The sequence below is a fragment of the Cetorhinus maximus genome, chromosome 36 (genome assembly GCF_964194155.1).
Source record: "Cetorhinus maximus chromosome 36, sCetMax3.hap1.1, whole genome shotgun sequence".
Classification (NCBI taxonomy): Eukaryota; Metazoa; Chordata; class Chondrichthyes; order Lamniformes; family Cetorhinidae; genus Cetorhinus; species Cetorhinus maximus.
This window is the reverse complement of record NC_135914.1, coordinates 7,221,693-7,293,063: the sequence shown is the minus strand read 5'-3', so window position 1 is coordinate 7,293,063 and position 71,371 is coordinate 7,221,693. Positions and strand designations below refer to the sequence as shown.

Genomic DNA, 71,371 nt, shown 5'->3' with positions numbered 1-71,371 from the left:
ATTGTTTTTGTGGGGAAAGAGAAAAGGAACAATTATTCCTAGCCCACGTTTTCAGAAATAGTGGAAGGCAACTGATTGGGTGTCAGTGAGACTGTAACAACACAGCTGACCACTGGTCAGGTCTGAAACACAGGAATAAGGTCATCAGAAAAACACACACAGACACACGTACACACACACACAAACACAACTCACACAAACATACACACACACACGCTCACACACAAACATACACACACACACACACAAACACAACTCACACAAACATACACACACACAGAGACACAAACACAAACACACATAAATACACACACACACAAATACACACACAAACACAACTCACACAAACATACACACAGACACACACACATGCTCACACTTACACGCAGACACACACAAACACATACTCACACAAACACATACACACACACACAAACACAACTCACACAAACATACACACGCTCACACAAACACAAACACACACAAATACACACACACACACACACTCACACTCACACACAGACACACACAAACACAAACACACACATGCACACAAACACACATGCAATATTGATCAAGTACGACTCTGTACCACTCCCTGGAACCAGTTTATCACAAGTCAACACTATTCATTCTGTTCCTCAGCCAGTGAGATTACGTACGGGTTTGTGAGAAATATGCAGGGCGACAGGTAGAACAAAGATTTTGTGCTTTTGCCAATCTCTTCATCAAAAACTTTTTAAAAAAATTAATCCAAGCGGTGTAGACGTCACTGGCTAGGCCAGCATTTATTGCTCATCCCTAGCTGTCCCTTCAGAAGGTGGTGGAGAATCGCCAGTGTAAACCACTATACACTGTGTGTTCAAGGTGCTTCCATACTTGGCCATGTCTGCACCTTTGATGGAACAAAAATATAAAGTCCCAAAGCACTTCACAGAAGCATAATTGGACCAAAGTAGACAGCAAGCCAAAGAAACCCAAACACTCGAATCATAGAATGGTTATAGCATTGGAAGCCATTCAGTCCTTCATGTATACAGCACAGGAGGCCATTCAGCCCATCACGTGTACAGCACAGGAGGCCATTCAGCCTGTCATGTGTACAGCACAGGAGGCCATTCAGCCCATCATGTGTACAGCACTGGAGGCCATTCAGCCCATGATGTCTGCAACACAAAAGGCCATTCAGCCCATGATGTCTGCAGCACAAAAGGCCATTCAGCCCATGATGTCCACAGCACAGGAGGCCATTCAGCCCTTCATGTCTATGGCACAGGAGGCCATTCAGCCCATCATTTCTCTGCTGGCTCTCTGCCAGGACAGCTCAACCCATTCCGCTTCTCCTGCCTTTAACCCACAGCCCTACAAGTCTTTTCTCCCTTAAAGAGGTAGGTATTAATCAAACCTTAAAGAAGGGGTGATTCCACTGAGCTTAGGGCCTTGGTGGTTGAAGGCAGAGCAGCCAGTGCTGGGCTGAGAGGTGGGTGATGCTGAAGGGGCCAGTGGGTGGACAACCTATCAAACACAAGGGCATGGCAGCAAGCACAGGGCGGTCCTCATTTACTACTCCCAAACCTGCCCTTCCAAAGATGGCAACTGTCCCTTCAACATAGAATACCTTGACACAAGGGGAGGGAAGTGTACAGAGACAGACACAGACGGGGAGGGAAGTTTACAGAGACAGACACACACAGGGGGAGGGAAGTGGACAGAGACAGACACACACAGGGGGAGGGAAGTGGACAGAGACAGACACACACAGGGGGAGAGAAGTGGACAGAGACAGAAACACACAGGGGGAGGGAAGTGGACAGAGACAGACACACACAGGGGGAGAGTAGGGGACAAAGACAGACACACACAGGGGGAGGGCAGTGGACAGAGACAGACACACACAGGGGGAGAGAAGTGGACAGAGACAGACACACACAGGGGGAGGGAAGTGGACAGAGACAGACACACACAGGGGGAGGGAAGTGGACAGAGACAGACACACACAGGGGGAGAGAAGTGGACAGAGACAGACACACACAGGGGGAGGGAAGTGGACAGAGACAGACACACACAGGGGGAGGGAAGTGGACAGAGACAGACACACACAGGGGGAGGAAAGTGGACAGAGACAGACACACACAGGGGGAGAGAAATGGACAGAGACAGACACACACAGGGGGAGGGAAGTGGACAGAGCCAGACACACACAGGGGGACAGTATGGGACAGAGACAGACACACACAGTGGGAGGGAAGTGGACAGAGACAGACACACACAGAGGGAGGGAAGTGGACAGAGACAGACACACACAGGGGGAGGGAAGTGGACAGAGACAGACACACACAGGGGGAGGGAAGTGGACAGAGACAGACACACACAGGGGGAGGGAAGTGGACAGACACAGACACACACAGGGGGAGAGAAGGGGACAGAGACAGACACACGGGGGGAGAGTAGTGGACAGAGACAGACACACACAGGGGGAGGGAAGTGGACAGAGACAGACACACAGGGGGAGAGTAGGGGACAGAGACAGACACACACAGGGGGAGGGAAGTGGACAGAGACAGACACACACAGGGGGAGGGAAGTGGATAGAGACAGACACACACAGGGGGAGGGAAGTGGACAGAGACAGACACACACACAGGGGGAGAGAAGGGGACAGAGACAGACACACACAGGGGGAGGGAAGTGGACAGAGAGACGGACACAGGGGGAGGGAAGTGGACAGAGACAGACACGCACAGGGGGAGGGAAGTGGACAGAGACAGACACACAGGGGGAGAGTAGGGGACAGAGACAGACACACACAGGGGGAGGGAAGTGGACAGAGACAGACACACAGGGGGAGAGTAGGGGACAGAGACAGACACACACAGGGGGAGGGAAGTGGACAGAGACAGACACACACAGGGGGAGCGAAGTGGACAGAGACAGACACACACAGGGGGAGGGAAGTGGACAGAGACAGACACACACAGGGGGAGGGAAGTGGACAGAGACAGACACACACGGGGGAGAGTAGGGGACAAAGACAGACACACACAGGGGGAGGGCAGTGGACAGAGACAGACACACACAGGGGGAGGGAAGTGGATAGAGACAGACACACACAGGGGGAGAGAAGTGGAGAGAGACAGACACACACAGGGGGAGGGAACTGGACAGAGACAGACACACACAGGGGGAGGGAAGTGGACAGAGACAGACACACACAGGGGGAGGGAAGTGGACAGAGACAGACACACACACAGGGGGAGAGAAGGGGACAGAGACAGACACACACAGGGGCAGAGTAGGGGACAGAGACAGACACACACAGGGGGAGGGAAGTGGACAGAGACAGACACACACAGGGGGAGGGAAGTGGACAGAGACAGACACACACAGGGGGAGGGAAGTGGAGAGAGACAGACACACACAGGGGGAGGAAAGTGGACAGAGACAGACACACACAGGGGGAGGGAAGTGGACAGAGACAGACACACACAGGGCGAGAGAAGGGGACAGAGACAGACACACACAGGGGGAGGAAAGTGGACAGACACAGACACACACAGGGGGAGGGAAGTGGACAGAGACAGACACACACAGGGGGAGGGAAGTGGACAGAGACAGACACACACGGGGGAGAGTAGGGGACAGAGACAGACACACACAGTGGGAGGGCAGTGGACAGAGAGAGACGGACACAGGGGGAGGGAAGTGGACAGAGACAGACACACACAGGGGGAGAGAAGTGGACAGAGACAGACACACACAGGGGGAGGGAAGTGGACAGAGACAGACACACACAGGGCGAGAGAAGGGGACAGAGACAGACACACACAGCGGGAGGAAAGTGGACAGAGACAGACACACACAGGGGGAGAGAAGTGGACAGAGACAGACACACACAGGGGGAGGGAAGTGGACAGAGACAGACACACACAGGGGGAGGGAAGTGGACAGAGACAGACACACACACAGTGGGAGGGGAGTGGACAGAGACAGACACACACACAGGGGGAGGGAAGTGGACAGAGACAGACACACACAGGGGGAGGGAAGTGGACAGAGACAGACACACACAGGGGGAGGGAAGTGGACAGAGACAGACACACACAGGGGGAGAGTAGGGGACAGAGACAGACACACACAGGGGGAGAGTAGGGGACAGAGACAGACACACACAGGGGGAGGGAAGTGGACAGAGACAGACACACACAGGGGGAGGGAAGTGGACAGAGACAGACACACACAGGGGGAGGGAAGTGGACAGAGACAGACACACACAGGGGGAGGGAAGTGGAGAGAGACAGACGCACACAGGGGGAGAGTAGGGGACAGAGACAGACACACACAGGGGGAGGGAAGTGGACAGAGACAGACACACACAGGGGGAGGGAAGTGGACAGAGACAGACACACACAGGGGGAGGGAAGTGGACAGAGACAGACACACACAGGGGGAGGGAAGTGGACAGAGACAGACACACACAGGGGGAGGGAAGTGGACAGAGACAGACACACACAGGGGGAGGGAAGTGGACAGAGACAGACACACACAGGGGGAGAGTAGGGGACAGAGACAGACACACACACAGGGGGAGGGAAGTGGACAGAGACAGACACACACAGGGGGAGGGAAGTGGACAGAGACAGACACACACAGGGGGAGGGAAGTGGACAGAGACAGACACACACAGGGGGAGGGAAGTGGACAGAGACAGACGCACAGAAAGATTCCAGGCACTGTCTTTCCCAATAACAGAAATTGCTTTCCTCGAATGGCGCTGATTGCAAAAGTCTATAAGTGAAGGAGTTGGCAGAGAGAGAAATTTGCTCCAATTATCCACAGACCAGGAATAGAAAGTAATTAACACGGTTCAGTTTCTTCATGTAACAAATTACAGGGTGACAGCTTTTCCTGTCGCTGACTCAGAGCTTTGGTAATTAAAGTGTGGAACTTTCCATTCGGGAGACCAAGTGTGGTGGCAGGTGGGGAACTCAGCCTGATTCCCACTGGCCGGCCGGGTGGATTTGCATGTCCGATCTCCCAGTTTCCAGTCCATTAATTATACACCGGGGAGCAGCTCGTCAGATCTCGTGGTGTCGGGGCGGGGGCAGCGATTTGTCATGGGGTTGAAGGTCCTGGCGCTACATTTAACGGCACCCCAGAGCTAAGGATACTGTCCTACCATGAGAAGCTGGCTGGCAAGGGAAGGAGATTGTTCCTACGCGGGAGGTGAGATCACCTGTGAGTCTCCACGCAGTACACCTGGGCTGCAGCGGCTCCAAGAAGGCAGCTCACCACCACCTTCTCGAGAGGCAACTAGGGACGGGCAATAAACGCTGGGCCCAGCCAGCGACGCCCACATCCCGTGAATGAATTTTTAAAAATCATTGACACCATGCAATGATTTTGAGTGACCTGTAATGTGGGTGCCTGCCAAGTCAATCACTAATTATCTCTGCTCTCTATTCCAGCAACCACTAAGAAAAGGCAGAGGAAGAGGTCAAGCAGGGGCCTAAAACATTCCAGTAATAGCTGTAAATCGAGAGGTGGAAGGGAGAGGGGAACTTGGTGAAATTACAGTCACCAGGGGAGCGGTACTGAGCAAACTGATGGAGCTGCGAGCTGACAATTCTCTGGGTCCTGATGGACTTCATCCTAGGGTCTTAAAAGAAGTGGCTAATGAGGTAGTCGATGCGCTGGTGTTAATTTTCCAAAATTCCCTAGATTCTGGAAAGGTTCCATCAGACTGGAAAGTAGCAAATATAACCCCTCTGTTCAAGAAGGGAGGGAGATAGAAAACAGGAAACTATAGGCCAGTTAGCTTGACGTCTGTCATGGGGAAGGTGTTAGAATCGATCATTAAGGAGGTTATAACTGGGCACATAGAAAATCTCAAGGTAATCAGGGAGAGCCAGCATGGTTTTGTGAAAGGGAAATCATGTTTAACTGATCTTTTGGAAATCTTTGAAGAAGCAACATGTACTGTGGATAAAGGGGAGCCTGTAGATGTTCTGCACTTGGATTTCCAGAAGGCATTTGATAAGGTGCCACATCAAAGCTCATGGTGGAAGGGGTAACATATTAGCCTGGATAGAAGATTGGCTGGCTGGCAGAAAGCGGAGAGTTTGCATAAATGGGTCTTTTTCTGATTGGCAGAATGTGACGAGTGGAGTCCCGCAGGGGTCTGTGTTGGGGCCTTAGTTTTTTACAATTTACATCAATGACTTAGATGAGGGGAGTGAAGGCATGGTAGCTAAATTTGCAGCTGACACAAAGATAGGTAGGAAAGTATGTTGTGAAGAAGACATAAGGAGTTTGCAGGTGGATATTGATAGGTTCAGTGAGTGGGCAAAAAATCTGGCAGATGAAATATAATGTGGGAAAATGTGAGTTTGTTCACTTTAGCAGGAAGGATACAAAAGCAGAGTATTACGTAAATGGAGAAGGACTGCAGAGTTCCCAGGTGCAGAAGTACATGAGTTACAAAAGGTTAGTATGCAGGTACAGCAAGTAATTACGAAGGCTAATGGAATACTATCCTTTATTACGAGAGGGATTGAACATTAAGGTAAGGACGTTATGCTTCAGTTATACAGGGCAATGGCGAGACCACATCTCGAATACTGTGTGCCGTTTTGGTCTCCTTATTTAAGGAAAGATGTAAATGCGTTGGAGGAGGTTTACTAGATTGATACCTGGAATGAGTGGGTTGTCTGATGAGGAAAGGTTGGACAGACTGGGCTTGTTTCCACTGGAGTTTAGAAGAGTGAGGGGGTGATTTGATTGAAGTATATAAGATCCTGAACGGCCTTGACAAGGTGGATGTGGAAAGGATGTTTCCGCTTGTGGGTGAGTCCAGAACTAGAGGGGCACTGTTTTAAAATTAGGGGTCACCCTTTTAGGACAGAGATGAGGAGAATTTTTTTTTCTCAGAGGATTGTGCGACTTTGGAACTCTCTGTCTCAGAAGGCAGTGGAGGCGGGGTTATTGAGTATTTTTAAGGCGGAGGCAGATAGATTCTTGTTAGGCAAGGGAATCAGAGATTATCGGGGGGGAGACGGGAATGTGGAATTCAAAACACAAACAGATCAGCCATGATCTTATCGAATGGTGGAGCAGGCTCGAGGGGCCGAATGGCCTGTTCCTGTTCCTATTTTGTCTGTCCGTGTGCCTCAGCCCCGTCCCCCAGACCACCTCCAACAAGGTGCAGAGGGTACTGCATTCACCTGCACCCTCCACCAGCTCAGACACACACGCCTCAGTTGGGTCCTGGTTCCAGGCGCGGAGCCGATATCTGGCGATCGCCCCACGGGGACATGTGTCCAGAGTGGATGAAGGCGCTGACAGCTGATATCTCTGACACTTTGGAGGGCTGTCGGAGAACCAGGCCCCTGCTGAGTCCAAGTCCGGGGATGAGCCTCTGCAGTCGGCCCTGAGAGAAACGTTGGGAGACGCAGGGGGACATCAGGCAGGGTTATCAAGAGGCCGTCACCAGACTGGAATGAAGGATGGAGGAGTCCGTCCACGCCCTGTCTGATGCTGCGGGTACGACTTGCGAGTACATCAAAGTCTGTATGGGAAGGGTAGCGGTCGCCTTAGAGACCCAAATCCAGCAGCACTCAGATTCTAACCATGCAGTGGCCAAGCGAAAGGGGAGCGGGTCACCTCGACCTCCATCCAGGTGCCCCTTCTCCTCAAGGAGTCTAGGAAAGCATGTTGTGAAGAGGACATAAGGGGTTTGTGGATGGAGACAGATAGGTCAAGTCAGTGGGCAATAATCTGGCAGGTGGAGTATAATGTGGGAAAATGTGAAGTTGTTCACTTTGGCAGGAAGAATAAAAAAAGCAGAGTATTACTTAAATGGAGAAGGACTGCAGAATTCCCTGGTGCAGAGGGACCTGGGTGTTCGAGTGCACGAGTCACAGAAAATTAGTGCACAGGTACTGCAAGTAATTAAGGCAGCTAATGGAATGTTATCCTTTATTACGAGAGGAATTGAACATTAAAGTAAGGATGTTATGCTTCAGTTATACAGGGCACTGGTGAGATCACATCTCAAATATTGTGTGCAGTTTTGGTCTCCTTATTTAAGGAAGGATGTAAACACGGGGACCCAAGGTGGGGGGAAGATCTGTTTAAATCTATTTTTTTACCGTTGTCTTGACAGGGGTGTAAGTGGAAGCCAGATATATTAGGGGTTTTAGGAGTTATTATAGTTGTAATTTGTAGACCTACGTTTTGCGCTTGAAATCTTTTCCTTTTTGTTAACAAATGTTTAATTTAGCTTTCCAAAAAAAAATCCTTCGGTGCAGAATTTTGCTTTTGACGGGCGTGCTCGGCAGGGTGGGAGGGGGTGGTCGGGAAGCCGATCGCTGCCCGTGATCGGGGCCGAACGGCGATTTCACTGCCCTGTGTGAAACGTGTGCTGCAGCGCTCAGCGCTGCCTGTGGAGGGGAGGAGGAGGACGAGCGTATACTCTGTGCCTGCACGTGGGTGGTGCGCGCTGTCGCATGAAGGTGTTCTTAATGAAATGCTAAAATTTATATTTTATTTTTATTCGCTGTTGGAAACCTTATCCCGCCCGTGGCTGAAGTTTCCTAAAAAGCGCAAAGGCTGCTTGGCCTTTTCACCTGCCCGCTAGCCGTAAGGTTGGACAGGCAGTGAAAAATGATATTTAATTCAATCTTTAATGGTCTTCATAGGCCTTTTAATTGCCGGCTCCCGCGCGTGCCCGCCAACCGAAATGCCGCGCGAGTCATTAGCCGAGTCTTTAGGGGGTACCCCCTCATCACCGAGGAGGAGCCAATACCCCGATATCTCTGGCGCCTGGAAGTGGATCAAAATATACGAGTCGTGTGAGCTGCCTGGGTACCTGGCACAAACATGCATGATCTGCTTTCTGTGATCACAAATTAGCTGGGCGTTTAGCGAGCGAAACCCCCCTTCTATTAGTGAATCTCACAGGCTGCTGTCGGGGAGGTCTCGAGGCCACACGTGTGCAGCCCTTAGCATGCTGCACTTGCGAAAAGCCTGAGATCGCAGTGAATCCCACAGCTCTCGCAGCCTGGTTTGCTTCATCCCTGGGCGAACTGGACCTAATGGTGAGCTTTACTGAAAAGGGCATCTGTCACCTCCCTTAGGCATTTGTGTGTCACCGACTGTGAGATTCTGCAAAGGTCCCCATTCGAGCCCTGGATAAAACAAAAAGTTCAGTGTGGCAGTAACCTTCAGAGCAACCAGCATGGGATGCCCTCCAAGTCTGTGTAGCATGAGCTCCTCACGTAGAATGTGGCAAATATGAGCTACCACATTCCTAGACAAGCTAAGGCACCTGTGACACTGTCTCTCTCTCTCTCATTTCCATGCATGAGCTGCATCTTCTGTAGACCCTTGGTCACACCAAATGTTTTGGTGGATTTGGCCCCCTCCTGGACAGCATCTGGGTCTTCCTGAGGCTCTGCTGGTTCTTGTCCCTCAGGGCGATGGATTTCCCTGAGCTGTGCCAAACAGCCACGAGTTCTTCTCCTCATTCTAATCAAAGCCTTCAACATGTCGGTGTGGCTTGCAGACTGCAGTCTCCACTCCTTTTTGTCTCTGTGAGTCGATAAATTGATTGCTCAATTGTAAGTTCCCATTGAATTGTTTGAAGATGGATGTTATCTTTTTAAATATTTATGGGACTATGATGGTATTCTGTAAAGAAGGCTGTGTGTGTGCGCGTGTCCATGATTCATTAAACCAGGGGGAAGGTTAGTAAATACAGCTTGTCTGTGGGAACTGAGAGATGAAAGGTGAAGTTGCTAGACGCATGCATTTGTAACAAGAGGCTATGGTGAAGTTGTAATTACAAATAAATAGGTTGGGTTTTAAAATTTGCACCAGGTGAGATGTAGGGATTTGACTTTTCAGCTGTTAAATTTCAAAGGGTAGTTTAGAGGTCAAGGAGCCTTTACTCCTTACAAAGGTTTCATGAGTAAACAAGGGAAGGTTATTACATTTTATTTGACCTGAAAGTGGAGGCAATAGGAAAACATGAGAGATTTTTATATTTTGGAAAAATTGAGTTCAAAGAGGTGCTTAGGACAATGGAGTCTGAGATAAAAGGAAAAAAAAGTTAGTCAAGGGAGATGTGCAGTTGAGCTGAGGTGGCTGTGTGGGGAAGATGTCCTGAAACCAGCTCTGTGCTGAGAAAAATTGTGAATTTAAAGCAGCTTCAAACCAGTTTCAAGCCAGAGAAGTCTTTGCTTTCAGAGAGCAGTCTGCATCTGAACTTCCTTCGCATTTCCACAGCAGAGTGGAAGAGCGTGAGAAGTCGTGTGGTATACTTTATTAAAGTAGCAGCAATTTTACCTTGGATAATATTACTGGATTTTTATGGTTAAAAATCTATAAGGCAGCTGTTGCTAAGTAGTTTACTTGTTGTGTATTCAGACCAAGTTGGGGTTTTCTTAGGGGATCCAAAACAAAAACAGAATGACCTGGAAAAACTCAGCAGGTCTGGCAGCATCGGTGGAGAAGAAATCAGTCAACGTTTCGAGTCTTCATGGGATGTTTTGTAAGACTGTTTAACTGTGTAATTTTAATCTTGTGTGCTTAAGTTTCTTTTCCTCTTGCTAATAAATCTTTTCATTTTAAAATCCTACAAGTGTTACTAGGAATCTATGCTTCTGGGAATCTATGCTTCTGGGATCAGTAGTTTTCCCCTCGTTTCCCCTCTGGGATTTCACTTGCTCAGCAAATAACATTGTCTGTGCTCTGTACAATTGACTTCCTCCATCTACAAGGCAACTATCCATTCTCCAGCCTTGGACTTTCCCTTAGTCTTCACATCACATACCAAGGCCGCTCCTTGCAGGATGATATCATGCAGGGCGAGATCCCCTTCCCACATGACTGTGCATCCACAACGAGGGTCTTCATTGGAGTCCAAAGGCCCAAGTCCTAGGAGCCACAGTCAGCCTTGTGTTTGTTATCCTCCAGTGGCCAGTCTTTGCACTTCTATTCCGACTGCAAGCATGGGGCCTTGAATGCACTGACCAGCACACTGGGAACATGGAGGCTTGTAGGGCCCATGCTGCCTCTGCGTAGCGGACGTGGCCATTGATTCTTGGAGCCTGCATCCATTCTGACATGCTTCTGTAAGGTTCAGATGCCACGACCATATGCACTGGGGCACCTAAACTGAGTGTATGGTTGCCTGAATGCGCCCAGAAAGACCAGTTTCCAACCTCCCCCATCACACACCTGAGTTCCTCCCATCCTCCTCCATGCTCACTGCCTCCCAATTCCCATTCCTCCTGTTACTATCCAGCCTTCCCGTTACCCTTGACCCCATCATTGTTCATGTGGATATTCCTGTCCGCCCCCTGAACCCTTGAATGTTAACGTCCCTCTTCCCTTTATTGACCTGACCTCTCCCTTTCTCGAGGCTACTTGCACCCTGACTTTCTGGGACCCCCCCGCTCCTCCCAATGACTTTTCAGCTACTAACTTACTGGATGCAGGTGCCTCCCTGACCATGACTGTGCCATCTGCCTCACAGCACCATACCTCTCACCCCCGGGACCAAATTCCTTAGGTGACTGACCACACCCTGCACACCAGACTTTGTGCATGACCACCACTGCCCGGAGAGGCCTTCCCCCACCCAAGTCCAGGGCAAAGACATGGGTGCCATACAGAGCACTCTAACATGGCCCGCCCAGCCCCAGGACGGTCTCTTCAATATACCACCCACCCCCCGACAGCGTGGCTTCAGGCCCAGGACAGTCTCCCAAACACCTCCTTGGCCAGTCTCATCGTTCCTACCCCACCGCCTGCCTATCACTACTCCACTCTGCTCCACCCCCACCTCCACCCAGCCTGCTCCACCCCCCCTCCACCCAGCCTGCCCCGCTCCATCTTCCCCATTCTCACTGTCCTCGCCTCCTGTGCTGAACCTCGGGGCAGCTTCTAATACCAGCACCCGAAATCTCCCAGCAACGCACTTAAAGGTGGGCGGAATCGGTGTGGCTGCAGCTCGAAGTTATTGATGAAGTGAAGCTTTACCGTGTGCACGTGGCTTAGATACAGTCAGGGAACAGACCGTTCGAATTACACACTGGCAGGGAGGGAGGGCCGTAACTCCAGCCAGTCGGACTTTCAATGAGCATTCGCCACACGCCAATGAAGGCAAATATGGTTCCCGACGTAGATCAGCAAGAAAACCAACCTCCCCTTTAACCCATCCTCAAAGGAGGAGACCAAAATTCCAAACTCATTTCCTACCAATTAGAAACAGACGTTTTCCATCATATCAAATTTAGAGCGCGCCCACTACAACTCGCGACACTCCCGCTACGGCTCGAGCCGCTCCCGCTACGGCTCGAGCCGCTCCCGCTACGGCTCGAGCCGCTCCCGCTACGGCTCGCGACGTTCCCGCTACGGCTCGCGACGCTCCCGCTACGGCTCGCGACGCTCCCGCTACGACTCGCAACGCTCCCGCTACGACTCGAGCCGCTCCCGCTACGACTCGAGCCGCTCCCGCTACGACTCACGCCACTCCCCGACGACTCGCACCGCAGCTACGACTCGAGCTGCTCCCGCTACGGCTCGCATTGCTCCCGTTACGGCTCAAGCTGCTCCCGTTACGACTCACGCCACTCCCCGACGACTCGCACCGCAGCTACGACTCGCGCACTGCAGCCGCGACTCGCGCACCGCAGCTATGACTCACGCCACTCCACTACGACTCGCGCACCGCAGCTACGACTCGCGCACCGCAGCTACGACTCGCGCACCGCAGCTACGACTCGTGCCATTCCGCTATGACTCGCGCACCGCAGCTACGACTCGCGCACCGCAGCTACGACTCGCGCACCGCAGCTACGACTCGCGCACCGCAGCTACGACTCACGCCACTCTTGGGAGCAGAAGATTCCGCCCAACATCTGTAGTCACGCCACAGCTGCTAAACCAGGTTAGATCTTCGAGTCAAGCAGAATGGGAGGGGGGTGGGAGGCAGAGGACGAGAGGGGGATTGGGGCAAGGGGCACGAGCACAAGAGGGGGAAGAGATAGTGTGTGTGGGGCGGATAGGGTGTGGGCGGGGGAGGGGGGGGGAAGAGATAGGGAGCATGGGGGGGCGGGGAGGTGGGGGGAGAAAGAGATAGAGAGCCAAGTTCATCACCAAATTAGCTTCTTGTAGTTGAGTAAATAATTCTTCCAGATGCCGTAAATGGTCCTCCCACGTCTGACTGAAAACTATTAGATCATCAATATAAACCGTACAATTGCTTAGACCCACAATTACTTTGTTTGCCATTCTTTGAAATGTCACAGGTGCATTCTTTATACCAAATGGCATGACTTTAAACCGATATAGTCCACTTGGCGCTACGAAAGCTGATATCTCCTTTGCCCCCTCCAACAATGGTAGCTGCCAATATCCTTTTAGCAAGTCAATCCTTGTGATAAACTTTGGTTGTCCCACTTTCTCAATACAATCCTCCAACCGTGGTATGGGATATGCATCCATTTTTGTCACCGCATTCACCTTTTGATAGCCCACACAGTCTTTGTGTTCCATCCAGTTTCTATATCAGTGCAATAGCTGAACTCCAGTTACTGCAACTACTAGACTTGATATCATTTTGAAGCATGAAATCAATTTCTTTTTGTACTTGTTATAACTTTGCTGGATTTAATCTATAAGGTTGTTGCCTTATTGAAGATGATATTCCTATACATACATCATGTAAAGCTTAATGAGTCTTTCCCAACTTATTTCCACAAATAAGTTTGTGTGACTGCAATAGCTTTTCCAAATTACTTTGGCACTTGCTTGGAAGATAATTCAATATTTCATTTAAATTTTCAAGCACCCCCCTCATTATCCAATTTGATTAGAGGAAAGTCAATTTGAGTCCTGCACTTCTACCTCTCTCATCATCCACCATCAGTAACACCTCTTTTTGTTCCTCTTCCCTGTCAAAGTACTCATTAAGCAAATTTACATGTCACACCCTCTGCTTCTTTCTTCTATCTGGAGGATTTATTAAATAATTTACTTCACTCAATTTCTTTTCAATCCTCTAAGGCCCACTAAATCTTGCATTTAATGAATCACCTAATACTGATAACAAAACTAGTACTTTCTCTCCAGAAACAAAATTGCAAATTTTAGCCTTATCTGCTTTCACTTTCATCACTTGCTGTGATGTCTTTAAATGTTCCCTAGCCAACTCTCATGCTCTGTTCAATCTTTCCCTAAAATTTGATATGTAATCCAGGAGAGTAGTTTCTGAATTTTGACCCACCAATTTCTCATGAATCAATTTCAGTGGTCCCCTTACCTCATGACCATAAACTAGTTCAAAAGGGCTAAGACCAGTCGATGCATTAGGAACGTCTCTTGATAGCAAATAACAAAAATGGAATTCCTGTATCCCAATCCTGTGCATAATCATCTTACCATAGTTTTTAAAAGTTTGATGCCACCTTTCCAAAGCTCCTTGTGACTCCGAATGATAAGCTGTTGACTTAAACTGTTTTATCTCCAAACTGTTCATTACTTCCTTAAACAGCTGTCACATGAAATTTGACCCCTGATCTGATTGTATTTCTTTAGGTACACCATGTCTTGTAAAAATTTTAATTAACTCCTCCACAATCATCTTAGTTGTAATATTTCTTAAAGGTATCGCTTCAAGAAACCTAGTAGACTCATCCATTATTGTCAATAAATACTGATTCCCACTTTTAGTCTTAGGGAGGGGTCATACACAATCAATCAGGACAAACAGGGCACCATGGGAATACACAATGAATGGTAGAACCCTGGGAAATACCGAGGTTCAGAGGGACCTTGGTGTGCATGTCCACCGGTCCCTTAAGGTAGCGGGACAGGTAGATAAGGTGGTAAAGATGGCATATGGGATACTTGCTTTTATTAGCTGAGGCACAGAATATAAGAGCAAGGAGGTTACACTGGAACTGTATAAAACGCTGGTTAGGCCACAGCTAGAGTATTGCATGCAGTTCTGGAATCCACATTATAGGAAGGATGTGATTGCACTAGGGAGAGTGCAGAGAAGATTTACTAAGATGTTGCCTGGGCTGGAGAGTTTTAGTTATGAGGCGAGATTGGATAGACTGGGGTTATTTTCCCTGGAGCAGAGGAGATTGAGGGGTTACATGATTGAGGTGTATAAAATTATGAGGGGCATAGATAGGGTAGACAGGAAGGAACTTTTCCCCTTTGTGGAGGGATCAATAACCAGGGGGAGTAGATTTAAGGTAAGGGGCAGGAGGCTTAGAGGGGATGTGAGGAAGAATTTTTTCACCCAGAGGGTGGTGGGAATCTGGAACTCACTGCCTGAAAGGGTGGTAGAGGCAGAAACTCTCATAACATTTAAGAAGTATTTGGATGTGCACTTGCGATGCCATGGCATACAAGGCTATGGGCCTAGTGCTGGAAAATGGGATTAGAATAGTTAGGTACTTGTTTGACTGGCGCAGAACCACAACCCTCAGAACCCACCATACTTTTACTTCTAGAGCTTTTCTGTACTCCAATAATTCCTACAGTTTCCTGAAACCTCCAACACACTGATTTCGTGTGCTCCACTTTGTTACAATGAAAACACCTCCATTTTCGAATGTCACTTCTACCTTCATCACCTTTTTAATTCTGAGAAGAAACTTCCTGGGGACTTCCAGCTACTCCTCCTCTTCCCTGACTACCTGCCTTCCTTTCACCATCCCACTTTTTATCCTTCTCCAATTTGAAAGGGAGACGGACAAAAGGTTTGGCTCTATGAACTAACTCATAACCATCAGCGCTCTCTGCTGCTCGTCTTACAGAATCAACCCTCTGTTCCTCTACATGAGTTCTCACTATCGAAGGGATTGAATCTTTAAGTTCTTCTGAAAGAATGACTTGCCTAAGAGCTGCATAGGTTGTTTTTATTTTTAAACACCCATATCCACTGGTCAAAATTACTTTGTTTTACTCTTTCAACCTCAATATAAGTTTGCCCAGGCAGTTCTCTCATGTTCCTAACTTTCTGCCTGTAGGCTTCAGGAACCAACTCATATGCACTCAAAATAGCTTTTTTCACCACATCATAATTCACCAACATTTCTTCCGAAAGGGAAGCATATACCTTGTGTGCCCTACCTAACAACTTACGTCTGTAGTAATAATAATGTCCAGTTTTTCTGTGGCCATTTCACCTGTTTAGCTAGCTTCTAAAATGAAATGAAGAATGCTTCAATATCTTTTTCCTCAAGCTTTGGAAGAGCTTGTACAAATTTAAACATCTCCCCACTGGGTTCTACTCTGGAGATAAATCCTTCCTCACCTATTGAGATCTCTTTTCTAACTGCCAACACTTTCAATTGGAATTCTCTCTCTCTCTTTCCTCTCCTCCATCTTTGCCAATTTCGAATTCCATTGCTTCTCATTCGAGCTTTTTCAGTTCCTTTGCTTGTTCAAATTCAAGCGACTTCATTTGTAACTGAAGCCTCACTACCTCCAGCTGTGACTCACTAGTGTCAGGGTTCACTACCAACTGTAGATGATGTGCTACACTTTTAACTATATCTGATTTCCTAGATGGGGTAACCCCAATTTTAATTTATCTGCCAATTCCATTAGCTTACTTTTGGTTATTTTCTCCAACCCAATCAGAGTTATCTCTTCTACTCCCAGATAAGTCTTAGCAATTGCCAAAGTCATCTTTCAGTCTCACCACTCCTAAAATACCTCACCAACTCCTGAATTCAAAGTGCCTCTCGTACTCGTAAGCTTAAGATTCACCAATTCCTAACCAATCAAGGAATTAGAAATATAACTTATTCCTGGACAAGCCCCCAGCTGTTATGACTGATGCCGCTGGTAAAGCGGAGTTATTTTTAAAAATCCCAGAGGGAAATTTTAAACAACTGTCATGACCTATCATTTTAAGTGTTATGTTTGGGATGCGACTCTAAATTCAGGAATCAGACCACCAGTTCTCAAGGTTTTGCATTAAACTAAATGAAACATTTTATTAATTTACACAGTTTAAAATATATATACACATGACTACAAATTGCTGCTATCAGAACTTTTAACAAATTCCCAAACTAATCTCCATTAAGGCAACAGCAACTCATAGACTTAACCAAACAGCAGGCAAAGCATTTTCACCTGACAAATTCAAAATGAGGATCTTTTCAGTTTGGTTCCTGTGGAGTCAGTTGGAGCCTTACAGCTGCCTTTTGATTTCTCATTGCCTCTGCTCTGCACACCCGGAAGCTGAGGTTATACCTACCACCGCCCATTGAATGTAAATTCTCCACTGTATCACTAGCCTCTTCTAACAATAAAACCCCTTTCATAGTACCAATTTTACTAGTAATGTAAACATATTGCTTGGTATCTGCTAGCTAGGTGTCAGTTTAAATCCCACTTCTTGAATGCTCTATTCAAAAAATGCAAATGATTTCTCTCTCTCTTACATCAAAAACCAGTGCACATCAAAGCACCCAGACTAGCTGGCTTTAATCCAATTAAGACACACCCACAGGCTAAACCTCTATTTTCAAAGAAAAATAATATTAAATACATTAATAGCTACATGATGGGGGGTGGGAAGAGGTAGAGAGCACGGGGTGGGAGGGAAGACAGCTGGAGAACGCGGGGGGGAGGGAGCGGGGAAAGGTAGAGGAGAGTGTGGCATGAGTGATTTGTGTTTAACTGAAGAATTAGATGTCAACTGGAAAGTCAGAAATGAGCCCAGATTCCAGGTCCAAACAGCAGAAATCCAAATAATAAAGGCTATTGCTGTTGGTCAGATTGTGGGGGGCTTTTCTGATCTGAACAGTGCTGTTCCTGACCTGTGTGGGGACAGTGTAGAGGGAGCATTACTCTGTATCTAACCCTGTGCTGTCGCTGTCCTGGGAGTGTTTGATGGGGACAGTGTAGAGGGAGCTTTACTCTGTATCTAACCCCGTGCTGTAGCTGTCCTGGGAGTGTTTGATGGGGACAGTGTAGAGGGAGCTTTACTCTGTATCTAACCCCGTGCTGTACCTGTCCTGGGGGTGTTCAATGGGGACAGTGTAGAGGGAGCTTTACTCTGTATCTAACCCCGTGCTGTAGCTGTCCTGGGAGTGTTCGATGGGGACAGTGTAGAGGGAGCTTTACTCTGTATCTAACTCCGTGCTGTACCTGTCCTGGGCGTGTTCGATGGGGACAGTGTAGAGGGAGCTTTACTCTGTATCTAACCCCGTGCTGTACCTGTCCTGGGCGTGTTCGATGGGGACAGTGTCGCATGGTATCAGTTGTCTGAAAACGGCCAATGCCCAGATGTCTTGCATTGAAAAATTCATGAAAAAGGTGGTGTCCTTTTAAGTGCCTCCACTTAATAAAAACTTGGAATGTGCCACCCTTCCTAAGAGGGAAAAAGTGTGATCAGAGGGGGAAGGGAGTGAAAAATAAAAGGAACAATTAACACCCTCTTTTAACAAATATTTGTGAAAATTTTAATGCATTTTCGTTACATTCACTCTTACATTCACAGAAATCAAACTGTAGAAATCTTTTAAATCTCTGTGACTACAATTTCAATATATAAATAAATTCTAAATAAAAATTACAATTTATTTTCTTCGCAAGGTGAGGAGAAAACAGCTTCTTTGAAGAATAAACTTTTAACAAATTCCAAAATCTTATAGTACAATATACGGGCTTAGTGCATGCACCTTGCAGACAGCATCTCCCCCAGCAACCCAACACTGTTACACATCCAAACAGGATTACACATTGATTCCACACAGTGATCCCCACTCCTGTCGGTTGACCAGCAATGGCAGCAGCATCGCTCTCTCTCTCTCTCTCTGCTACTGGGGAGTAATTGAGACCCGATTTATTTTTTCCCCCAACTAACCCCGGGGGGGGGTGGGTGGTGCTGAGGCCTGTGGCATAAACTCCCTCCCGACTGGTACCTCAGCCAAGATGGGCTGAAAGCTTTCCCCCACCCCCACCCCTCCCAAACCTCCCCCTCCCCTCTCTGGCCTGTGTGGTTCAGCAGCGACACTGGGCTGAGGGGGGGGTGGAAAAGAGGTGGGCGGGAGAACTGGATGGACAGTGGAATCTCTGCCATCGTTCCCCAACATCAGGTTCCATCTCAGCGTGACCCTCCAGGAATCAAAACAAAGAAACTACCCCTACCCCTGGGCACCGCACAAAAAAACAGCAGCCAGGCAGACACACTGCCCCAATGCCACGGAGGCAGGGGAGCAGAGATTGGGGTAGGGGAGGCATTGGGGGACTGCGCCCACCTGGAGCCGCTCCGTTCTGACAGTCTGGATAACCTGCTGGACTCTTAAACAAGATTAGCAACTGCAAATGCTGATTACTGGGACAAAGTGAATCAATGGACATATTGATCCCCGCATATTACACAAAACATTGGCTGACCGCCTGTCACTGTAATAAGAGGAATTGTGTTAAATACCAACCTCTAATGCCCCTAACCTGATTGAAGCGGAATTCATTTCTAAAACCCCCCTCTCCCTGATTTCCATCCATTTTCTCTGGCCCATCTTCAGTTACAGAACTGCAGCTCGAGGTTCCAGTTGCCCAGTGCTGCCTTGCCTCAGTGGGTGGGCGGGCGGCGTATGCACCAAAGACATTGGTGGTCAAAGGATGTTCAGCTGAGCGAGGCATTTCACAGTTCCCATCGATGATCATTGACTGGACAGTCATGCTGACCTTCCCTAGCCCAGCTCCACCTCCCCTGCTGGTCACTGGGCCCAGAATGCACTGCCTGTTCATGGCGCCTGTCTCAACAGCCCCTCAGATGTGGCCAACAGGCATATGTATGTGTGTCTATGTGCCTCAGTCTGAATCTGTCTGTCCGTGTGCATACTTGTATGCATGTGTGCATGTACCCCCTCAACACCAGTCCCTCTGCTTCTAAATGGTACCTGAAACTCATACCTCTCTTGTTTCGCTTTCACAGTGATGTTCGCTGATCCCACAGGTCCTAACCATCCTCCAGTACCAGGGAGTGTCAGCGGGGCATTCAACTGTGGAGGCCGTCACAGCTGAGCCGATCCCAACCTCACCTGACACACACACACACACACACACAGACAGGCACACAAGACAGACACACAAGGCAGACGCAGACACACAAGACAGACACAGACACACAAGACAGACACAGACAGACAGACACACAGATCCCTCCCCAGCCCCCCACCAGCCACCATCCCAGCTGGAATTCACTAATTCAGATCCGTTCACATCTGGGAAATTATTGGAGCTTCAATTACCCAGCAGGACAGCAACAGTTGGGGCCGGGGGGGTTGGGTGTGGTCACGAAACTCTCATTAACCCTTTCGCAAATTCAAATGATTCTTGAAAATATCAGAAGGTCTCGATTCCTTTCGCAAACAGATTGCGAGGCACAGGCACAGGCAGAGGAGCAGGTGTGCGCCCAGTTAAGCCGTGTGCTTTACTCGCATCTCAGCTGCAAACCTCTCTCTGCCGGCAGCAGGTCCAGTCTTGCGCTGTGTGCAGCCGGTAATTGTGTTCTGTTGACGATGTGGAGGGGGCCAGTGTACCCAGGACCTGGGGGGTGGGTGAGAGCGCGAAACGGAGACATCCCGGGACACACCAGCGTGACAGGTCCCCGACAAAATACCACAGCACCCAGCAAGAGTTTACCTCCCCCACCCACCCACCACCGCCCCCCCGTTAACTCAGATTGTGATGCCGAGCTGCCAAATGCCTCCCCCTATTAACAACGTCATGCTCCCAGCCCGACTGTGCTCATGGTTCAGGGGGGTACCACGTTAAACCGCTATTAATTAAAAACTCGTTTGTTCAAAGCTGGGACAGGGTGGGTGGGCGGGGAGACGGGTGGGGGGGCTAAGAACGAAATCCCCAGCTGCGATTTCCTGTACTGCAGCAAGTCGGGGTGATAACCAGGGAGCTCCAGCAGCTTGTTGTGTGCGTCAGGTCCCATTAATAACTCGTTCAGCTTGTTAAGTCCACCCTCCCGGAGCCACCCACGCCCCCTTCACCTCCAGAGAGGAAACCCTGGACTTCGGCAGAGGTATCCTACGTCCGGGAGCTGAAACCTCACAACTGGCACCGGCGGAGGAGATGAGAGGGATGAGCATCGCCCAGCAGCTTGGCTCGAGGGAGAGGCAGGGGAGGTGGAACGAAGAGGGGGGGAAGCTGCAGGGAAGACGCGGGAACAGGAACCCCGGAGCCCCCTTGTTGGGTCTGTTCAAAAGAGCGTCCTTTTAAAATAAAAAGGACAGAGCAACAGTGGCTGAGATCCAACACCAACCTGCCCTCCTCAGGCACATTTATTAACAAAAAGTAAGTGATCTGAAAGTATAAATCATAAGACAGTATCAAAATTACCACATTTCAGTGTCGCCTCAGTTACTGAGGGCCAACCCCATTTTGTTAGCTTCTGTGCCTTTAGTGTGTGGAATGGACGCCGGGAAGGGGTCAGTGTCAGCGTTTACCTCTGGTAAAGGTACTGAAATGGGGGCACGAAACAAAATCCCTTTCCTCATAGCTATTTACTTAGTGTAGAAGGATCTTCCCTCTTCCTCATCCTCCCTGCAGAGGAGTGTCAGAACACCCAACGTGCCCCTTAGCGATACATGAGAGTGGGGGGGATATTACACAGGGGAGGCACTAACTGGGGTCCCGGGTGGAGGGATAGAAAGTGGGGGGGACCGTGTGGCTGTATCACTCAGTTAGATGTCCCCGTGGGGGCTGGTGGGGGGGGAAAGAACCTCATCCAGAGCCCCGCTCTCTCTTCACTGGGTCTCCAGGGCCTCACAGGATGGGGATATTTGGGGAAACCCAGGTCGAGGTGGAGTCCCACTAACACAATCCCGGGCCGAGATCAGGTCACCTCGGTGCCAACTTTTGGGGGGGGGAGGAGCCTAGCTGCCTTAACACCACACCGGGCAGAAACCCGGTCTCTCCCCAAACCCTCACGTCCCTCTAGTGGAAGCTCGCCAAGAATACGCAGGACTGCAACAACGGGAGACAATCATAAACTGGAACAAGGGGCAGATTTTCCGTTTCTCAGGGCATTCAGGTCTCTGACATTTCACCTTGCCAGGCTCCATATAAATAAAACATCTTTTAAAAAGAAAAGTTTTTAAATCAATATTGCGCACTTACTTATCCAGGCCATTTTGCTTTGATTTGATGAAGGCCATCCCATGTGTCCGGAAATGTGTCTTTAACAATGGCACACTCTCAAACAGCTTCCCACACACATCACATATCACCCCACCCTCCAATTTTATCCACTCGGTCTCTCCCTTCTCCTCAGTTACCTTCAGCCCCTCTGACTCCTTCACCCCATGCACAATGAAGAGGTGGCGAGTTAAGGAAAGGTGGGCGGCAAAGCAGAGCCCACACTGGCGACACTGGAACGATGAGCTGCCTGTCCTGTGCTGGGGGATGTGCTTGTGGAAATCGGAGAAGCTGTTGGTGGTGTAACCACATTTCATGCATCGGTAGGGTGAGCTCCCGTTCAGCTTCCGGCTCTTGCTGGTCTCGGAGCCCCAGCGCTCCATCCCATCCCGCGAACCAGGCCGCTTGCGAATGGTTGTCTGTTGAGAGCGAGACAGAGAGCGAGAGCGAGCGAGCAAGACAGAGTGAGCGAGAGCGCGAAGAGAGAGAGAGAGAGTGAGGTGAGAGTGAGAGTCCGAGTGAGGTGAGAGTGAGCAAGAGGGCGAACGGGGAACGGACCGAGAGAGTGAGAGCAAGGGCGTGTGCCAGGCAGAGAGAGAGAGAGAGCACGAGGGCGCAAACCAGGCGGCGAGGGCCGGACGAGGGAGAGAGGGCGAGGGCCGGACGAGGAGTGGGGGCCAAACCCAGAGCGCGAGCAGGAGTGACAGTGTACGAGAGAGTGCGAGACAGAGAGCGAGTACCGCGGGGGGGCGGTGGTGAGAGAGAGAGAGCGCATGCCAGAGCGGGGGGAGGGAGCGAGAGAGCGCACGCGCCAGAGCGGGGGGAGAGAGAGAGAGAGAGAGGGAGAGCGCCAGAGCAGGGGGAGAGAGAGAGAGCGCGCCAGAGTGGGGGGAGAGAGAAAGAGCACCAGAGCGGGGAGAGAGAGCGCGCGCCAGAGCGAGGAGAGGGAAAGAGAGAGAGAGAGAGCGCGCGCCAGAGCGGGGAGAGAGAGCGCGCGCGTGTGCCAGAGATGGGGGAGGGAGAGAGAGAAAGAGAGAGAACGCCAGAGCAGGGTGAGAGAAAGAGAGAGCACCAGAGCAGGGGAGAGAGAAAGAGAGAGAGAGAGGAGAGAGATGGAGAGAGAGAGAATGCCAGAGCAGGGTGAGAGAGAAAGAGAGCGCGCCAGAACAGGGGGAGAGAGGGAGAGAGAGAGACAGAGTGCCAGAGCCGGGGGAGAGAGAGAGAGATATAGAGAGAGAGAGAGAGAGAGAGCGCGCCAGAGCGGGAAAGAGAGAGGGAGAGAGAGAGAGCGCCAGAGCAGGGAGAGAGAGAGCGCCAGAGCGGGGGGAGAGAGAGAGAGAGCGCGCCAGAGCGGGGAGAGAGAGAGAGAGAGCGCCAGAGCAGAGAGAGAGAGAGAGCACCAGAGTGGGGAGAGAGAGAGACAGCGCGTGGCAGAGCGGAGAGAGAGAGAGAGCCAGAGCGGGGAGAGAGAGAGAGCGCCGGAGCGGGGAGAGAGAGAGAGAGAGCGAGCGCGCCAGAGCGGGGGAAGAGAGAGGGAGAGAGAGCAAGTGCCAGAGTGTGGGGAAGAGAGAGAGAGTGCGCGCGCGACAGAGTGGGGAGAGAGAGAGCGCCAGAGCGGGGGTGGGCGGAGGAGAGAGAGCGCCAGTGCAGGGGGGGTGGGGCGGAGGAGAGAGAGCACCAGTGCAGGGGGGTGGGGCGGAGGAGAGAGAGTGCCAGTGCAGGGGGGTGGGGCGGAGGAGAGTGCGCCAGTGCAGGGGGGTGGGGCGGAGGAGAGTGCGCGCCAGAGCGGTGGTGGCGGGGAGTGGGGGGGAGAATGAGACACCGGCAGAATGAGTAAGAGAAAAAGCAAGAGACCCAGAATGTGAAAGAGAGAAAAATAAAGATTTTTAAAAATGTAATCACTAGCAGATCTGCTCAGTGTTGCTCCTGAAGTCTGTTGCACTGAAACAGCTCCAAAGTAAAGGATCAAGACATTTAAAAGACTTACAAATGCAGCACTATTGACTGTTGAAGCAGCAAAGTGGAATCCAACTCTGTCCTCACCATCACCCAAAACACTCCAACTGCAGCAGGAGTCTCTGAAAAGCGATCAGCAGCAGAAAACACTGGCTGCTTTTCCCCTCCGTACCCCAGGAACGACCCCAAATGCTGCCTCGGCAGAGTTCGATTAATTCAGTGCAGGCCAGGCACTGAACCTGGGACCGCCTGGCCTTTAACGTAACCTACAAGGTGCTTTTAACAGGACAGCCGCCAGAGGGGCTGTTACTCTGGAGGTCTGTAACGTACATTTGGTCTGGGTGGCGTTACCTTAATGCTCACTCTCTCAAAGAGATTCTCCTGGTCCTGTGCGTGGTCCGCCATGTTAATACCATGAATGACTTGTAGATGTTTCTCCAGAGTCAGGCGACTGCTAAACGTCCGCTTGCCCTCGGTGCAATGTCTGAAACACCAGAGAGAGGATATTCACTGTCCCAGTCTGGGCAGTCACACTCTTTTTAAAAAAAAACAGCTTACTCTCTGAGAGTGGATTAGCAGCTGACACACATAAAAAGATGAGCCCAAAACCTTTTGTAAACCACAAGTAATAAAAACTTTTTAAAGCAAGAGTCTAGCCGATCAGCGAGGATTCAGTAGGTCAGTCCAGGCTGCATTTTCTCACCACACGGTTTCTCCGTACACAGCCGACACATTCAGAGGAATCGGAAGGATGGATGGCTTAAAAGGTTAAGAGGGAGGGTCATCAACAACGCCCCCTTACGCCGACGACACCAAACTTAAGAGCAACAGGTGAAGGCAACTTGCGAAAATGAATCAATTCGGCGGGAATGGGAAGCCGGAGATGTGGGGTTACACTCAGCAGCGAGAAAACGATAAAGGGAAAGAATATTCCGGTATGCAACATCACAGGATAGATCACATCAATCAGTTCAACCAACTAGGAAGCACAGGGACATCCAATGTCAAAAGCAGCGCTGAAATCCAAAAAAAAAACAAAGGATTGGACAAGCCAGAAGTGTTTTCACAAGATTAGGCAACTTTCTAATAACTGGACTCTTGAAACGAGAATCCATGTTCAACAATGTTCTGCCAGGTCAGTAATGAATTATCAACGTGAAGCTTGATAGCGTTGGGAAAAGAGGGAAGGAAAGAAAATGCAACAACGTTGAAACATGGGCTTCAGAAGGATCCTGAGGGTAGGTTGGGTACAGAAAAGAATTAACGAAGAAATACAGAATAAGGCCTGAAGAACAAGAGACTGATTCCTGGGATGGCGGGACTGACACATGGAGGAGAGATAGAGTCGGTTAGGATTATATTTTCTGGAGTTCAGAAGAATGAGGTGGGGGGGGGTGGGATCTCGTAGAAACCTATAAAATTCTAACAGGACTAGACAGGGTAGCTGCAGGAAGGATGTTCCCGATGGTGGGGGGAGTCCAGAACCAGGGGTCACAGTCTTGAGGATACGGGGTAGACCATTTAGGACTGAGATGAGGAGAAATTTCTTCACCCAGAGAGTGGTGAGCCTGTGGAATTCGCTACCACAGAAAGTAGTTGAGGCCAAAACATTGTATGTTTTCAAGAAGGAGTGAGATATAGCTTGTGGGGCAAAAGGGATCAAATGATATGGGGAGAAAGCGGGAGCAGGCTATTGGGTTGAATGATCATCCGTGTTCATGATGAATGGCGGAGCAGGCTCGAAGGGCCGAATGGCCTACTCCTGCCCCTAGTTTCTATGTTTCTATAGGATGTCAAAGGATGAACAAATGGAGTTCCTCAGATAAGAACAGAAAATGCTGGAAAAACTCAGCAGGTCTAACAGCATCTGTGGAGAGAAAAAGAGAGTCCGCATGACTCTTCTTCAGAGGAAGAGAGTAAGTAAAGTGAACATTGGTCCTCCAGAGAGTGAGATTGGGGAATTTATAATGGAAAATAAGGAAACGGCGGATCAATGAAACAGATATTTTTCATCCGTCTTCACTGTAGAGAATACAAATAACATCCCAAAAATAAGTGTGCATCAAGAGGTAAAAAGGAGGCAGGAACTTAAAACAATTAGAATCACCAAGGAAAGGGTACTGAGAAAACTATTAGAACTAAAAGCCGACAAGTCCCAAGTCCTGATGGATTTCATCCTAGAGCCTTAAAAGAAGGGGCTGCTGAGGTAGCAGATTGGAACACCACTACCTGGAAGCTCCCCTCTCAGTCACTGACAATCCTGACTCGGAAATATATCGGCCGTTCCTCTACTGTCGCTGGGTCAAAATCCTGGAACTCCCTCCATAACAGCACTGTGGGTGTACCTACACCACATGGTTCAAGAAGGCAGTTCACCACCACCACCACCACCACCACCACCTTCTCAAGGGCAACTAGGGATGGGCAATAAATGCTGGCCCAGCCAGCGAAGCCCACATCCCATGAATTAATAAATAAAATGAAAAATTTAAAAATTGATTTTAATTTTCCAAAATTATGGATTCTGGAAAGATCCCATCAGATTGGAAAAAAAGCAAATGCGACTCCTCTATTCAAGAAAGGAGACAGAAAGCAGGAAGCTACATGACAGTTAGCTTAACATCTGTTGTAGGGAAATTGCTGGAACCTATTGAGGTTATAGCGGGGCACTTGGATAAAGGGGAACCTGTGGATGTGCTGTACAGAGATTTCCAGAAGGCATTTGACAAGGCGCCACATCAGAGGTTACTATGTAAAATTAGAGCTCATGGTGTAGGGTGCATTGACATAGTGTATTAGCATGGACAGAAGATTGGTTAGCTAACAGGAAACAGAAAGTAGGCATAAATGGGTCATTTTAAGGTTGGCAAGATATGACGAGTGGAGGGTCACAGGGATCACTGCTGAGCCTCAACTGTTTACAATCTATCTCAATGGCTTGGATGAAGGGACTGAATATATGGTTGCTAAATTTGCTGATGACAAAGGTATGTAGGAAAGCAAGTTGGGAAGAGGACTTAAGGAGTCTGCAAAGGGACAGAGATAGGTTCAGTGAGTGGGCAAAAATTTGGCAGGTGACGTACAATGTGGGAAAATGTGAACTTGTCCACTTTGGCAGGAAGAATAGAAAAACAGTGTATTATTTAAATGGAGAGAGATTGCAGATCTCTGAGGTGCAGAGGGATCCGTGTGTCCTAGTACATGGATCACAAAAAGTTAGTGTGCAGGAGCAGCGAGAAATCAGGAAGGCAAATGGAATGTTGGTGCTTATTGCGAGGGGAATGGAATATAAAAGTAGGGATGTTTTGCTTCAGTTATACAGGGCCTTGGTGAGACCACATCTGGCGTACTGTGTACAGTTTTGGTCTCCTTATTTAAGAAAGGACATTATTGCGTTCGGAGCAGTTCAGAGAAGGCTCACTTCACTGACACCTGGGATGAGGGGGTTATCTTATGAAGAAAGGTTGGACAGGCTGGGCCTGTATCCATTGGAGTTTGGAAGAATGAGTGGTGATTGTATTGAAACATATACGATCCTGAGGGGTCTTGACAGGGTGGATGCTGAGAGGATGTTTCCCCTCGTGGGAGAGACTAGAACCAGGGGAGTCAGTTTAAAAATGATGGGTCTCCCATTTAAGGCAGAGATGAGGTGACATTTTTTTCCTCTCAGACGATCGTGAATCTTTGGAACCCTCTTCCCAGAGAGCGGTGGAGGCAGGATCAAGGTCAATGAATATCTTTAAAGGTAGATTCTTGACTAACAAGGAGTCAAAGGTCATCGGGGGTAGGCGGAATATGGAGGTGAGGCCACAAATTAGATCAGCCATGATCTTTTTGAATAGCGGAGCAGGTTAGAGGGCCTGCTCCTGCTTCTAGTTTGTATGCATGACTTTATTGAGTTCTTTTGTGAAGTAACAGGGAGTGCTGATGAGGGTAACGTGGTCGATAGGTGTATAAACATTCTATGAGAAAGCGGGACATATATAAGTCTTGTTAGTCAAATTAAAGCCCATGGAATTAAAGGGACAGTGACCTTGAATGGTTGTTTGTTAGACTGGAGGGAGGTGTACACTGGTGTTCCTCAGGAGTTGTTATGAGAACCACTGCTCTTTTTTGATACTTATGAATGACTCGGACATGAGTTTACAGGTCATAATTTCAAATTTTGCAGCTGACATGGAACTGAGAAAACACAGTAAACAATGAGGAGGATAGTAACAGATTTCAAGAGGACATGCACAGAATGTTGGAACGGGTAGACATGTGGCAGGTGAAATTTTCCACTGGAGTGTGAAGCGATGCATTTTGGTAGGAAGGATGAGAAGCAAATATTAACTAAATTGTACAATTTTAAAACCAACATAGGAAGACACACGTCAGGTACACCAATTTTTGATGGTAGCGGGGTAAGTTGAGAAGGCTGTTTAAAAGTAGACGGGATCCTCGGCTTTGTTAACAGAGAAAGAGTACAAAAGGCAAGAAGAGTACAAAAAGCACAATTGTGCTAAACCTTTATAAAACACGACTATCTCAGTTCTATCCAAGGGCCAGCAAGGCCACTGTGGGCCAATTGGCCACCTAGAGAGACGCATCATTCTATGAAGTGTTTGACCCCACTCCTTTGCAGCTAGCTGACTCTTGCTTTATTTTCAAAAATTTGATTAAGGGCATTGCTGGCAAAGGCCACCTTCACTGATAAGGGATCGACTCCAAGGGTTAAATTACGAGGAGATTTTACAGAAACTAGGGTTGTGTTCCCTGGGGTTGAGAAGGTTAAGGAGAATCGTCATTTTCAAGTTATTAAAAAAAAGCAGATCGGGCGGAGAGAGGCGCTGGGAAGTCTAGGACTAAGGAGCATAGTATAGGAATCAGAGTCAGGCCTTTCAGGAGTGAAATTAGGAAACACTTCCATACACAAAGGGCGGAGGGGGTTTGGAACTCTCTTCTGCAAACAGCAATTGATGCTGGGGCAATTATTAAATTTAAACCCAAGATGGATAATATCTTTGGCTAACAATAAACTAAGGGATATGGGGCTAAGATGGGCAGATTGAGTTAGGTCGCAGGTCAGCCCTGATGCCATTGAATGCTGAAACAGGCTCGAGAGGCTAAATGACCTCCTCCTGTTCTTATGAGGAGGTGACAGTGGGCCTTCTGCAACTGCTGGCGGTGGGGGCTGATACAACAGAGTGGCTGGCTTGGCCACGACAGAGGGCAGTTAAGAATCGTCCAGGTTATTGTCGGACTGGAGTCACATACAGCCCCAGACCCACGGCCTGAACGGTAGGTTTGCTTCGTAAAGGGCGAGTGAATCTTCGGTGTTTAACAACAAGCCCGACAGCTTCACGATCAGGCTTGCCGAGACCCTCCCAGTAACTTGGCCACCCTACGCACGGACTGGGTGCACTCTGTCAGTACCAGGCTGAGAGTTTCAGCCTGGAGCCGAACCCAAGGCCTCCAAGATTCAAGTGGCAAGAGTGTGACGCACTGATCCATGGGCTGTGTTCGCAAGGTACGCCCCCCCACCCCACCCCACCCCACCTGTTGACATAAGCAACATCACCTTCTCCCGCGGCAATGTCCACGGGAGGCCTTCACTGGCCCGTCGGAAAGAGAGTTTGAAATTAGAAACAGTCGAGTTACCGGCAGCTGTAGACGCGTTTGATCCCCTCGTGGTTGACTCGAACGTGCCTGCGCAAGCTGGGCGCGGAGCAGAACGACCTCTCGCAGAGTCGACATGGGAACTTCTTCATAGCCTGCCAGCAGCACCAAGGGATAAAGCCAAAAAAAAACATCAGTGCTCTGAGGCAGACTTTACGCTGCACACCCTCACAACTCAAACATCCCAAAGCACGGACAGCAAATGACTTTGAAGCATGGCGATTCTAATCCGGTAGGAAGCCATTTAATACGCAGGCAGATCCCAAAACAACGACGAGGTTTTGTTTGATGGTGCCGGTTGAAAGAGCATTTTTGGTCAGGCCGAGGACGAGTGCTAGAGAATAATTCATGTCCGCCTGAGAGGGCAGGCAGGGTATTGGCTTAACATTTCATTTGAAAGACAGCCCTGTTGACAGTGCAGCACTCCTTCAGCACTGCGCGGGGAGTGTTGGCCTGGAATATGCACTCAATCCTCGAGCTCGCAACCTTCAGTATCCTTGATAGCATTTGATGGGGACAGTGTAGAGGGAGCTTTACTCTGTATCTAACCCCGTGCTGCACCTGTCCTGGGAGTGTTTGATGGGGACAGTGTAGAGGGAGCTTTACTCTGTATCTAACCCCGTGCTGCACCTGTCCTGGGAGTGTTTGATGGGGACAGTGTAGAGGGAGCTTTACTCTGTATCTAACCCCGTGCTGTACCTGTCCTGGGAGTGTTTGATGGGGACAGTGTAGAGGGAGCTTTACTCTGTATCTAACCCCGTGCTGTACCTGTCCTGGAAGTGTTTGGTGGGGACGGTGTAGAGGGAGCTTTACTCTGTATCTAACCCCGTGCTGTACCTGTCCTGGGAGTGTTTGATGGGGACGGTATAGAGGGAGCTTTACTCTGTATCTAACCCCGTGCTGTACCTGTCCTGGGAGTGTTTGATGGGGACAGTGTAGAGGGAACTTTACTCTGTATGTAACCCCGTGCTGTACCTGTCCTGGGAGTGTTTGATGGGGACGGTGTAGAGGGAGCTTTACTCTGTATCTAACCCCGTGCTGTACCTGTCCTGGGAGTGTTTGATGGGGATGGTTCAGAGGGAGCTTTACTCTGTATCTAACCCTGTGTTGTACCTGTCCTGGGAGTGTTTGATGGGGACAGTGTAGAGGGAGCTTTACTCTGTATCTAACCCCGTGCTGTACCTGTCCTGGGAGTGTTTGATGGGGACAGTGTAGAGGGAGCTTTACTCTGTATCTAACCCCGTGCTGTACCTGTCCTGGGAGTGTTTGATGGGGACAGTGTAGAGGGAGCTTTACTCTGTATCTAACCCCGTGCTGTACCTGTCCTGGGAGTGTTTGATGGGGACAGTGTAGAGGGAGCTTTACTCTGTATCTAACCCCGTGCTGTACCTGTCCTGGGAGTGTTTGATGGCGACAGTGTAGAGGGAGCTTTATTCCAAGGCTCATCGACTATACAGGTGTTTTGAGCCATAACCGATCAGGGTTGAAATCAGCTCTCAGTGTTTTGCTACTGATCATCCAAACTCAGAAGTTGTGTCCGAACACTGACCTTGCCGTGGTCCCTCTTCATGTGGGTCACGTACTCCTCGCGCTCCGGGAACCACATCTGGCACAGCCCGCAGGTCCACCCCGCGTTCTTCAGCTTCAGCCTCATCTCCTTCCTCCGCTGGAGGCTGAGGACAGCCTTGGGGCTAGTGGACGACTCATCCGTGGAGACGTCCGTAGAGTCTGGACTCGACTTCACCGCTGCTTTGACAGATGTGACTGTCCGACTCTGAATCACCTCCTCGTTCTTTAAGTTGGAATGGGTGCTCTGAGGGAAGGGACGAAGTATTTACTCTCCGCTCATTTAAAGGGAAAACATTTTCCCAACTCCCTCCCTTGCACTATGAGGGTCAACGGTACCGGCTTCAGTCACCAACTGCCCCCCAGCCTCTCAGTCACGTATGTACCTTGACAATTAAGAGATGATGGGCTTTCTGCCCAGTACTACGCCCGTGATTTAGGTCTGTACAATCCTGACATTAAGGAGCTGTGGTTCTCTACAGGATTTGTGAAAAATATTTATTGCATAACAAAGCACACTCAGGTCTCTCATCTCACTGATACATCTGGTCTAAATTCAAGGACATTTATCAGTGACGAAGGAATACTGAGTAACACACAGCCCTGCTCTCAGCCACCAGTCACCTCCGAAAAGGCAGCTAGGTTCGGACTTTTAACATCTCATCCAAAAGACAGCACCTCCACATTCCCTCACCATTTAGCCTCCGACAGTGTGTTGCTCCCTCAGTACTGACCTCCTGACAGTGCGCGCTCCCTCAGCGCCACCCCTCTGGCAGGGCGGCACTCCCTCTGCACTGCCCCTCCAAAGTACTGACCCTGCAACAGTGCGGCGTTCCCTCAGCACTGACCCTGCGACGCTCCCTCAGTACTGACCCTGCGACACTGCAGTGCTCCCTCAGCACTGAACCTGCGACGCTCCCTCGGCACTGAACCTGCGACGCTCCCTCAGCACTGAACCTGCGACGCTCCCTCAGCACTGAACCTGCGACGCTCCCTCAGCACTGAACCTGCGACGCTCCCTCAGCACTGACCCTGCGACGCTCCCTCGGTACTGAACCTGCGACGCTCCCTCGGTACTGACCCTGCGACGCTCCCTCGGTACTGACCCTGCGATGCTCCCTCAGTACTGACCCTGCGACGCTCCCTCAGTACTGATCCTGCGACGCTCCCTCAGTACTGACCCTGCGACGCTCCCTCAGTACTGACCCTGCGACGCTCCCTCAGTACTGACCCTGCGACGCTCCCTCAGTACTGACCCTGCGATGCTCCCTCAGTACTGACCCTGCGACGCTCCCTCAGTACTGACCCTGCGACGCTCCCTCAGTACTGACCCTGTGACACCACGGCGCACCCTCAGTACTGACCCTGTGGTGCTCCCTCAGTACTGACCCTGTGACACTGCAGCGCTCCCTCAGTACTGACCCTGTGGCGCTCCCTCAGTACTGACCCTGCGGTGCTTCCTCGGTACTGACCCTGTGACACTGCGGCGCACCCTCAGTACTGACCCTGCGGTGCTCCCTCAGTACTGACCCTGTGACACTGCGGCGCTCCCTCAGTACGGACCCTGTGACACTGCGGCGCTCCCTCAGTACTGACCCTGCGGTGCTCCCTCAGTACTGACCTTGTGACCCTGCGGTGCTCCCTCAGTACTGACCCTGTGACACTGCGGCGCTCCCTCAGTACTGCATTGGGAGTGCCCAGCTTGACTATCGGGCTCACGTACGATATGGTGTTGGAACCTGCCACCTCTCACTTCTCAGCCCCAATCTGTGCACTGGCCATCAAGCCACGCTGACACTAATTCCCCTGGTTATGGTGTATTGAGGAGGGTGGTCGGGGCAAAAGGAGGAGATGGAAGGTCACCGTGCTACCCCCCTCACCTTGATGTGCTCCATCATGGTCCGTTTCTGGGCGTAAAGCACCGGGCACTGTGGGCACTTGAAGACACTGACCCGTTGCTTGCTCAGGTGCTGGTCGAAGTGGGAGCTCAGCAACGGTTGGTGTGTGAAAACTGTATCACACATGGCGCATTTGTGAATCACTCTGTGGCCCAGAGAGAGAGAAAAACAAAGTGAAGGTTAACTCCATCGAGCAGAGATTTTAAAACACCCTGGCAGAGTGACCAAGACAAGGAAGCAAATCTCTCAGTTTAAGAATGGAAGAACATAAGAATTAGGAGTAGGCCATTCGGCCCATCAAGCCTGCTCCGCCATGCAATAAGATCGTGGCTGAGCTGATTGTGGCCCCAACTCCACTTTCCTCCTTGTCCCCCCTATCCCTCGATTCCCTTGTAGATCAAGCTCGAGTTAGACAGATTTTTTAATATATTCAGCGACCCCAGTCTCCACTGCTCTCTGGGGAAGAGAATTCCACAGACGAATGACCCTCGGAGAGAAAACATTTCTCATCTCTGTCTTAAATGGGACACCCCTTATTTTTAAACTGTGCCCCCTAGTTCCAGATCCCCCCAAGGTGAGGGAAACATCCTCTCAGCACCCACCCTGTCAAGACTCTCAGAATCCTTTGTTTCATTAAGACCACCTCTCATTCTTCTAAACTCCAATGAGTTTAGGACCAACCTTTCCTCATAAGACAAACCCCTTCAGCCCAGGAATCAGACCAGTGACCCTTCTCTGAATTGCTTCCAATGCAAGTACCTCTCTCCTTAAGTAAGGAGACCAAAAGTGTATACAATACTCCGGGTGGGTCTCACCAATGCCCTGTGCAGTTGTAGCAAGACTTTTTTAAAAATCCATTCATGGGATGTGGGCTTTGTTGGCTGGGCCAGCATTTATTGCCCATCCCTCGTTGCCCCCTTGAGAAGGTGGTGGGTGAGCCGCCTTCTTGAACCGATGCAGTCCCTGTGGTGTAGGTACATCCACAGCGCTGTTAGGGAGGGAGTTCCAGGATTTCCAGACAGTGAAGGAATGGCCGATATATTTCCAAGTCAGGATGGTGAGTGGCTTGGAGGGGAACGTGCTGATGGTGTGTTCCCATGCCCTTTGCCGTTGCCCTTGTCCCTCTAGGTAGTCGAGGTCGAGGGTTTGGAAGGTGCTGTCGAAGGAGCTTTGGTCAGTTGCTGCAGTGCATCTCGAACTGGAACTGAGATTGGCCTCAGTTGACCCTGATTGGCCTCCAACAACCACAACCATCTTCCTTGGTGCTAGGTATGACTCCAACCAGCGGAGAGTTTTCCCCAATTCCCATTGACTCCAGTTTTGCTACAGCTTCTTAATGCCACAGTCAGTCAGATGTGGCCTTGATGTTGAGGGCTAGTCACTCTCACCTCAAGTTCAGCTCTTTTGTCCATGTTTGGACCACTGGTCAGTAGCTTAGTGGCCCTAGCGAAACCCAAGCATGTACAAGTACAAGCATGTATGTGATTCATGTACAAGGACGCCCAGATCTCTCTGTATTGCAGCAATTTGCAGTCTCTATTTAAATAATATTCTGCTTTTCTATTCTTCCTGCCAAAGTGGACAACCTCACATTTTCCCACATTAAACACCATCTACCAAATTTTTACCCAGTCATTTAGTCTGCAAAGAAGTAGAGGTAGGTCATCTCCCTCACAACTTGCTTCCCAACCTATCTTTTTGTATCTTTAGCAATTTTGTCTACAATACAGTCGGTCCTTTCATCCAAGGCATTAGTATGGATCATAAATGGATGCCAGCACTATACTCTGCAGCACTCCACCAGTTACAACTTGCCAACCTGAAAACAAACCATATATCCTGACTCAATGTTTCCTGTTGGCTATTCCTCCATCCATGTTAATACATCACTCCCAGCACCATGAGCCCTTATCTTCTGCAGTAGCCTTTTACGTGGCACCTTACCGAACGCCTTTCGAAAATCCAAATTCACTACAGCTACTGGTTTCCCTTTATCCACCCTGCTTGTCCCAGCATGGTTCAGGTGAAGAGCGTTTCAGAGGTGCAGCTCCCTCTTTCCCCAATACTGCCAGTGTCCCACCAATCGAATCCCATTTCTCCCGCACCAATTTTTGAGCCCTTCATTCAGCTCACTGATCTTAGTTACCCTACGCCAATTTGCTTTTGGCTCAGGTAGTAATCCAGAGATTATTACCTTTGTGACTTTGCTTTTAAAATAATCCTTAGCTGCTCATACGCCCTCAGCAGCACCTCTTTCTTACTCCTACCTATGTTGTTGGATCGTTCCCCTCCCACTCCAAGTTCCTCTCCAGCCCTGAGGAGATATCCTTAACTCCCCCCCACCCCCCACACTAGAATGGCTCCCTGCACCACAAGGCCATGGTCAGTTTGCTCACCCTCTCTGCTCTCGACCACACAAACTGCAAGAACATCGAACCTATTGGACAGTTTCCTGGGCTGAGGTTCCTTCATTGCTACCTTCTGGATCCCCATATCTCTCTCTCTCTCATATAGGCACATCCTCCTTCCCTGACCATGGACCAAATCTGAAGTGCCTAGCCTAAGGGGTGTCACTGCCGCCTGAAACAAAGTCATAGTCAGAGTCATTTATGGCACAGGAGGCCATTCGGCCCATCGAGTCCATGCCGGCTCCCCCGCAGAGCAATCCAGTCCGTCCCGCTCTCCTACTCAATCCCTGTTGCCCTGAAAGCTCATTTCCTTCAAGCGTCAATCCAACTTCCTTTTGAAATCATTGATTTTTTTGCAGATCCACAGCCCCTCGTGTGCAGAGAGTTTCCGGGTCATTACAAAATCCAGGAAGAGTCTTCTCTGGCCCCGTTCTACTGCCTCCTTCTGGTTTTGACCTTTCTGTCTTGATTCAGGACAGGCCAGGGCCCCTGTGCAGCCAACCTCCCGCTGGGGCCTCAGTACAAACACCTTATGCACTTGTGGAAACAATGCTGCACCTTTACTGACCAGCGCTCCCTCTACAGACTCAGTGATGGACTAATCACCTTTCACTCAGCAAATGAGGTGGTTATTGCTTGGCTTCAGTAACTTGCATTCACTACAGAGATAAAATTGCAGCCTTAACCTCCTCGATTCAGAATTCGTTAGGAAGTAAGGCCTAATTCCCTCTCTGCTCTCAGGTGAAAGGGAGCAGTCAGCCCAAGGTAACACCAGGAATGGTCTCCAGTGTGTTCATGGTGGGAGAGGGCCCAGTCAAAGCCTCCTCTCCTTTCACTTGGATCCAGGCTCCTACCTGCCGAAGGATCTTAGTTAGGGGCAGGTTAATTTTTCACCTCCCTGATGCATCGCGGGGCCCGAAGCTCTGACTCCAGCTCATTAACTCAGAGCCAAAATTCCTCGAGCTGCAGGCACTTGCAGCAGATGTGCTCGCTGTGGATCACACCGGAATCCACCAGCAGCAGATGTGCTCGCTGTGGATCACACCGGAATCCACCAGCAGCAGATGTGCTCGCTGTGGATCACACCAGAATCCACCAGCAGCAGATGTGCTCGCTGTGGATCACACCGGAATCCACCAGCAGCAGATGTGCTCGCTGTGGATCACACCGGAATCCACCAGCAGCAGATGTGCTCGCTGTGGATCACACCGGAATCCACCAGCAGCAGATGTGCTCGCTGTGGATCACACCGGAATCCAGCAGCAGCAGATGTGCTCACTGTGGATCACACCGGAATCCACCAGCTCCCACATGCTACAGCTGCAACACATCACCTGGCCTGTCATCTTTATTTTGTTTGTATTTAATAATTAGTTTAGAAATATCACTCATCGATTATCCACAGTTACATAGTGGAGTTTAACCGGTTACACTATAAATTTAATATCATACTTGTATTTCCTCAGTGGCTGAAACCACTGCCCTCAATTAGAGCGGGGCGGGGGCCTTAAAACTCACCAATTACCTTCCTGCACACCTCATTAATGCCCTCTTGGGTCTCGCTATCTCAGCGACCCCCACCCGCCTTAGGCCACTCTTTTTTTGTAAAAGGCCAGAACAGCACCTCCTCCCTCACTCCGCTGAATTCCCAGATTTAAGCACTTGATCTCGCTGCGCTCAGTCTCCAGCTGGACCTTTGTGCGATTTGAATATATCCCTTACCTAAAAGGGGGTGATCTCGCTTAGCAAGACTTACTGTTTACAAACAGCCTCCCCTCTTGTTTAATGCTCTCCTCTGTTTTCCTGAGAGCCTCGACTCTGGCTGGGCTTCGGCTCCAGAGGGTGCTTCCCACCCTCCGCTAACCTGTGCCGAGTGCCAATCCTGAAGCGTTGAGGGTGGACCATTAACCACCGTTGGCCTATTCGCCCTTGGGTGCAACACTGTCGAACACTATCAGATGTACACAGGTGCTCTAATCCAGCGGGGACGAATGAATGAATAGAAATTCGGATCCGAAATCCGGTGGATTTTATCCTAAGGGCTTCATTGCCTGCACCTACAGCCCCTCCCCAACCTCTTCCCATCCAAGTTGCTTAGCCTGGTCGTTAACCTGGTGAGAAGCCTTGGTAGATCACACTTGGAGTCACTGTGTACCCCATATTATAAAGAAAGATGTAGAGGCAATGAAGGAATGGCAGAGAAAAAATAAGGTTCATAAGGTCAAGAAGAACTGAGAGGTTGTAACTATCAAAAAAAAATATATAAACAGCAACTCTATTACAAAAGGGGTTTGACAGGGAGAGGTTTTCATTCACAGACGAGGCCAGAACCATGAGCCATCCATATAAGACAGTCACTAATAAATCCAACAGGGAATTCAGGAGAAACTTCTTACCCAGAGAGGGGAGAACGTGGAAAGCGCTATCAAGTAAGGTGAATAGCGGAGATTCGTTTAAGGGGAAGGTGGATAAACACGTGAGAGAGAAAAAAAGAACAGAAGGATATGGTGATGGGGTGAGAGGGAGGTGGCTCGTTGCGGAGCATGAGCGTTGGCGCAGGGCAGATGGGCTGAATGGCCTGTTTCCGTGAATCACGTCAGATTTGCAGCAGTGTCTCCTGCCCCCTGGTGAGCAGCATGACCTCAGCTACACACTGAAACCCTGCAAAGGGGTCGCCTCTCATTTACTCAGTAGGTGGGGGGTAGCCGCAGGGGCAGGGGTAAAGGTCAGAAGAGAGGTGCTTCCGGTCGGCGCACATCAGCAGCCTTGTAAACGTCATGTGTACAGGTGAAAAAAAAAAATCACATACACGCAGGTATTAGCCAACACAACGAAAATGGGCCTATTGGGGTGAAGTAGGAGAGGGGAGCAGGCACACACTCGGAAGGGAGGAGTCAGCGCCCTCAGGAGATGAGGAGGCTTCTGTCCTTTGCATAAATGAACTCTGCCTGGGCTGCCGACGTCTCTCCGCCCCCCCCACCCCCACCTCCACAGAAACACGACGGTCACTTTGAGTCCTCCCCCGTCCATCACTTACTTGGCTTGTTGATTGCTGACACCCGGGTGCTGTGTGTAGATGTGCGAGTGTGCACTGGGGGCAGATTTGAATGCCATGGGGCATATCGGGCACTTGTGGAACGCCTCGCAGTGCATGTCCTGAATGTGAGACTTGATTGAGGTGACTCCTCCATACACAACTCCACACTGGGGGCACCTGAGAGGGAGAGAGAGAGAGACAGAGAGAACATAAGAGCACAAGACGAAGGAGCGGGAGTTGGCCATTCGCTGCCTCGAGCCTGCACCGCCATTTCAGGAAAATCATGGCTGATCTTCGGTCTTAGCTCCACTTTCCTGCGCTCCCCCTATATCCCTTAGTATCTAAAAACCTTTCGACTCTGCCCTGAATACTCAATAACTGAGTATCCACAACCCCCCTGGCGCAAACTATTCCAAAGATTCACAACCCTCTGAGTGAAGAAATTCCTCCTCTCATTCCTAAACGGCTGATCCCTTAAAAGTACACAATCCTCCAGGTGTAGTCTCACCAATCCTATTCCTTACTCCTCCACTCCAATCCCCTTGCAGTCAAAGCCTACATACTACTCTCTGCACCAATTGCTTGCTGCATCTGCACGTTAATTTCTGCGTTGCGACCAGGACACCCAAATCCCTCTGGCATTTAAGAGTTACCGGGCAGATTACCCTTCAAATCGATGCAAACTGCTTGCTGAGCGAGCGTCGCGCCAGGTTTAGTTCCGATAAGCTTTCCTGCCCAACAAGTCCGAGGCTCACGCTGGAGGGGTGCACAGACATCGGTGGGGGCGGTGGGGGGGTCTGGTTACCGCAGAAGCCAGACACCTCCCCTGCCCCGACGAGAGTTCGAGACTCCAGGGAAGGAGGGGAGGGAGGAAACCGGCAAACAGATAAAGAACAAACTCCCACAGTGTGAGCCGGGATATGGAGCTCCCGTCTCCGGTCACCTACTTGTATCCGACTTTGCGGGAAAAGTGAAAGCAGACGTCTTTCACGTGCCCCTGGATGTGCGCTGCCCGGCAGACCCCTCCACATTCGGGGCAGATGTACGGCGACTTGCTCTTGTGCAGGCGGTAGTGAGCAAAGTAGCTACACTTGCTGGGGAGTAACATCTGGCACAGTTGACAGACCTGGAGGGGGGGGGGGAAAAGGAGGAAATGAGACATTGCTAATACACATACACACACACACAGTCTTAACCCAGCGTTTAGATGAGCGCTTAAAACACCGTAGCACACAGGGCTACAGGCCAAGTGCTAGAAAATGGGATTAGAATTGATAGGTGCTTAATGGCCAGCACGGACACGATGGGCCGAAGGGCCTCTTTCTGTGCCAACTCTATGACCTCCAGCCCAAAGGCACTCACTGGGTTACCAGTTCACTCAACACCGATGTGAAGAATTCAAGATCCTTATCACCGCTGGTGCACTTTGAGAGAATAAAAACACATTAGCACAGCAGATTGAGAAGAGGTCACTGAGTGACTGTGCGAAGGAGCTAGATTAACATCAGTAGAGATACAGTCAGTAACACAGGGTGCTGGGGGGAAGAGGGGTTACTGAGTGACAGTGAGGAGGAGCTGGATTAACATCAGTAGAGATAGTCAGTAACACAGGGTGCTGGGGTGAAGAGGGGTTACTGAGTGACAGTGAGGGGGAGCTGGATTAACATCAGTAGAGATACAGTCAGTAACACAGAGCGCTGAGAGGGAGTGGGATTACTGGATTAACATCAGTAGAGATACAGTCCGTTGCACAGGATGATAGCTGATTCTGTCATACTGCCTTGTTTCTGTGACTATCTGATGTAATTCTGACCCACATAGTTCTGGAATGTCCTAGGTTAATGAGAAGGTGTGGAAATGACAAGGTTCCTGTCTGCTGACCATTAAACTGTCACCCAGGGGAGGGGGTTGGTCAAGTACCTGCGCAGGGCTGTTAGGTAAAGATAGCACTGGGCTCAGGCTAGGATACCCACCCGCAGACACTCTTTGGCCCAGGCTCATTCAGGCATTATAGTCATTAGGGCCAGAGTGCCCATGGAACTAGACAGGAGTGTGAGTCACTGCTCTCTGGGGAGCTCCAGAAGGCAGACCTGAAAATTATGAAAGGGTTCAATAGGGTAGGCGTGGAACTGTTTCTCCTGGTGGGAGGGGAGAACAGGACTAGGGGGCCTTCAACATAAGACAGCCACTAATAAATACAATTGGAAATTCAGGAGGAACTTCCTTACCCAGGGAGTGGGGAGAATGTGGGACTCGCTCTCACAGTGAGTGGTCAAGGTGAGTAGCAGGGATGCACTGAGGGGGGGTGGGGAAGCTGGATAAACACGAGGGAGAAAGGAATAGAAGGATATGTTGACGGGGGTGGGGGGGGGGGGGGAGAGATGAAGAGGGGATGAGGGGAGGGCTCACGTGAAGTATAAATACCAGCATGGAGCAGAGGGGCCGGGTGGTCTGTTTCTGTGCTGAACATACAATGTGATTTAGAGGTTTGGGGGTGGAGGGAGGTTGACAAACGGTTATGTACATGGCTGCAACAGAGAGACTTCACAAACAAGAAATTCGGGGCAGGGAAGGGGCCGGAAGTCGGACATATACCCGCTCTCCCCGTGCCCCATTCCCCTCGCCCCCACTCACCTGTGCGGCAGCGTTTGGAGCCCCCACTTGAAAGTGCATGGCCAGCTCGACCTGGTCAGCGAACTGCTGGTCACACTCAGTGCAGTTGAAGTTGTCGCAGTTGATGAGGGCTGGGTCGGGGAAGAGGGGCATCACCGGCGAGCTCTGGTGTGGGGTGGAGGCCGTGTCTGCCGCCGTGCTCTTGCCCCCGGCCTTGGAGACGCCAGCCTGGCCAGAGGCGGCCGCCCCCGGCAGCACAGGGGCCACGTCGGGCTGGCCGATCATCTGGTCCAGGCTGATGGTCTTCATGACCAGGTTGGAGCACTGCATGACCAGCCCCTTGTCCTTGTGCTCCCGGGCGTGCAGCATCAGGCTGCAGCGGTTGAAGAAGACGATCCTCTTGGCGCAGTGGTTGCACGTCACGTCGATCCGCATGCTGCGGCGGTCGTAGTGCCGGGCCAGGCTCTTCTCCAGGGCGAAGGAGTCGCCGCACTCCAAACACCTGTAGCCAGAGGGGGGCAGCGTCAAGCAGCTGTCCGCCGGCGGGTTGAGGTTGGGTTTGTAGGTCGGCAACGGGTTCTTCCCGTTCAACAGCTTGTGGAAAGCCTCCACCAGGGGGGCGGCTTGGCTGCGGGGCGCGGGGGAGCCATTCGCAGCCTGGCTGGTCTTCTGGGACTGCGCCGTCAGAGCTGACTTGGTGGCCAGCTGGAGGGTGGTGGTGGTGGTGCTGGCAGGGGCGGTGGTGACATACTTGGGGGCCAGGGCCAGGGCCTTGGCTGGGGTTGCCACGGAGAGAGTCTGGGGCACCAGGTTCAGGCTGGCCAAGTGGACGCTTTTGGAGACTGGCTTCGCGCCACCCACTGCCTTAGCTGGAGCCAGCGTGGCCTTCTGGGCAATGCTGGCCGCCATTAGCATGGCCGTGCTGGCATTCTGGAAGGTGGAAGTTGGCAGGACTGTACCTTTCACGATAGTGCCGTTGCCCAACTGAAGGCTGACGATCTCGGTGCTGTCAGTGTGCGCAGGGCCAGGGGCTTGGGTCTCTTCCTTGGGTAGAAGCAGACTTCTTCCCTCCTCCTCTTCCCCTTCTTCCTCCCCCATTTCCCCTTCTTCCATTGGCTCGGTCTCGTCATCCGGCACCATTCCGTCCTCTGCGGCTCGGCTGTTCTGCAGCTCCGAGTCGGAGGAGACTCGTGTCACCGTCCTCATGATGCCCCCGCTGGAGGTTTTAATGGTCTTGATCCGCACCTTGAGGGGCCGGGAGGAACTGGTGGAGGAGGATTCCTTGCTGCTGCTGTCGTCGCCATCGTTGCTGGAGACGCTCTGAGGGCTATCGGGCTGCTTCTTAACCTGCCTGCTGAGGCTCAGTGGCGATGGAAACGCCTTTGGGCTCCCCTTGGACGTTGAGGACTCGAGGGGGCTCTGTGGCTGCATCTCAGCCGTCCCCTCGGGGGACTTCGCGTCGGCAGACACCGTCACACTTGAGTTTGGATTGGGGTCTGGCCACGGAGACACGGGAGAGATCGGGACAGAGTAGGTGCTGGGATTGTCCCTCGCCCCGTCGGGGTCCTCAGGCAGGCTGCCTTCCGGCTCGCTGCTTTGTTCCATCTCCTCCGATTCCACATCCGATTGCTTCTCCTCCTCCTCCTCCTCCTCCTCTTCCTCATCCTCTTCCGACGAGGATCTGGCTTTGCTGCTCGTCCTCCGTTGGTCCTCATCGTCCAGCGTGAATCGCTGGGAATACCTCACGGGCGACTTTTCCTCGCTGTCTTCGTCTGGCATTCTGGAATTCAAGGCCTCGGAGTCCGGTGGAATGGGGAAGAGGGGGGACTGTGGGGAGAAGCAGCTAGCCTCTTGGTCCTTCTCCTCGCTCGGCCGGTCCTCGGCCTTCATGACGTCCACGGTTTGCGGGCAGCCAGACGCATCGAAGGGAGGGAGCCCCTCTAGCTCTTTACCTCCGCGGGCTGCGCCCACTTTCGGCCGGTTCCCCGGCCAGCTGTCGCAGTTGGCGGCCGGTGGCGCCAGCTTGGGCGACCTGGGCATCGAGGCGGCCTCAAAGCCGTTGTGCAGCGGGCTGGCGTCAAAGGGGTGGGCCTCCTGGTGGTGGACGGGGGTGGGGTCACAGCGCTTGGGGCTGACGCTGTTCTTGACGATCACGCTGACCACTGGCTCATCCGGCAGTGTCACGGCAAGCTCGGCGGCTGGCGCCTTGCTGGCGGCTATGGCGGTCTGCTTCAAAGGGGCTTCCTCCTGGCCCGACTCGATGGTGTCCTGCGGGTCCAAGTCGGGGATATCAAAGGCGGCCAACAGGTCATCAAAATCAGGAGTCGTCATATCGCCCATCATAGGAAGACTAGTTAAACCTGGGGGGGGGGAAGAGAAAAAAAAAAACAAACCATTGTATATTGAGTGTCACAGGCTCTTCGACTGGGTGTGGCCTCGTAGCCCAGCCCAATCTCATTCTCCACCAACATCGACGCACGTAGGCGTTTCTCTACCAGGGTCCCTGGATGGCCTATCAGCAGCAGGTTCTCTCGGGTTGATTTTCTCCTCCCTAACCCGGTTTTGGGGGGGGGGGGGGGGGGCGGTAAAGAGAGCGGTGAAGTCGATAACTCTAACATCCCACTGGTTCAGATCAGTTTAAACACAGGCCTAAATGCAAGCCCTTCCCCTGCACTAAAAGACCACACAGGGGAGGGGGAAAGGAGAGATATAAATGAAAGGAATAAAACGTCACTGTTTTAACTTCAATAATGGTTGACATTCGTACCAGGAGCAAACAGTGTAACTCAATCTTAAATTGGTTAGGATAGGTAAAATAAAACCATCTGTTTATGCTGGTGTGTTGTCAAGGTGCCCAGAGATGCTCAACAGAATTGCTTTCACCCTCGCTGGTTCCCTGCGGTCTTACTCCTAGCAGATGAGATAGAAATCAGGGGGTGGAGATGGGTTCGGAGTAGGCTGCTTCCCTGGCAGCCTCACAGCGGCCAGCATTTGCATACTCGTACAGCAGCCTTTAAAATAATTAGCAAAGGGAGAAGGGGAGGTTGGGGAGAACTTAAAAAGCAAACACGATGAGCTGTTACGATCCGGAACGCGCTGCTCGAAAGGGCGGAGGAAGCAGGTTCAAGAATAACTTTCAAGCAGATAAATACTCGAAGGGGATAAATCAGCAGAGCTATTGGGGGGGGGAGACGATGAGGTGGGGGTGGGTGTGGGTGTTTTTTTTTAAAAAAAGAGCTAGCTGAATGGACTCCTTCTGTGCCACGTAGCATCGTAGGATCAATTTACAACTGCCTTCATCCTGGGTGGGTCACCCGTGCAGGCGCAAACACACAGTCGGAGCTGCACGGGGAACTGTCGGATCCAGGAAATCTTCCAAGGATAAAAAGGGTTGCCTGGCTCGTCTGCGTGAAAGACTGCAGGGGTCACTGGCAGCCTTTGCGTTAAGCTGCCATGGGGGATAATACACGCCCAGTTATCAGTTACTCAACTCTCTCAATTCATCAGGACGTGCCACATCATACATAGCACTGCACTTGCGGCAGGACCTGCTGGATAAAACTGGAACAAAGCTGTCGACAAGCATGACTCTGGCCAGTTGTCCAGTTTGTTCTCCCCCACCCACTCCCCAGGGATAAAGACAAATCACCCGGCAGCCACAGACCAGGCTCCGAGACCCTCGTCACATACGCCCACCGCCTGCCTCTGCCGACAATCGGCTGTGTGAGGTCCTAGAGGGGCAAGGAGAATGGGGAGGGAATAATCTTGAGACGCTAAACCAGCATTCAAAGGTTTAGCATTGAGTCTCTGCTGATTCAAGTCTGTGTGAGGTCTGGTCAGACAAAATTATGCAAAGGTTAATGACAAACAGAGCATCAATGGCTGAGCCACTGGGAAGTGTGCAGGTTGAGCAGGCCAATGTTGGCGTTACAAAGGTGAGAATAATAAAGGAGATTTGGGGCTCAAAGGCTGCCTGATTTTATTCCCAAAGGCCAAGGATACAGGGCAAATCGACTGCAGATAGGTGACAGAAGTACAGGCGTCTGTCTCTCCCTCATGACAGGAGCTTTCTCCCATTCAGCATCCTCTCAGGGATGGAGCCGGAATCAGCACCGTCCTCCCACTCAGCGGTTGGTGCAGTGGGCCTTGCAGGATGGTCAGTCCAGGCAGAACGGGGTCTGTTTACAGCAGCATTGGATTAGAGGCGAACTGTTTATAAAACAACGAAAAGGGCTGCATAGCGTCCCGAGTGATGGGTTACTGCTGTTTAACAGATTGGCAAGGACCAGGGGGCAAGGGTTTAAACCGACCAGGCATGGGGTGATTTTTCATTTCCCACAAGAGTAGTGAATCTCTGGAGTATACTGCTGGCTGGTGCGATGGGTGCTGACTCTTTGTTCACCTTCAAGAGGGAGTTGGGCTGCTCCCTGACTTGGAGCAGAGACGTATGGCATAGAATGTCAATGTGCTTATAGATAACACTCAGTCCGTGTGCTGTCCTGGACGGATGTCTACCCACTGGGCAGTGGAGGAGAGGAATTACTCAGAGTAGATTTACCTGGGGTTTCTGTGTTCTTCCAAGAATTTACATGACTGAGAGGGGTGTGGGGAAAAAAAGTGGGTAAGGTGGTGACTAATCATAATACAGTGCGTGTCCGGGGAGGCTCAATGGGCTAAGCTGTTCTTTTCCCGTGCATCATTTCTGTATGTTCATAGGAATCGGTTTAATTTGCTTCCACTGTGAATCACTGCCCGTGAAATGTAATTAAAGGCAGTCATTTCACCAGCATCCTCTCCATCCCAACACACAGGGACAGGTGTACTCCGAGATGTGGTCTTCTGGTCAAGCTGCTATTCACTGCCTGCAGATTTTTACCTTGGAATCACTATGATTAGTAACCTCAGAACAAGTCCTGCAGAGCTGGTGTCACCAACAGTCTACACCCCCCACCCCACCACCAAGAAAGGTGAGGTTCATTAATCAAGTTCAGGCAGCACTCTATCTCAGGCCTTGATAAAAACACACCATTTTAACCTACTGTGCCACACAGTCTCAGAAGCCAGCTGTTCCTTGTTCCCCACTCCCCTGTCTCTGATTCAGCCAAGCAGTTCGCATTATACCTTCCATTTTTTCAAATGACCTAGAACACTGTGTAACTAATAAATCAAACCCAGTTTAACAACTTGGCCATTAATTAATTCTGGTCTTCACCCTTCCAGCGCTCACTGCCTCATCGATGAGCCAAAGTCTTAAAAGCTGATTGAGTAAAAGATCCCCTTCTTCGCACCTTCCAATCTCTGCCACTTACAGCACAATGCAGGTCCAGTTTGTTCATGGCTCCCTGGCTGATAAGAGAGACCCTAACCTTGTCTGTAGTACCACACGCACACGCAGACACACGCACAGTAGTTCCTGGGTCACAGCCTAACTTCCAGGACTTGAGCATGTGATCTTGGGGTAATGCTCCTTCAGGTAGGATATTAACCCGGGTCTGTGCAGGTGGCCATTACACTGGAGCAGGGAAGCGTTGGGATTCTGATTGGATGAGACAAATGGGCGGATGTGCCTTTTCTATCTTGCCGCACTGTTAGATTGAGGCACCGCTCAGTTGTCTGTCTTTTTAAGGCAGAGGCCCCACCCTTTCCCCCGCCTCTCAAATAAACCCGAGGCCCCGCCTGCCCTCCCAGGTGAGCATAAAAGACCCCATGGCCACTATTTCTAACAGTGACACGGGAGCTCTACTTGATATGCTGGCACAATATTTCTCCTTCAGTCAGAACAAAAGTGCAGAAGGAAGTAACAAAAGGTTCGCGTGAACAAACTTCCAGTGCCATCAATAAAATCTCTCAACAGCTTGGGAACAAAAGGCTCAATTAAAACCCAGATTGGAAAAACAAGAGTCCAGACAGGAGATTACAACTCTACTGAGCTCTTGAAGTTAAACAAAATTACCACCCCTACAGACAGCCTCAGGTTCAATGTACTCTCATTCCCCCTACCATAGTGTTTTGTCAATTTATTGTATTAATATTACTCTTCTGAGGTTGGGACAGTGTAAAGGGAGCTTTACTCTGTATCTAACCCCGTGCTGTACCTGCCCTGGGAGTGTTTGATGGGGACAGTGTAGAGGGAGCTTTACTCTGTATCTAACCCGGTGCTGTACCTGTCCTGGGAGTGTTAGATGGGGACAGTGTAGAGGGAGCTTTACTCTGTATCTAACCCCGTGCTGTACCTGTCCTGGGAGTGTTTGATGGGGACAGTGTAGAGGGAGCTTTACTCTGTATCTAACCCGGTGCTGTACCTGTCCTGGGACTGTTTGATGGGGACAGTGTAAAGGGAGCTTTACTCTGTACCTAACCCCGTGCTGTACCTGTCCTGGGAGCGTTTGATGGGGACAGTGTAAAGGGAGCTTTACTCTGTATCTAACCCCGTGTTGTACCTGCCCTGGGAGTGTTTGATGGGGACAGTGTAGAGGGAGCTTTACTCAGTATCTAACCCCGTGCTGTAGCTGTCCTGGGAGTGTTTGATGGGGACAGTGGAGAGGGAGCTTTACTCCGTAGCTAGGAGTGTTTTGTGCAGACACTGGGTGCAGAAATCCAGTCAGTGAAAAATTTGAGATTTGCTGGGAAGCCAAGGGTCCAAAAAACTTTTGTGTGATCAGTAATTATCAGGTTCTAAAATGATTTGGGATTTTGAAAGATTGTATGAAAACCACAAGTTGAAACACTTTGCTGATACTCCACCGGATCAATAGAACTACTGTCAGTTCAGAAACCAGACTCAATTAAAACTCAAGGCCTTCTGCACCTATTCCAGAACTGCACAGCTTAATTTCTTTCAAAGCTGCCTGACTGATAAAAGGCTGCAACGGACCCCTGCAGTAAGTGAAGGAGCCGTCAGCAAAGTGGTGATCAGGGCAGCGGTTACCAGGCGCTGGAGGTTTCAGGGCGACACTTGTGTTTGTGTGACCACCACAGGAATGCGAACGTCACGTGGATGGCCGAGACTACGCTCGACTGTACAGCCCCTGTAGAGTGCCTGTATGAGAGCTTCTCATACAGGACTGGCTGCACTTCATACCTTGCGTGCATTACTTCCTGGTCCCAGCAGACGCAGCTTAAGAGAAAGTGGAGGGCAGCGAAGGGGACAACGTTGAAGAATTTCCCCTCAGCAAACCAGTGATAAAATTATTCCCCCCATCCCATCCCACCCCACCCTCTCTCCGCTCCTGTCCAAGTCTTACTCACTCTTTATAATATCCATCTCTAGTCTCGGGGTGACGCAGGAGATTCTACTCCGAGTGTTTATTCCTTGTCATTCAGACGAGGCACAGACTTCACACTGCACTTCCTCCTTGCTTAGTGCTGCCTGACAGTTTCCTCACACCCCCACACTTATCCAGAAACTGGCTTTGCAGCCTCTGACATCATTTATCCTGGCAGCAATCGCCTTTTAATTTTTTTCCCCCCCTACCCTCTCCCTCCTCGCATTTGCAGGTATAATATTCCAAACAGCAGGAGCAAAATGCCGGTGGAAGCAGGGGAGAGGAGCTCAGGAGCTCCTGAGGGCGATGTCTGCACAAAGGAAGTTGCCTCTCACCTAACGTTAATTGCAGCGAAGGAGCAATCGGGTGTGTTTGGCTATTAAAAAGGGCACTGCAACCAATCACAACGTTCCCTACAGCTTGGTTTGTAAGGAGAGGAGGGAGCAAAAACAATTAGTAAGGATTCACGCTCCTGAGAGCTATGCAGTGACACTTGCTGGAAGGTGCCTCAGTCATGGACTCAGCTGGTGACACACCACACCTCTGGCTGAGCACGAATAATGATCACTTGAGTGAGGTCAGCCCAGGTCACTGAAGTTCCCAGGTCACCTTGTCTGGATAACTCCTTGCATGGCTCAGTGTCACACTTTTCACTGATGCACGCTCCTGTGGGATGTTAAAGGCGCCGCACAAGCGCAGCTGTATCCCGGGAATGAGTCATCGCTTTCAGGGGAGGTTGTAACTGGAGATAGGGATGTAAACCTGGTCCTGGTTGGAGGGCGGGGGGCAGAAAGGGAAAACACTAGCTGGGAGTGAGTACGAGGTTGTAATTCAACCTGATGATTCACAGCACGCCACCAGCTCGAATCAATGTCAATTATAACGACAGGTAAACGTCACACATTTCAGAGCCGATCAATTAGAGAAATAGCCCAAGGTTGGGGGATTTGGGATGGGGGTGGGAACGTGGAGAAATAAAAGAGAGGATGGGATTTAGATGGCGAGGAGGAGTCATTAGGAGAGGCAGAGAAGGTCGAACAGTTGGATTCTGCACTCATCCAATTCAGTCTCTTGCACATCCCCCTATTTCCGTTGTTGCGCCACTGGCGGCCGTGCCTTCAGCTGCCTGGAACCTGAAGTCTGGAATTCACTCCCTAAACCTCTCCACCCCTCCCTCTCTCTCTCCCCTCCTTTAAGATACCCCTTAAAGCTGATCTCTTCGACTGAGCTTTTGGTCACCTGTCCAAACAGCTCCTTACGTAGCTCGGTGTGATGCTCCTGAGACACATCTCGGGGCGTTTTTCCAGGCTAAAGGCGCTACATAAATGCAAGCTGTTGTGGTTTTGAGGCGGCTTTGGGAGAGCTGAATTAAAAAGGGCCTTTCTTTCAGGAGAGAATTCCAGAGCATGGGATGTGGACTGTCTGGGGACGGAAGAGTGGGGAAAGACAGGCCCGCGATCCAGATTGAGGGAGAGGATGTGAGCTGGGATCCGGCCCAAAAGCAGTTGCAAAAGTGGAGTCTTCCAACGAAGACAAGGGATTTTGAGATCGAGAAGCCTGCGATGATGGGAAAGCAGTTACGGGAGTGTGTGAAGTTCAAGAAACTTGATTACCCTGAGAGTGGTGGGAATATGGAGCTCGCTGCCATGTGAGCTCGATGAGGAGCAAAGGAGTAGAAGGACATGTTGAGAGGGTGAAATGTTGATCCCTGGAAGAAGGCCCCAGCGGAGGATAAAAACTGGCAGTCAGGCCGAAGACACAACCACTGTCAGACGAAATAGTCAGTATACAGCTGCCTTTTTCAAAATGAGATACACGGTTTTTCAGTTACAATTAAATCAATGTCTGCTGTCATACAAAAAAAAATGACAAGTACAGGCATGTCGGGTTCCAGTGTAACTGGGGAAAAACGCATGATGTCAAAGCAATATTTTTCATGGTCCCACATGTACCTAAACATCCAAACGTACATTCAATAAAACAAACCGAAGACAGTAGTGCGAGGAATGAAACAAAACAATCACATCTAGATAGGGACTGTGCTGCCAAGTCTTTCAGATTCCTACACAGGAATCGAGCCTGCTCCAGCGTTTCAGCGGCAGGGTGGTGAGGTGAAGACAGCGACGGGCAGTGGACCCACAGGTTAAGGTGCCAACCTTTGCCGTCACAGTCAGTGAGGTGAAACGAGGGATGAGCTCCTTTGGCGTGCCTTGCGAAACCTGGTCCCCATCTCCTCCTTGCGGGAAGGCTGCCATGGGGAAGAGATCTCGACGGAATCTGAACCTTTGCACGCATGTTTGACAGCCTACTTTCAACTGCGTCACAATCTTCCTTTCATGCTGGGGCCTGGGCTGAGCTATCTGCAGCTCTCAGCCTTGTGGCCATCCAGTAAAAGATAGCTAAAGATTGAAAGATTGTCTCCGCAGCTGTGCTATCCGTTGACTCACCTTCCGAAGCATTAAAGGGTGCAGTTATCAGAACCAGTTTTCTCACTTCAACTTATTTATCTGTAGTTACATCTCTTCTTAGAGTCATACAGCACAGGAGGAGACTATTCAGCCTGTCATGCCTGCTCTAGCTCTTTAAAAGAGCTATCCATTTAGACCCCACTCCCCCTGGTCTTTCCCTGCAGCTTTATCCAATTACCTTTTGCAAGTTATTATTGAAACTGCTTTTCATTTCTAACTATCCACACTCTGCTGTGAAAACCATGAGAGAATACTCATTTATTACTCCACTATTCCTTCATCCTCTACAGGATATTCCTATGTCATCAACCATAACCTTTCTTCAACCAGTTTTGGATTTGTGCAAGCAATCCCTTCCCATTTCTCTGTCTGTTTTCAGACCCTCAATCTCTCAACCGCCCCAACTCCTTTTTAGCTTCCCCTCTTTATTCCACTTTATCTTACTGGCTGGAGACATGTCACACGCCTCCTGGAAGTCTCACTTCAGTTTTCATTTCTCTACTCATACGAAGGAACCCCCAGTTTACACTGCACGACCATTTCTTCCCGTGGGAATAAGTCCAGTCTATACTCTAACCACCACTTGTTTGATCACTTCCTAGTGTTTGTAGGACATAGAATTAAATAGTGTTCCCAGCACAGAAACGGGCTATTCGGCCCCTCTGCTCCATGCTGGCGTTTACGCTCCACACAAGCCTCCTCCCACTCCGTGTTCACCCGATCAGCATATCCTTCTATTCCTTTCTCCCTCGTGTGTTTATCCAGCTTCCCCCTTCAATGCATCTGCGCTATTCACCTCGATCACTCCCTATGGTAGCGAGTCCCACATTCTCCCCAGTCTCTGGGTAAAGAAGTTTCTCCTGAATTCCTGGTTGGATGTGTTAGTGACCGTCTTATATTGACGGCCCCTAGCTCTGGTCTCCCCCACAACTGGGGGCATCGTATAAAAGATCAAACCTAATTAAGTTATGATTCCTATTTCCAGAATGTTTTGCAACCCTCATCCCAACTCAGCCGTGGCTCAGTGAGCAGCACCCTCATTTTGAAGTCAGAAGGCTTTGGGCTCAAGTTCCACTTGAGAGACTTGAGCACATTATTCAAGCTGACACTCCCGGTGAAGTACTAAGGGAGTGCTGCACTATCCAAGATGCCGTCTCATAGATGAGACTTAAATTGATGGTTGTCTGCCCCCTTGTGTTTAAATAACTGCATAGGATTGTTTCCAAGAGCGGGGAAGTTCTCTACTCTGTTCTGGTCAATATTTATCACTCAGTTGAAATCAGGAGGAGCCTGATGTGCTCCGAATGGCTGCCGTTTTACCCTACATTACAACTTGACTTAGCTTCATAAGGTACTTCATTGGTTGTAAAGTGCATTGATACAGAGATCATGAAAGGTGCTTATAGAAATGCAAGTCTCCCTTTAATTTCCTAGATTATAGACCCAGCACCTCCCAGCCAGGAGGACCCCCAAAATGGCCTTAAAGGTACAGACCAGGTAAACACAGCTCCGTACTAATTATACATCATCATGAATGGGGCAGAAGGGTTGCTGACGGAGGTGGGGGATGGTCCCGACAGCTACTTGCCAATTCCCCAGAAAGAAAGCAAACTATCCAGCCTGTCTGAATTAACAGCAAACACAACCAATGTTATGATCACACCCCCCCCACCACCACCACCATTGGTATCAGCAACCCTAGGCTGCTTGTGGGCATCATGAGTTTGATCTCTATTCAGCGACCACCAACCGCCCTACCGTCTAGAAAGTGGTCATGTGTTGACACAAGCTTCTGATAGGGTTTGGATAGAGTAAACAAGGAGGAACTGTTTCCACTGGCAGGAGGGTCAGTAACCAGAGGGACACAGATTGAGGAGAATCAGTAAAAGAACAAGAGACGAGATAAGGAGATTTTCTGTTTTTACACAAGGTTGTTGTGATCTGGAACGCACTGCCTGAAAGGACGGAGGGAGCAAATTCAAGAGGAACTTTCAAAGGGGAATTGGATAAATCCTTGTGAAGGAAGGAAAACTGTACATGTCCATGGAAAAGGCAGAGTCAGTGGACTTAACTGGATAGCTCTTTCAAAGAGTCAGTACAGGCACAATGGGTTGAATGGCCTCCTGTGCTGCATTATTCTTTGATTCATTACTTGCACAGGTTAAACGAGGCGTAATGGAATATCTAAACCAAATGGAGTGGCATCTCAGAGGCTGACAGGAATTGGATTCAGGCTCGCCTGGCAATCTTAGCTGAGCTACTGGGAAAGGTATGGGAAAGGAAACGCAGCAACGGACGGGTTAGGCAGGGCCGTTCCTGCAGGACTATGGGGGAAGAAAGCGAGGAGTGAGGGACGGAGGGTGGGATTAATCAGATCGCTCTTTCACACGGCTGGCAGAAGTGCACTGGTTCGAATGGCCTCCTTCTGTGCTGTATTATTCTAAGTTCGGCCTCAATAACTTCCAACACTCCATTGACGACCTACACAAACCCCACACCCTTCCATGTGCACACCCCGTCAGCTCATATGTGAGCCCCCACCTTTGGCAATGCCAGGCCCCTGGCTGCACCATTATCATCACGAGCACTGGAGTATTCAGAAATTAGACTGTCACCCCTCACAGCGACAGAATGACCGCTTTGCAAGGTTACAGAAACTAATTGAGAAAGGTTTTACTCAGGCTCCCGCCACCACGGACCCAGGATTCAAAAAACACATCTGGTCGGAGGGAAGGTCACTCAGCAGGGACCTGACTGAAGAAGGTTTCACTTGCTTCGGGGGGGTGGGGGCAGAGGCGGGTGGGGGCACAGAGACAGATCAAAAGCATGACAAGTCACGTCTAGGAACACGTTTCACAAACTCTGTAACCCAGCGGCACAGGCTCTAGGAGCAGACTGTGTCTAAGAGCGAGGGGCGAGGAGGAAGCAAGGGGGAGCATATGAAGGAGAATCCTGGTGAACAATTCAAGAGCTGGCTGGGAAAGGAAGCTTAAAAATAAAATTCCAAAATGTCCTCGTTCACCATCTGCAAATACGCAGCATTCACACAGCAGTTTAATACTTTCTGCAGCACTGTCAGCGTTACCTGCCTTGCACTGTACTCTCCAGGCTGATCGATAGGAGGTTTTTTTCTCTAAATCATGCTGTTGCGTTAATAGAAGTGTGTTAAGAAACACAGGAAACACAAGCTTACATGTTGCACAGTCACGAGCAGCATATTTTTAGACAGTTAGCAAAGTAGTTTTGGCACGTTTTGTTCGTTTTCAAACCGGTTCCCCTTTTCAGGTGTCTTTTGCTGGAATAAAAAAAACCCCCTTCGCCAATCAGTACCCTTAATATGATTTTATGCTCGGTTCTTCCTTCAGATTGGGCTGATGCACTTGCACCATTCAAACTTTGCTCCTTGCAGTTTGCAGGGTCTATCAAACACACACACACAATCGAGGCCTCATACTCAGCTGGGCCTGCAGCAGGCCATACAGGTCCAACACCCGAGGACAAGGCAAAGGGTGGCAGCTGGTCAAATCCCTACAGATGCCTAGTCTTTCCCCCAGGTGTCCATGTTAGAAAATACAGCTGGTCAACCTGAGACTGCAGCACCAACTAACGCAGGATTTCCCCACAGGACAGCAGTGACTACACGTCACGAGGACTTCACTGGCTGCAAAAGCGCCTTGGGACAGCGGAGGTTGTGAAATGCACTTTAGAGATGCAAGTTTCCCTCTCCCTTCCCAGCCTTTCACAACCTCAAGACATCCCAAAGTACTTTATATCTCATGAAGCACTTCTGAAGTGTGGTCACTGTTGTAGCATTGAAAAGTGGCAGACATTTTGCGCACAGCAAGGTCCCACAAACAGCAATGTGATAATGACCCAGATCATGTGTTTCTTTTTTAAGTGGTGCTAATTAAGGGATAAATATTGGCCATCGGACACCAGGTAGAACTCACCCTCGCCCCACTCTTCTCCAGGATGTCATGGGATCTCTTATGTCCAGGTGAGAGGGCAGACAGGATCTTGGTTTAACATCTCATCTGTGAAGATGCAGGGAGGTGAGGGGCCAGGCCGTGGAGTTGGAAAACTAGAATCTTTTCAGTCATGGGACATCACTGCAGGAGTTCCTCAGGGTAGGACTTGACCCAACCATCTTCAGCTGCTTCGTCAATGAACTTCCCTCTATCATAAGGTCAGAAGTGGGGATGTTCGCTGATGATTGCACAATGTTCAGCACCATTCGTGGCTCTTCAGATACAGAAGCAATCTGTGCACATCTGCAGCAAGACCTGGACAACATCCAGGCTTAGTGGCAAGTAACATTTGTGCCACACAAGTGCCAGGCAATGATCATCTCCAACGAGAATCTAACCATCACCCCCTGACATTCAATGGCATTATCATCACTGAATCCCCAACTATCAACATCCTGCAGGTTACCATTGACCAGAAACTGAACTGGACTAGCCATATATGTACTGTGGATAGAAGAGCATGGCAGAGGCTAGGAGCCCTGCGGCGAGTAACTCACCATCTGACTCCCTAAAGCCTGTTCACCATCTGCATGGCATAAGTCAGGAGCATGATGGAATACTCCCCACTTACCTGGATGAGTGCAGCTCCAATAACACTCAGGAAGCTCAACACCATCCAGGACAAAGCAGCCTGCTTGATTGGCATCCCATCCACCACCTTCAACATCCACTCCCTCCACCACCAACGCACAGTGGCAGCAGTGTGCACCATCTACAAGATGCATTGCAGCAACTCACCAAGGCTCCTTCAACAGCTGCTTTCAAACCGGCAACCTCCACCATCGAGAAGGACAAGGGCAGCGGATGCATGGGAACACCGCCACCTGCAAGCTCCCTCCAAGTCACTCACCATCCTGATTTCAAAATATATCAGCCGTTCCTTCACTGTCGCTGGGTCAAAATCCTGGAATACCCTCCCTAACAGCACTATGGATGTTAGCAGTTCAAGGAGGCAGCTCACCACCACCTTCTCCAGGGGCACTTAGGGATGGGCAATAAATGCTGGCCCGGCCAGCAACGACCACGTCCCGTGAAAGAATAAATAAAAAAACTAGAAGGGAGAGGAACGTTTAGAAGAAAGCTAACCCTGGTTATTTTTTTTAAAAAGCTGAAAGGCAAGGCAAGAGCACAAGGGACAGAGCAAACACTGCAAAGCCCAAGGCTGCAGCTTTGAAATCAAACTGGAACATGTGAAGGTTCAAGACTTCAAAAACATTCCACAGAAAGCTGCACATCAACCAAAACAATAATTAACTTTAACCCACTGAGCACCTAGCTCAACAATCGCTCGATTAGGTAGCATGCACCAGCAGTCCTTAGTCCTTCCTGTTGTCAGCCAGGGTCTCGGTGGGTAGCACCCGTGCCTCTTACAGAAGGTCACAAGTTCAAGTCCCACTCCAAAGGCCTGAGCCCACAATTCAGGGTCCGGCACGAGGAAGTACTGCATTGTTGGACCTCTGGATGAGGATTTAAACTAAGGCACTGTCCAGGTGAATGCTAATCGTCTCGAGGCCCCTATTGGAGCAAGGGGTTTTCCCGTGGTCCTGGCTCTAAGATTCCTCCCTTAGCCACTGCTGCCATAAAAAAAAACAGATCGAGTGGGCATCAACAATGTCTGCGGGATCTTGCTGTGCTCATAATGGTTGCTGCGCTTCAAGCCAATCCATTGGCCGTGAAGTGATCTGGTACATCCTGAAGATGTGATAGGACGCTGTGTAAAAAGCATTCCCACTCTGGTGATCTGAGAATACAGCAACACTGTTCATTGAACCCCGCTACTTTGGGAAGGGACACGGGAAAGTCCAGTTCTGCCACCCTAAAAGGGTACATATGGCCGGGGGGGGGGGGGGGGGGGGGGGAGTGACCCAAGAAAGAGGCTTGAAACAACAACAACAAAAAAATCACTGCCTCATGTGTCCACAAATGCAACATCAACCAGCCCAAGCATGCACTGAACAGCAAACGTCCCTGCCCAACAAGGAAAGCATCTCTAACCAGCACAGAGCTGGCTGCTGTCTGTCTGTCTGTGGGGACCTCTGATAATTCCCTCAACCTGCAGTTCTGTGCCAGTAAACAAATGACATCGAGTTGAAGGGACGGCAATCTTACATAGATTACATGGGATTTTAGAGTCTGGAACAGGCCATTCAGCCCAACTGGTCCCTGCTGGCGGTGATGCCTCACACGAGATAGCATCATCCCAGGGGCCCCACAGAACAAGGGGCCTGTGCTACCCCAGAGGTCAGTCACGATCACACGTCATGGTGATGCTGTTACATCAGGGCAGGATATACAGTGGTGGTTTCCAGGTCAGGCTTAGCGGGGGGCAATTTGACTGTTGTGTCAAACGGGGTGACATTTTAAAACACTGGCTTACAACTCTCAACTTTTCTTTCCATTAACTATATGATTTCCCATGCGGAATAGCCAGCAGAGTCCGGCAGGGTATGGAAGGGGGTGTGCCGTGCAGCACAAAGCGGGATCGGACAGCGAAGGGTTAAAAACCAATCACTTCGCCAGTGGTTTCGGGGTTTTTGGGGGCCGGGGGGGGGGGAAGAATGATAACAGCAGCACCTTAACTGCCTTTCACAATTTACAGAAGCAAACCATTAACTCTCACACGACACTGGTCCTGAAACACACTGTTCCTCAACAGTAGGGAAGGAAAAAGCACCAGGGCAGCAGCCAAAAAGCTGCGTGCCAAGGACAATTTATAAGGGTACGCAGCCTCCGTGTCTCAGTCAGTTAGTGGGATGTCTGTCCCTCCCTATTCTCAAAACATCTGGACAATCCGAGGCAGCTTCCCAGGCTGCGAATAGGATTCTGGGTTTCCACAAAGAGAGAGTATTCATGCTTATCGAGACTGCCCTGTAAACCCCGACAGTCACAGCTCCACCATCGTCCTTCCTGGACCACCCTGAACACAAACCGTCACTGGGCTGATGCAGAAACCACCAGCGGGACCAGAGACACATGAGCGTGCGCACACACACAGGGGAAATCACGCCCAGGGGTAGCCAACACAGGTGCCATCACCATCAAACCACAGCATGCGGACCTGGCCTGCCCCTATCCCCACCCTCCAAACAGCTCCTGCCCTCATTCCCCAAGTACGTGGAGAGAGGCTCCTGCGGACAAAACCGCACAGGTCCAAAGATCCCCAGGGTTAATTCCCATTCTGTGCAGCTTCAGCAAATGTCCGCCAGAAGGCTGTGGGTTCAAATCCCACTCTGGACACTTGAGCATAAAATCTGGGCGGGGGGGGGGTGCCGAAGAGGCGGGGCCGAGGGGAGCGCCTGCCGGAGGGGCGGGACTTAGGAGAGCGCCCGCTGGAGGGGCGGGGCTGAGGGGAGCACCCGCCGGAGGGGCGGGGCTGAGGGGAGCACCCGCCACCAGAGAGGCAGTATTGAGGGTAGCGCTTTACTATTGGAGGGGCCGCCTTTTGAATGAGATGTCAAAGCAAGGGCCCATCTCCTCCTCTCAAGCAGATGGAATACATTGTGTAGGCCTGGAGTCTTGACTAGTCTCACAGCTCACAGCAGAAACCCTGCCAATTCTGTGCTCTGAACTCAGCCTGACTTCAGGGGACTGGTCTGAGGCCAGGGTTAGTTTGCAGTCAGTCTGGTTTAAATAGTTCTAGCACATACGTCTGATGAAGATGGGAAAGCAAGTTATCCAGTGCCAGCTGCAGAGCGAAAGATTCCTACTGACAGCAGAGCTCTAATTAACAACCTCTCTCTGCTTGCATAACTCACAGAGTCTGGAATTATGCTCTGCTGCACCTCAATCTATCCCAACGGGCAGTGGCTATGCTATGGTGAAGGGGTAGCAGCACACAGCCACAATGCACTGCCCACCCTTGACGCCATAATACAATCGCCTGACCCTCACACAACAACCTGCATTTCTATAGCACTTTCCATGCATTAAAACATTCCTTAATGCATTAAAACATTGCAAGGTGCTCCACAGGCATGTGGCTAGTGAGGTACCATAGGGGTCAGGGCTTGGGCCCCAGCTGTTCACAATCTATATCAATGATTTGGATGTGGGGACCAAATGTAATATTTCCAAGTTTGCTGATGACACACAAACCTGGGTGAGAATGTGACTCGTGAAGGGGATGCAGAGAGGCTTCAACGGGATTTTAGACAGCTTAGTGAGTGGGTAAGAGCATGGCAGATGGAATATAATGTGGAAAAATGTGAGGTTATCCATTTTGGCACGGAGAAACAGAAATGCAGAGTATTTCTTAAATGGCGAGAGATTGGGAAGATCTGAAGAAAAGCCATATGGAGTCGAAACGTTAACTCTGCTTCTCTCTCCACAGAGGCAGTCAGACCTGCTGAGTTTTTCCAGCATTTTCTGTTTTTATTTTATATTAGGGGTTAGGAAGTGTTGATGTCCAAAGGGACCTGGGCGTTCTTGTTCATAAGTCACTAAAAGCTGCCAAGCAGGTGCAACAAAACAATTAGGAAGGCAAATGTTATGTTAGCCTTTATTGAAAGGGGATTTGAATAAAGGAATAAGGAAGTCTTGCTGCAGTTGTACAGAGCCTTGTTGAGACCACACCTGGAGTATTGTGTACAGTTTTGGTCTCCTTAGCTAAGGAAGGAAACACTGGCCATAGAGGGAGTGCAGCGAAGGCTCACCAGGCTAATCCTGGGGATGGCAGGATTGTCCTATAGGAAAGAATGAGGCGACTGGGCCTGTATTCTCTAAAGTTTAGAAGAATGAGAGGCTCTCTCATTGAAGTGCACAAAGTTCTTCCAGGGCTTGACAAGGTAGATGCAGGAAGGATGTTTCCCTTAGTTGTTTGGGTGGCGGGTGGTCTAAACCAGCGGACACAGTCTCAGAATAAGAGCTAGGCCATTTAGGAACGAGATGGAGGAGGAATTTCTTCAGTCAGAGGGTGGTGAACCTTTGGAATTCTCTACCCCAGAGGGCTTCGGAAGCTCAGTCACTGAGTACATTCAAAGCAGAGGTCATTAGATTTCTAGATACTAATGACATTAAGGGATATGGGGATAGTTGACAGGGAGATGGCGTTGAGGTAGAGGATCAGCCATGATCTAGTTAAATGTCAGAGCAGGCTCGAGGGGCCGAATGGCCTCTTCCTGCTCCAGTCTAATCAAACAAAATTTGACACCATAAGGAGATATTAGGACAGATGACTTAAAAGCTGCCTCTTTGACTGAGCTTTAAGAAACGTCTTAAAGGTAAGATGGACGAGTGGTTTACAGAGGCAATTCCAGAGCTTATAGGGCCCCAGGCAGCTGAAGGCAAGGCCGTCAATGGCGCAGCGATGGAAATCGGGGGATGTTCAAGAGGCTGGAATTGGAGGAGCGCAGAGATCTCAGAGAGATTACAGGGGTAAGGGAGGAGAGAGGCCTCAGAAGGGATTTGCAACCAAGGGTGAGAATTTTAAAACTGAGGCATTGCTGGACAGGGATCTAATATAATTCAGAGAGCACAAGGGGGTGATGTGTGAATGGCACTCAGTGCAAGTTAGGATGAGGTTAGGAGGGGCAGGAGAATTCTATGCACTTTACGCACAGGCTCAGAGTACAATCCAGAGTCACACGCACACACTCAATACAAGGCACCATCTCTCACACCAACAGTTTACTGCCATATACCACCTTTAATGATGAGAAACATCCCAGGATGCTTCACTGAAAAGATTTAAACAAAGGAAACTAAACCAAAGCCTATTAGAATCAGGGGAGGGATGGGGAGGAGAGGGAGGGGGAGGAGAGGGAGGGGGAGGAGAGGGAGGGGGTTCAAGGGGGAATTCCAAGGTACACCTCGCACAAGTACACGACAGGATGACGCACACGAGTGCACAACACAAACAATGCAAACCACCATCTTGCTCGCTCTCACACAACACACACATACACAAGAATGTACCGAGTCTCAGACATAAATAAAACAATGCTCATATACACAAAAAGGGAGAATATGGGAAATAAGTGGAGACAGCCAGCTGTTAGAACAAAACGCAGGAGCTCCTTTACTCCCCTTACCGCTTCCTCTTTTAGTTGACTATGACCATCTCTAACATCTCTGAATATAGTTCCTGTGCTGAACCACACACAGAATATGGCTTTCCAAACCAGAGATCAGATTTGCTGTGCAGCGCGTCACAGGCTGATCCAGGAGGGGTAGGATATGCACCTCTCGGTGGTTTCCTTTATATCCTGGGCTGTTCTCATACCCTCTGCCGCCAATGACGCACCAGAGGGCAAGTGATTTATTGAGATCAGTCGTGTGTCAGTGAAGTTTCAATTGGTGGACACCCTCACCTCCGAGTCAGCAGGTTGAGAATGCATGCCCGAATCCAGAGATTTGGGCACAAACCACAGGCTGACCATCCAAGTGCCAGTATTGAGAGAATACTGAACTGCTGGTAGTGCCATCAGAGAGAGAGGGGGGAGAGAGAGAGAGGGGGGAGAGAGAGAGTTGGGGGGGGGGGGGGAAGAGAGAGAGAGGGGGGGGGGGGAGAGAGAGAGAGAGAGGGGAGAGAGAGAGAGGGGGGGGGAGAGAGAGAGAGAGAGAGGGGGGAGAGAGAGAGGGGGGGGGGAGAGAGGGGGGGGGGGGGAGAGAGAGAGAGAGAGAGAGGGGGGGAGAGAGAGAGAGAGAGGGGGGGGAGAGAGAGAGAGAGAGGGGGGAGAGAGAGGGGGGTGGGAGAGAGAGGGGGTGGGAGAGAGAGGGGTGGGAGAGAGAGGGGGTGGGAGAGAGAGGGGGTGGGAGAGAGAGTGGGGGAGGGAGAGAGTGGGGGAGGGAGAGAGTGGGGGGGGGAGAGAGTGGGGGGGGGAGAGAGTGGGGGGGGGAGAGAGTGGGGGGGAGAGAGAGTGGGGGGGAGAGAGAGTGGGGGGAGAGAGTGGGGGGGAGAGAGAGTGGGGGGAGAGAGAGTGGGGGGAGAGAGAGTGGGGGGAGAGAGAGTGGGGGGAGAGAGAGTGGGGGGAGAGAGAGTGGGGGGAGAGAGAGTGGGGGGAGAGAGAGTGGGGGGAGAGAGAGTGGGGGGAGAGAGAGTGGGGGGAGAGAGAGTGGGGGGAGAGAGAGTGGGGGGAGAGAGAGTGGGGGGAGAGAGAGTGGGGGGAGAGAGAGTGGGGGGAGAGAGAGTGGGGGGAGAGAGAGTGGGGGGAGAGAGAGTGGGGGGAGAGAGAGTGGGGGGAGAGAGAGTGGGGGGAGAGAGAGTGGGGGGAGAGAGAGTGGGGGGAGAGAGAGTGGGGGGAGAGAGAGTGGGGGGAGAGAGAGTGGGGGGAGAGAGAGTGGGGGGAGAGAGAGTGGGGGGAGAGAGAGTGGGGGGAGAGAGAGTGGGGGGAGAGAGAGTGGGGGGAGAGAGAGTGGGGGGAGAGAGAGTGGGGGGAGAGAGAGTGGGGGGAGAGAGAGTGGGGGGAGAGAGAGTGGGGGGAGAGAGAGTGGGGGGAGAGAGAGTGGGGGGAGAGAGAGTGGGGGGAGAGAGAGTGGGGGGAGAGAGAGTGGGGGGAGAGAGAGTGGGGGGAGAGAGAGTGGGGGGAGAGAGAGTGGGGGGAGAGAGAGTGGGGGGAGAGAGAGTGGGGGGAGAGAGAGTGGGGGGAGAGAGAGTGGGGGGAGAGAGAGTGGGGGGAGAGAGAGTGGGGGGAGAGAGAGTGGGGGGAGAGAGAGTGGGGGGAGAGAGAGTGGGGGGAGAGAGAGTGGGGGGAGAGAGAGTGGGGGGAGAGAGAGTGGGGGGAGAGAGAGTGGGGGGAGAGAGAGTGGGGGGAGAGAGAGTGGGGGGAGAGAGAGTGGGGGGAGAGAGAGTGGGGGGAGAGAGAGTGGGGGGAGAGAGTGGGGGGAGAGAGAGTGGGGGGAGAGAGAGTGGGGGGAGAGAGAGTGGGGGGAGAGATGGGGAGAGTGGGGGGAGAGAGAGTGGGGGAGAGAGAGTGGGGGGAGAGAGGTGGGGGGAGAGAGAGTGGGGGGAGAGAGAGTGGGGGGAGAGAGAGTGGGGGGAGAGAGAGTGGGGGGAGAGAGAGTGGGGGAGAGAGAGTGGGGGGAGAGAGAGTGGGGGGAGAGAGAGTGGGGGGAGAGAGAGTGGGGGAGAGAGAGTGGGGGGAGAGAGAGTGGGGGGAGAGAGAGTGGGGGGAGAGAGAGTGGGGGGAGAGAGAGTGGGGGGAGAGAGAGTGGGGGGAGAGAGAGTGGGGGAGAGAGAGTGGGGGAGAGAGAGTGGGGGGAGAGAGAGTGGGGGGAGAGAGAGTGGGGGGAGAGAGAGTGGGGGGAGAGAGAGTGGGGGGAGAGAGAGTGGGGGGAGAGAGAGTGGGGGGAGAGAGAGTGGGGGGAGAGAGAGTGGGGGAGAGAGAGTGGGGGGAGAGAGAGTGGGGGGAGAGAGAGTGGGGGGAGAGAGAGTGGGGGGAGAGAGAGTGGGGGGAGAGAGAGTGGGGGAGAGAGAGTGGGGGAGAGAGAGTGGGGGAGAGAGAGTGGGGGGAGAGAGAGTGGGGGGAGAGAGAGTGGGGGGAGAGAGAGTGGGGGGAGAGAGAGTGGGGGGAGAGAGAGTGGGGGGAGAGAGAGTGGGGGGAGAGAGAGTGGGGGAGAGAGAGTGGGGGGAGAGAGAGTGGGGGGAGAGAGAGTGGGGGGAGAGAGAGTGGGGGGAGAGAGAGTGGGGGGAGAGAGAGTGGGGGGAGAGAGAGTGGGGGGAGAGAGAGTGGGGGGAGAGAGAGTGGGGGGAGAGAGAGTGGGGGGAGAGAGAGTGGGGGGAGAGAGAGTGGGGGGAGAGAGAGTGGGGGGAGAGAGAGTGGGGGGAGAGAGAGTGGGGGGAGAGAGAGTGTGGGGGAGAGAGAGTGGGGGGAGAGAGAGTGGGGGGAGAGAGAGTGGGGGGAGAGAGAGTGGGGGGAGAGAGAGTGGGGGGAGGGAGAGTGGGGGGAGGGAGAGTGGGGGGAGGGAGAGTGGGGGGTGGAGGGAGAGTGGGGGGAGGGAGAGTGGGGGGAGGGAGAGTGGGGGGAGGGAGAGTGGGGGGAGGGAGAGTGGGGGGAGAGGAGAGTGGGGGGAGAGAGAGTGGGGGGAGAGAGAGTGGGGGGAGAGAGAGTGGGGGGAGAGAGAGTGGGGGGAGAGAGAGTGGGGGGAGAGAGAGTGGGGGGAGAGAGAGTGGGGGGAGAGAGAGTGGGGGGGAGAGAGAGTGGGGGGAGAGAGAGTGGGGGGAGAGAGGTGGGGGGAGAGAGAGTGGGGGGGAGAGAGTGGGGGGGAGAGAGAGTGGGGGGAGAGAGAGTGGGGGGAGAGAGAGTGGGGGAGAGAGAGTGGGGGGAGAGAGAGTGGGGGGAGAGAGAGTGGGGGAGAGAGAGTGGGGGGAGAGAGAAGGGGAGAGAGAGGGGAGAGAGAGGGGAGAGAGAGAGGGGGAGAGAGAGGGGGAGAGAGAGGGGGGAGAGAGAGAGGAGAGAGAGAGGGAAGAATGTAATTTTGAGTCGAAGATTTAAAGTTCTGATGAAAGGTCACCAACCTGAAACGTTAACTCTTACTCTGTTTCTCTCTCCACAGATGCTGTCTCCCATGTGCTAAAACCTGCTGAGTTTTTCCAGACTTTCTGTTTTTAGTTCACGTCTCTAGTGTCCGCTGTATTTTGTTTTTGTATTAGGGTACGCCCCATTGCCTTGGAGCCAATATTTATCTCTCAACTAATCTCATTAAAAGCAGGTGATGTGGGTCATTATCACATTACAGTTTGTGGGAGCTTGCTGTGCGCAAATTGGCTGCTGCATTTCCTACATTACAAAGTGACCACACTCCAAAAAAATACTTCACTGTGAAGCACTCTGGGATGATCTGGCTTGTACTTGCGCCCTGTCTGAACAAGTTCTCCTCTTTCAAATCTTCACCTGCTCCTCTACCAAATCAATCATTCACTGCTCAAAATCCAAGAGGAACATGGCTTTCGAGTTTAAAAGGCCTGCAGGGTTCAGAGGTAAACCCCAAGTTGGAGCGTACAGAGGTGGAAGAAGATGGTACCTGTGGGAATAGTGGAGAGACCTGGACAATGCAGGAAGCCGGAAAGGAACAAGACAGCCTCAGGTCCATGGATCATACATCAAGGTCCCTCCCTCCCCATATAGCATGTGGCGTCACATCTGCACCTGAAAGGAAGGGAGAAATGTTAGTGAATTTAAAAAGAGGAAGATTAACTTGCTGTAGCCACTACCCTCACGCCCACCTCCTTTTCAAAATAGTCAAGACAGGCAAAAACAAAAATACCTGGAAAAACTCAGCAGGTCTGACAGCATCTGCGGAGAGGGACACAGTTAACCTTTCGAGTCCGAATGACTCTTCATCAGAACTAAGGAAAAATAGAAAAGAGGTGAAATATAAGCTGGTTTAAGGGGGGATGGGACAGGTAGAGCTGGATAGAGGGCCAGTGATAGGTGGAGATTGCCAAAAGATGTCATAGACAAAAGGACAAAAGAGGTGTTGAAGGTGGTGATATTAGCCAAGAAATGTGCTAATGGGGACATTAAGAGTAGAAAGCAGGACGAGCAAGGGACAGATAGCCCTAGTGGGGGTGGGGTGGGGTGGGGTGGGGGGGATCGAAATAGGCTAAAAGGTACAGATAAAACAATGGATGGAAATACATTTAAAAATAATGGAAATAGGTGGGGAAAAAAAATCTATATAAATTATTGGAAAAAGGAGGATCGGAAAGGGGGTGGGGATGGAGGACAGAGTTCATGATCTAAAGTTGTTGAACTCAATATTCAGTCTGGAAGGCTGTAAAGTGCCTAGTCGGAAGATGAGGTGCTGTTCCTTCAGTTTGCGTTGAGCTTCACTGGAACATTGCAGCAAGCCAAGGACAGACATGTGGGCATGAGAGCAGGGTGGTGTGTTGAAATGGCAAGCGACAGGAAGGTCTGGGTGATGCTTGCGGACAGACCAAAGGTGTTCCGCAAAGCGGTCACCCAGTCTGCGTTTGATCTCTCCAATGTAGAGGAAACCGCATTGGGAGCAGCGAATGCAGTAGACTAAATTGAGGGAAGTGCAAGTGAAATGCTGCTTCACTTGAAAGGAGAATTTGGGCCCTTGAACGGTGAGGAGGGGGGAAGTGAAGGGGCAGGTGTGGCACTTTCTGCAGTTGCATGGGAAGGTGCCGTGGGAGGAGGTTGAGGTGTAGGGGGTGATAGTCAGACAGGCAGTTCGTCGTACGTGTTTTTAGGTTCCGAATCCTCGGGATGTCCCAAAGCGACTTTGGAAATGTAGTCACTGTGGTTATGTGGGCAAGTGCAGTGAGCTAGCTGGGCACAGCAAGATCCCACTGACAGATTTCACTTATTTTCCAAACTGCACGCCCCAGAGTGGTTCACACAGACGGTTACGGCTGAACTCAAGCAGCAGGACAATGGGATGAGACATTGAACTGAGGCCCGGTCAGGGTGCAGGGAAAAGACTGCACGGCACTTTTGGAAGAGCAGAGTGCTTTCCCCCTCCCACCACCTCACCTCCTCTCCCTACCCACCTGGTGTCCTGGCCCAACAACTCCCTTCCAATCAATGCCACAGAAAAAAAAAAAGCAGAAACAGGTAATTGGTCATTTGATTCAATGGGAGCTTGCTGGGTTTAAATGGCGGGCATGTTCCAACAGTGACTGTAGTTTAAGTAATCCGTTGTGTGAAGCCTTTTGGCACGTTTTTTGACTCATCAGCGTGATCCAGCTACACAGAGGCACAACTTTGCTGTCTCGCAATCTCCTACATTTTGGGTAAAGTGACTCCCAGGCTCATACAGATCCCAAATAAAGAGCATGCGCCACCCTACACTTTCCCCAAACCAGCTGACAGGGAACAGAAATCCTATTAACCTGGGAATACAGGCGAGCATTCTATGTCCTGAGTCAACAGGGTATGTGCTGGAAACCCATCCCAAATGTACCCCAGAGCTGACAACCCAGAACAAAACAGAGTGCTGCACTGTCTGAGGTGCCGACCTTTGGTCGAGATGTTAAGAGCCCAGGCCCCCTCAGCCTGTTCAGGTGGATGCAAGTGATGCATTTTCTTCTAAAAAGCGCTTGCACTAAGGCAGAATTCTTCATATCCTTCCCTGTGGAGACACATCTGGTCTCTTCTCAGTCCTCCAACTGCCTTCCTCCAACCAATTCCCACCACCCCAATTCCTCCACTCAAAACACTCCCTAGCCAGGAATCCCAATTCGGCAGAGAAAATGAAACCAGGCCTGCTGGAATACACCGTTTACAGGTCTCCACAAATTGCCTGGTGAGGTTTTTAAATCTCAAATGCAGGAATTAATCTCATCCATAGAATTACATAAAATTTACAGCATGGAAATAGGCCATTTGGCCCAACTGGCCTTTGCAGGAGCCTCTCTCCCCACCCCCCGCCCCCCGCCCCATCAACATATCTTTCTATGCCTTTCTCCCTTGTGTTTATCCAGTTTTCCCCCTTAAATGTATCCATACTATTCACCTCAAATCATATGCTCCCCACTCTCTGGATAAAGAAGTTTCTACTGAATTTCCTACTGGACTTATTAGTGACTGTCTAATATTTATGGACACCTAGTTATGGTCTCGGCCATTAATGGAAACATTTTTTTTTAATGTCTACCTTATCAAACCCCCTTTATAATGTTAAAGTCCTCCATCAGATCACCTCACCGTCTTAAAACCAATTCAGTCTTTCTGGACAGTTTTACCCTCTCAATTCCAATATCATCCTTGCAACACTTACACAAAGCTTGACTTGCTTTTAATCTCTTTTTTCCTTTGGCTCGCTGCTTCTGCTGAAGATCTGCTGGGGCCCAGGTTCCGTGGGTGCTTATTAAACCCAGCTCCTCACCCCAAAGGCGCCCCGCCATCGGATCTGGGCATGAACACTGGCGGGTATCACAGCCGAGCTCGACTCCCATCCTCCGGCCCAGGTTTACCCACCCACAGAGCTAGGCAGTAATCAGGGGTGGGATATTTCTTTCACTGATCCAGACGCCCCTTTACCAAGTTGTTGTGCGCCTTGTGTGTATCACAATGCCATTCATCTGATGGGCTTCCGGCAGGTAGCACCCTCTCCCATCGGAGTCAGAAGATTGTGGGTTCAACTTCTGCCCCAGAGACATGAGCACAAAAGTCAGACCGGCTTTCCCAGTGTCAGCGCTGAGAGAGTCTTTTGGATGAGATGTTAAACTAAGGTCCGGTCTGACCCCTCTGGTGGACATAAAAGATTCCCAAGAGACTTTGTTCAAAGACCAGCAGGGAGTTCTCCCCAGCGTGCTTCCTGGCCAATGCTTATCCCTTAACCAACATCCTTAAAACATATCATCTGTTCATTGCCACATTTCAGTTGGTGGGAGCTTGCTGTGCACAAATTGGCTGCCACGTCCCCTACATCACAACAGTGGCTACATTTCTAAAGTATTTCACTGGGTGTGAAGGGCTTTGGGACACAAGCTTGCATTTATGTAACATCTTAAAAATAGCAAAAACATTCCACAGTGCTGCACAGGATCAGACAAAAATACGAAGAAAGGTTGGACAGGCTGGGCCTGTATCTATTGGATTTAAAAGATTGAGAGGTGATCTTATTGAAACAGGGTGGATGCTGAAACAATGTTTCCCCTTGTGGGAGAGACTAGGACTAGGGGACACAGTTTAAAAATAAGGGGTCTCCCACTTAAGACAGTGATGGGAAGAATTTTTTTCAGAGGGTCATGAATCTTTGGCGCTCTCTTCTCTAGAGGTCAGTGGGGAGGCTGGGTCAATGAATATTTTTTAAGGCAGAGATAGGTAGGTTCTTGACTAACAAGGGAGTCAATGGTTATCAGGGGTAGGCGGAATGTGGAGTTGAGGCCACAATCAGATCAGCAATGATCTTATTGAATGATGGAGCAGGCTCGAGGGGCCAAATGGCCTACTCCTACTTCTAGTTCATATGTTTGTATGCATATTAGGACAGGTGACTAAAATAGGTAGGTGTTAAGGAATGTCCTAAAGGAGGAGGCATGGAAAAGTTTAGGGAGGGAATTTCCAAGCTTGCCACCCAGGCAGCTGGAGGCACAGCTGCCAGTGTAATGGAATGATGGTAATCAGGGATGCGCAAGAGGCTAGAATTGGAGGGTTGAAGGACTGGAGAAGATTACAGAGATAGGGAAGAGCAAGGACATAGAGGAATTTCAATACAAGATGATCATTTTAAAATTCAAGATGTTGCCAGACCAACAGCCAATGTAGGTCAGTGATTAATAGTGGAGTGATGGGTGAACAGGACTTGGTATGAGAGTTAGGAACATCCCGAGGTTGCAAAAGGTGCAACAGAAATTCAAGTCTTTTTCTTTCATTTGTACACAACACAAAACTCAAGGACCCCCCCAGTGAACATACAATGACTGCAATACAATGGCCACAAACTGCAATCCAAAAATAGTAAATCTCCAATTTAACTTCCCACCCTACAACTCAAAAAAGCGTTCTGTCTACTTCAATGCCAGATGCATGCCCGCTCCACTAACTACCAACACCTTGGCGTTTCTGGAATATTGCTCTTTTACCAGATTGGGAATCTGCTCACTCAGGAAAAAAAATGCCAACCTTGAAACCACCCACCCACCCACCACACTTTCCCTTCCCCAACCACCCAGCCTTGTAACACATCGCACTCGCTTTCCCGCTCCGGTCTTCAATCCAGCCTTGTCCCTAACAAGAAAATTCAGCCCTAGTTCCTGCCGTATTCTTGCGCCCCGTGGAAGAGGCAAAGGGCAGCGTCCGCTCGCCGCTACCAACCCTCCCAGCAGGGCAAGAACCAAATCGACGCCAACCGGTCGCCCAGGTTGGCCACCGACCCTCGGCAGGTTGGTGGGGGCAGGTGTCCGCCCTGGCAGAACGTTCCAGAGGAGGGGACTGGTCAATAGAGAGATGAGGTTTTTTTGGGGGGGTACATTTTCCCCCTCATTTTTTTTTAAGTGATATTTTAGGGTTCCCCACCCCCCCTATCCCAACCCCAACCTCATGTTTGTCAACCTTCTTCACCCACATTTCCCTTTTATTTTTCTCCCCCTCCCTCTCTCTCTCTGTCCTCCTCCACCCCCTGACTCATTGAGGAGCCACCTTGGCCTCTGCTTCCCAGTCAGGTGACTGCCTGGCCCTGAGGCCTGTTCACATCCAACGTCCAACTTCAAGCCGACAGAGCATTTAAATAAAAACGTCAATGTGTACATATTAGATAAAAACCATCCCATTAAAAAAATATATATATGTGCGGATATGAAATAAATTAAACTTTAGACCTGGGACATTTTCTCTTCAACCACTTTTCTCCATCTTTTCCTCCCAGGCGCTTCCTGTTTATTTAAAAATAAAATTTCAGCCCCCCCCACCTCCACCACTACTGCTGCTGCCCTCGGAAGGCCCACCTCCCGCCCTCCCCGGCGGTGATTGGCTGCACCTCGTGTCCATCAGCCGGCCGCGGCCACCGCGCGGGCTCCCATTGGCTGGGCATCACGTGACGGCCCTGGAAGCCCCGCCCACCCACCTGCCGTAGTCAAGGAAGTTTTTGGCCTTTGCTCCGACTTGGCTCTTTTTTTTCGGGGTGTCTAACGCGCTCGCCCGTCTCCCTTCCCGCAATTATTACATCGTCCTTCCGGAACCGAAAAAAAAGCTACAGCCCTTCACTGAGAAATCTTTTCCCCCCACCCCCCTCCTCTCCGTTAATTGCCGACGCACTCGGTTTCCAAAATCGGGTTTTTTTTAACCCCCCATTCCCGCAGTCAGGGGGTCGAATTGAAGGCCGCAGGCTTATGTCCAGCCCCCCCCTCCATCCATTCCGGTTTCTGATTGGTTGACCTGCTGTCCGTCATGGCGCCGCTCTCCGCTTGGCCTTCTGTGATTGGCCCGTCCCGCTGTCAATCATGCCGGCGGCCGTTAATCGCCAAACTTGTCTTCTTTTTCTGTCTCTTATCCGGCACTGCCTTCAGCTTCGTTGACTTTATTTATACTCCACATCTGATACCTTCCGCACAAGGGGGGAAAAAAACTATTTCTCGAATTGCTTTGCCCCCGCCCCCGCAACCAGAGAAAACTACGCCCGACGGCCATCATCCCGCCCACAGGCTGGATACCCGCTTCCGATTGGTCGGTCGGATACCCGCCGGCGTGCTCTGTGTGGTCCTGCCACCTGTCAATCATCCGCCGGAAGTAAGGAATTGAATTTGGTGACCAAAGGCCAAGTTTGGTCTCTGGGACGTTCAAGTCCTTTGCCATCCAGTTTAACAATTAGTCATACAGCTTCTTCTTAAGAAAACACCATTTTCATTTAATTTAACAGCAATTAAA

At 50.7% G+C, this 71,371-nt stretch overlaps 1 protein-coding gene across 4 annotated transcripts; it reads right to left on the bottom strand.

The window, feature by feature from the left end:
* Positions 1-21,088: 21,088 nt before the first annotated feature.
* LOC144672276 (zinc finger protein 532-like) lies at positions 21,089-71,120 on the bottom strand. Of its 4 annotated transcripts, XM_078534117.1 has the most exons (10): positions 70,327-71,120; positions 65,058-65,182; positions 41,358-43,696; positions 39,671-39,849; positions 38,724-38,900; positions 33,261-33,423; positions 31,364-31,627; positions 29,797-29,909; positions 24,505-24,637; positions 21,090-22,616 (listed from the first exon to the last, which is right to left on the bottom strand). In XM_078534117.1, the coding sequence occupies exons 2-10, from the start codon at positions 65,131-65,133 to the stop codon at positions 22,176-22,178; spliced, it is 3,885 nt and encodes a 1,294-aa protein (XP_078390243.1). In that variant the 5' UTR covers positions 65,134-65,182; positions 70,327-71,120; the 3' UTR covers positions 21,090-22,175. The 4 variants fall into 4 exon arrangements, with proteins under 4 accessions (XP_078390244.1, XP_078390245.1, XP_078390246.1 ...); XM_078534118.1 differs by lacking the exon at positions 65,058-65,182 and having other exon boundaries at positions 21,089-22,616; XM_078534119.1 differs by lacking the exons at positions 65,058-65,182; positions 70,327-71,120 and adding an exon at positions 64,552-64,590 and having other exon boundaries at positions 21,089-22,616.
* Positions 71,121-71,371: the final 251 nt, after the last annotated feature.

What these genes read in the sequence shown, in the direction of transcription:
- LOC144672276 (XM_078534117.1), bottom strand. Translation starts at nt 65,133, where the DNA reads ATGATCCATGGACCTGAGGCTGTCTTGTTCCTTTCCGGCTTCCTGCAT. An exon ending in CTCCAAACGCTGCCGCACAG is followed by an intron (nt 39,850 to 41,357) that starts GTGAGTGGGGGC and finishes CCCCCCCTCCAG; the next exon opens with GTCTGTCAACTGTGCCAGAT. An exon ending in TCCCGCAAAGTCGGATACAA is followed by an intron (nt 38,901 to 39,670) that starts GTAGGTGACCGG and finishes TCTCCCTCTCAG; the next exon opens with GTGCCCCCAGTGTGGAGTTG.